The sequence below is a fragment of the Mugil cephalus genome, chromosome 5 (genome assembly GCF_022458985.1).
Source record: "Mugil cephalus isolate CIBA_MC_2020 chromosome 5, CIBA_Mcephalus_1.1, whole genome shotgun sequence".
Lineage (NCBI taxonomy): Eukaryota > Metazoa > Chordata > Actinopteri > Mugiliformes > Mugilidae > Mugil > Mugil cephalus.
The window spans coordinates 5700427-5765937 of NC_061774.1; the positions used below are offsets into that span (position 1 = coordinate 5700427).

Here is a 65511-nt window from a genome sequence, read left to right on the forward strand (position 1 = left end):
TGTGAACATTATGTTTCAAAGTGACTGTCTTCAGTAAATAATACATTCATTAAAAAGGTTTCAACAAAATGTTTGATTGATACATTTGTTTTGTGCCTCAGCCTTCACAGTCACACTAGAGTAGCTGAGAAAAGGCTTTACTCTCAGTTTCCACTTCAAACCTAGAAGCACTTTTTATCTAGTTAGATTCCACTAAGAGGTCTGTGGTTCACTGCGTGTAGAATTTAATGAGGACTGTCGTCAGTTATGAATATTTAGAAAGGGACATTGATTCTGCATGTTTCCTTTAGTCCGATGTTGTATGTAACTATGACAGAGGTTTGTTATTCTTGTTTCACCTGCTCTTCTTTTCTCTCTCTTCTCTGTTTCTACCCGGCTGGACTCAGGCAGATGATTCCCTCTGGGTTCTGTTCAAGGTTTCTTCTTGTTAAAGGGAGTTTTGTCTTGCTGCCGTCACCTTCAGGCTTGCTCTGGAGGTTTCAGGCCAGTTTTAGTAAAGCGCCTTGAGACAATTTGTGTTGTTATTGATGCTATACAAATAAGATTGGATTGGATTGGATTGGATTGGATTGGATTGGATTGCATTGAATTGAATTGAATTGAATTGAATTGAATTGAATTGAATTCAATTGAATTGAATTGAATTGAATTGAACTGAATTGAATTGAATTGAATTGAATTGAATTGAATTGAATTGAAAACAGATTCAAGGTCCTGGTCTTAGGAATCTGAGGTGAACTTTAATTCTATAACTTAACCCCAGACTCAATGAGTATATTTATAGCTATCTAAGAGCTGTTGCTTTATCTCTGAGTGCATGCACAAAAGCGGATTTGAAACTTACCTATTTCATTGTGAAACAGAAAGAGTTAAGTTTCAACAGTGCAACATTAGCAAAAAGGATAAATTCCAGCAATGGGCAAAAACATCATTTACATAAGAATGTTTGTGATAGGTTTTCACATACCGTTAGTCTAATATCATAATTGCCTGAGTCATCTCTTTCTTTTGACTGTTACGATGTCAGTAAAACACCAGTGGCTCATTTTCATTCTCAGCTGTCATTGGGTGAGAGGTGGGGTCCACCTCCACGACAAGTCTCCAGTCTATCTCAGGGCTAACACAGAGAGACAGACAACCATTCACACTCACACACACATCTACAGCCAATTTAGAATCACCAATGAACCTAACGACTTTGTCTTTGGTGGGAAACAAGATATAAGGAGAGTGTTGGAGCTGAAGGAGAGGGGATTCTACAATTGGCACCTGAAGCTCCCTCAGATTTGGAAAGAGTTTTTGACACTGTTCTTTCTCGAAATAAAGCTTTTTTAAATGCAAGAGAAGACTTGTCAGCGCTGATCACTTCTTTTCATCAACACATCAATACACAACACTATGAGGCATTGTGACTGGGGCCAGGTCACTGTGAGCACCTGAGTGATTTGTTCATTCATGGATCACAGCATGTAGGGAAAGTGGAGTTGAGTTAAAACAAGAAATCAGAGGTGTTCCTTTTACCCACGGGGCTAATACGGATATGAATTTGATTTATACAAATACAGTTACAATAGCAGTAAAACAATAGTGACATCTGGTCTCTTCCTTGCAGTTAGTTAGCAAGAAGTAGCAGAAACGAGTTAGTGAATGACTTATTAGAGAGGAGGACTCATGACTCAGGAGTCAATAAAATGACTCTCAAGATTCGAACCATTTGTTCAGGACTTACACATCACTAGAACACAGACCACACTGCACTTCAAAGAGTTTATTAATAAGTTCACAAGTGCTTCAGAATCTGAAAAGTGGTAGTCTGTCTCATATTGTAATTAGCATTCATACAGCGTATGAGTCATTTATTTACATAATGTCTTTACACATGGCAATTAATATTTGAAAGACCATAATTAAAACAGATACGTAAAGGTTGGAAACAAATAGGACAAAAAAACAAGAAGCTACAATCTTTAATAACTTTAATGTGCTAATTTAAACAAAACAAAAAACATTAAAATGTTTTTATTTTTTACTTTTATAATTTTGTATATAAAGCATATTAACATGCACATACAAACTCATAATCCTTGTAAAAGAATGATCATAAAGCACATGTAGTCTTCACATTTTTGTTTTAACAGCTCTCTTGATAAAGTTTAAAAAGAAAACGCAATTCACACATATACAGTACATTCAGCCAGTAACTTGAGAATAAACATATTCTTGTTTGTACAACTCTTTCTTCTTTCTTTTTCTTGTTGGTTTCCCTCCAGTGAAATGCAGCGTAGCAGCATAGTTCAGATCATCTTCAGCCTGTACAGAAAGTAAAGCGCTCATATACTGTATATGTACTCACTTATTGCTTCTGCTGGGGATCATGTTAAAACACTGACAAATCACATGATTTGGTGTCACTACTTACATTATCATTAACCGCTTGTCTCAAGTTATCTTGTGAAGCGTTACTTTCTGGGCCTAATGATGAATAAGACACACATGAAACATAAAACCACATAGAAATGTGTCTGCTGATAGATAATTTAAGTGTATCATTCAGTAGAACTTACCTTCGAATTGTCCACATATTCCTCTTGAAGAGTCTTTAAAGATGAAAAAATTATTTACGATCACAGATATTGCCAAGCAGATCATTGCTAACACAATAAATTCACAATTTGCTGTTTGAGCTACAAAAAAAGAAAGAAACATTAGTAAAAAGATAAAAACACTGCAAATCATAATGATATAACATATTCAGGGTATTACCTTCATTAGTGAACTCAGAATCACCTCTGATTTGTAGATGAGTTCCATTTCCAAGCAACAGCATCTGACCACAGATCACTACAGCACAGTAGTAAGTCCCAGCATCAGATGAGCTGATGTTCTTAGTGAAGTGATAAACACATCTCTTCTGAGTCTCAGATTTCTTCTCACATTTATTACTCATAATCTCCTCAGTGTAGATGATGTTTGGATGAGATTTCTGTGATCCAGCTCTAAAACCAGAACACACTGAGATTTCCTGGACATGTCTTGTCCTCAGAGTCAGAGAGACTGAACACAGAGAGTCACTTGAGTCTCCTGGACGGACTGGATCTGATACTGTCTGAACAACAGAAATAGTTTGATGTCCTCTCATGTTTCCTATATAATGAACAATTGAAAGACATTTTGCTCATATAACATGTGTAGAAACACTCTTCTGTTTTGTTTGTTTCTTGTGCAGAAATACTAACAAATGCTAGCCCCAGAAACAAAATAAATCTTGAATGAGTAATAACCAGACATTATCTTCAATTCAATATTGTGAATCCATTAATAAATATTAACTGTCAATAAGTAACTTATTATTTGTTACCTTTTAATGTCAAATATGTCCCAGTCCAAGTGGTACATTCCCTCATCTTCTTGAATTGTCCTAAAAACTGTCAGATTGCTAATCATCTCATTTTGCTTCATTTCCATTCTTGAGGCAGAAATATTGGTCCGTAGTGATTATTTTTCCTACTCTCCAGTCCTGCACTAAATGTCAGGGTCTCTTCAGCCCTCTGCTTCTACCAGTGAACTGCCCAGTAGTTTAAATCTTTTTCCGGCCGCACATATGTGAAGGTCACAGGTGCACCAAGTTGAACTGTGATCACTGGAACCAGTGTACCTGCAAGTGTATAAAGTACATATCATGAATCAACAGGGAACATTTAGTCTACACTGTTAAAAAAAACACAAAGGATACAAAAATATGCATGAACCATGAGACATTGAGTTAACATGAATATTACAATCAGACTTACATCCTCGATGAAGAAAAAGCAATGTTATCCACAGCAGAGCCATCCTGACCCGTCTTAGCAAAACTGTTTCAGTGACAGACAGAGGAGTGGCAATAACACCAAATACATCTGACTGATTATCATGTTCAGACAGCATTTCCTGCCTCGCTAGACATGAGCTATTCTGGACTCTATTATCGTTACTTGAGTTGCATTTATTAAACAGATCATATTGCGCCGATGTGCAGGTTCAGAATTGTAGTTTTGAGTCTATTATAATGTGATTTAATGTCCATGTCCCGTCTCTTTAACCCTTTATAAGGCACAAACTGAAATTCTTGGATATTCTATTGTAAGGCATATGGAGACTTTTTAACTTTTGTGAAATTTTTCATTTTTTTTCATTTTCATGCAGAAAATCAAGATCACCGCTAAGTGGTTAACAAATGTAAACATGAATTTAGAGCATTACAACATACGTGCTGATTCAGACACTTGTTAACATCCACATTATGACATTAGACAACATTAGACCACTTCTTCATGGTACCTAGTAAAGGAGTTATGCTCAGTGTTCATGCAGAGGTGGACACTGGAGACACATTTGATCCTGAGAATGTTTCCTTGCTCTTTTCTGATTGGCTGGTTGAAAACCACATGCTTCCAAACCACACTGAGAGGTAAAGGGACCGGGCCGCAATTTAAAACTATACTAACTGTATAAGTAGCCATATAAAGCCTGTAAAGATGTATAGTTCTGTAATAATAAGCTTAGGGTAAGCTAACATCTACAAACCAAATATGATTTCACTGAGGCTGTATTCTGTGGTCCAGTGTCCAGCATCTACAGAGGACTTGTAGGCAAAGGACTGACACAGTAGTAATTATGTTTTAAGAAAGGTCATTGAAAAATCTTGTTTTAGATTGGCTAAACTTTCTTTACGTTCTATCAGACTTTCCACTTGCCCTGTTAAACACTGCATATGCATGCTGATGACTTGTTGATCAGGCTACAGATCTGAAAGTGGATTTACTAAAAGAGGAAACAGGGTCAAAGAGATGTGAGTGCATGCATGCTACATTTATATGAACATGTATGGCATTGCAATGTGAGCAAAAGAGCAACATTTATAATATATTCACACAGACCATGTGTTAATGCCTAGTGTATGCTGCCATGGCTTTGCTCATCTTGAAACAGAAGCTATACACAATGAAGAACTAGAAGTGCAGGACAGAGAAATAATGCAAATTCCAGATATAACCCCCCAAAGAGGGGGACCATAGGGCCACTCATAAAGCCACATATTCCTATGACAACTACAGTGCAGCCATAACTAATTAAGAGTAGATGATAAAATATTTAGCAAATAATAAATAATAGACTGACTGAGCTGAGTCATGTGTGAGGAGGCACCTGCCATGTTATTGTGTGTGTGTTTTTGTGTGTTTATATAGCCTCCTGTCTTTCTTACAATTGTTGTTCCATTTGTTCCAGCATTCTCTTCTTCTATTCTTCATTCAGGGTTTTTGCTTTCTTTTTGGATTGTGTTTCACCTTTTGTTGGACTTGTGTTTTTAGATTTAACCTGCTGACCTATGCAGCACCTTTTGTTCCTTATTTACTAAGACATCATGAAATCTACTTTGAGTTGCTCATCCTGCCTTTCTGGTCAGTGTATCTTACATTTGGGCCCTCTCTCACATTGCTGGACATTGTCACAGCGCAGTTGCATCATCATGCGTCCAAGCCAGTCACACATCAACATGAATCACTCACAATGCATTTTATTGATTTTCATAGTTTTTACTCTATCCTCAGAAATCAAATACCGTATTTCCCCTAAGAGTGACCGGGGCCTTTATTTACTCAGCCGCCCAGAACACCCGGCCATTATTATTATTATTTCATACCTGTATTTACCAGTATATTTGCTCAAAGTTTTCCTACTTTTACTCCGTCATTTTTTATTTATTTTTCTCTTTAGCAGGTACACCCATAGACATTAATACATCAATGCATATTAATGTCTATGGCGCTACATGCTCTTTCCATACATCCAAGGCTCTTTCACATGTATGTATGACACGCTGTCAGATGAGAGATGTGCATGTGGCGCGACTCAAACCTTCTTGGTTCTGCTCTCAAATCGCGAAAGATTACTGCATTTAAATTTACAATGCTCAAAAAATTCCGCAGGGGACAAAAAACCCAGACCCCACAGGAGGAGGTGATCCTTACCATACCTTGTCCAAAACTGAAATGACGCCACTGGTTACACATCAATGGTTCAATTAGTTTACATTTAACACAGCCATGAATCCCAATCGCATTGCTGCATAGATGAATCATGTGTGTGACAATCAGTTTCATTCCCCCAGATGTAACCCCTCTGGTGGGAGCAGATAAAAACCAAGCACAAAACATCATTTCATCTGGTGAGTTGGATTGCACTCGGCTAGAGTTCTAGTTTTGGATTGTTCAGCGATCCAAACTAAATGTTTTCACATTGTTGTACTCGTTCTTTTTATCCAGTCATTCAATCTCTCTGTGACTTTTTAAAACATACACTGTTGTTTTTATCTCCTGCTGGGCTATCACCCGACCGAGATTGCGTTAGCCTCGGTGGTTACACTAACAAACATTGTCAGCCATGCCTGCAAACGAGGATGTACTACTTAGAAAAGCAAATAGAGAGGAGAAGGCGAGGTATGATGTCACAGCACTGGGGAATCCCTTCTCTGCACACACATCTCGTTCTGCCACGAGGGTCCGCCTCCTTCTTCTTTGCTCCTCCCTCAGATCACGTTGGTAGTGGGTGACTCCATAGTCAGGCACGCTCATTTTTCTAGTGCCACTACCCACTGTTTTCCTGGAGCCACTGTCCCAGTGATCCTGGAGAAATTCCCTGTGCTGCTGCCCTAAACACCACCAACGGTAATCCACATGTTGGCACCAATGACACTGCGCACAGGCAGTCAGAGATGACTAAAAATGATTTTGAAAACCTTTTTAGTCTTTTAGCGGAGAGCAAGTTGAACATTTCTGTCAGTGGTCCACCCTGTCCCATGGAACAGAGCGTTTCAGCAGGCTCCTCAGCCTTCGTACAATACATGGTTCCAACCCGCAGAGGTTACTGCATTTTTACTCAATTTTTACTTTTAATTTACTCAACATATCACTCAACCCATATCAAAGATCATACACTGGACCTTGTTATCACCTCCAGTCTGTCAACACACATTTCCTCTGTTTTAGATTTAGTTTATTTCTGATAGTTTTTTGCGTCTTTTTTTAGTGTCAATAGTAAAACATGATGATAATATTCCAGAAATTAAAAACAGCACTCTACAAAGTATCTCCATTTAAAGCAAAAAAAATTAAAAATTAAAATTAAAAAGAAAGTGTCGGGTTGCAGAGAGGAAATGGAGAAAGAACAGATTACAAATAAACCTCCACATTTTAAAATCTGAGCAAAAAAATACAATAAGACAATAAAGAATACAAGAAAGGTACACTTTTCAAACATCATCAGTGAAAACCACAATACCTCCAGAATACTGTTTTTAACATGTCTTGCAGGATGTCAACAGACTTCAAATGTCAGGAGTTTGCTGCTCACTTCAGCAGTAAAATAAAACCATTAGTCAGCTTTTAGTCAATCTCAATCTTGTTTTATTACAGCTGAACCTATGTTTTTATGTGAGGAAACACCGGATAATGTTGTCCCTGGTTGATGCTAAGGTGCTCTCAGTTAAAACCAGCAGCCTGCCTTTTAGATCCAAGTCTTACGCTGTATTTTAAATCAGTTTTTCTAAGCTGAGGATGCTTTGAATAGTTTAAATTATTCTCTTTAGACAGGAGTTTTCCCAAGTGCTTTTAAGACAGCCTTGGTCAGGCCTCTTCTGAAGAGGAATAATTTAGACACTACAATGCTCAACAATTACAGACCAGTGTCTAATCTGCCATTTTTAAGTACATTTTTTAGAGAAAGTGGTTTTTAACCATTTGAATGATTTTATGATTTTCAGACAAATCACAGTACTGAAACTGACCTGAAAGGTTTTAAATGATATTTGAATGAACATGGACAAGGGGAAACTCTCTGCCCTGGTTCTACTGGATTTGGGTGCAGCATTTGACACAGTAGACCACGATATTCTTTTAAGCAGACTGCTCAACATGATCGTACTGTCTCATGTACTGTTTTTAACTGGTTTGAATCCTACCTCACTGGCAGACAATTTTACGTGTCTATATATGAACACTCCTTTTCTGAGAAATACAAACTGGATTGTGGTGACCCCCGAGGCTCAATCTTAGGTCCAACAGTATTTGATTTGTACATGCTGCCATTTGGGCGAAGTCAACATGAGACACAGAATAAGTTTTCACAGTTGATAATACACAGCCACACATTGCCATGTCTCCTGATGACCCAGGACTCAGGCTCAGAGAGAGAAGCTTTAACCAAATTTACAGACAATGTTTATGTCTCTCTCGCAACAAGTAAAAAGCCTGGGTATTATTGTTAACTCTGAGGTGGTTTTATCCCTCACATTAAAAACTTAGTATAAACTGTACTGTACCTCAAGAACATAGTCCCGAGTCTGCCCGTTTCCGCAAACACGGAGACGCTGATGCATGCTTTTATCTCCAGTCATATTGTCATGCCCCAGTCTAGGGGTGCCTAGAGCACAACATGAAAAGTGACCATCTTCCCCAAGTCCCAAGCAGCCACCAGTAGATTTTGGGTTTAATTCCAAAAAAATATTTATTTAAAATGAGAGAAACAAATTTATCCACACCAATAATCTTCTATTAAAGTAACTCAGGGCTTCAGGGTAGACCAAGGCCAAAACGACAAACAAAACAACTCTATCTGGAAAATAAAGAAACTAACCTCCGAAAACAAAACAACAAAGACTTACCTTCCTAACTAAAATACACAGGAGAAAACAATCAAAACAAAATGGCAGTCCATCCCTACTATTCAAAGGTAATTGGAATAATGTCATTAAGCTTTGGCATGAGGTTGTGACCAGTTGGGAGATGCGGAGGATGGAGGTGCTGCCAACCAATGACTGCCATCTTGGTTCTTTATAAGGCGGGTGAGCATCCAGTAGCAGCCAATCGCACATCAGGTATGGCCCGTTCTCCCAATCACCTCTCCACTATGGCACAGCCCTATTTGCATATGGGATTAGAAAAAAAAAACACAGGACACATGCAGCACATGGCAGCCCTCTAAAATGACCACAGTCATAACATATATTGACTATTGTAATGCCCTCCTTTCTGATCTTCCCAAAAAGAAACAAAAATCCTTTACAGTTACTTCAAAGCTCAGCTGCACATGTGCTGACGAAGACCATAGACAGCATATAAAAACCAGTTTTAAGATCGCTGCATTGGGCTCCCGTGTGTGTTTCAGGGTCGATTTTAAGGTCCTTTTACTGGTTTATAAATGTCTTGATGGTCTTGGTCCCTAATATTCAGATCAGATCTGCTTTTTCCACATCGGACCCTTGCAGCCCTGAGGTCCTCTGGTACCGGCCTTTTAGTGGTTCCTAGAGTCAAGACAGGTTTATCATCCTTGGGAGAGACACACATACACACAGCCTGTCTTATACACAAATGAGTAGTGTGTATAACTTTATATATATAATATATATCACTTCCATATGATCTGAATTTTGCTCCCACCAGGCCAGTCATCTAACAAAGGTGGAGGTAGTGGGGCCCACTTCTTAACAGGCTATGTGTAGCGGGGTTCTTTCTGTCAAAAATATGGCGTCGACAAGAAGCTATGTAATATTTACAAAATAGTAACAACTATTTACAAAAAATATTTACAAAAAATAGTGGCTGTTCGCACTGCTGAAATAGGTTCTTCTTTCGCCAACACAGCTTGCAACACCACCTCTCCACACACACACAAACATGGACAAAATGGCTGCCTCATAAATGATAAGCCCCTCCCAATGGGCCTGACACAAAAATAGTAATCAACTATAACAGAAATGTTTCCAACCTAGAGAAACAACAAAAAGGACATTTAACCAGAAACACACATCCAGAAATATTTAAGGTATTATGATGTAATATCGGTTTTCAGATCATTATAAATACTGAGAAATATCCTTTCATTAATACAAACAATATTCAGTTGCATCTGGTAACCTTTTTCCCGCCACATGCCCTTTAAAACAGCAGGGAGTAGATAGGCCCCTGTTTGGCCAACTGTACCTGAGGAGCGGGGAGGACAATTCGGTGTCTGCGCTGCAAAATGTATAAACAGGCCAGTAACTCTTTGGTCCCAAGCTGCTTCTCTAATCGCTATGCCACAACTTCCCCTAATCCCTGTTTGTATAGTTCATTGATATTAAAACAAGCCCACACATTCTAATAACTATGATAGATGGATGTCAGATACAAATCATATGTTACTACCAAGTGTAAACTCTTTATTTTGCTAAATCAACACTTGTTATAATGAATACCAATGAGAATACCAATGATAAATTAAATAAATAAAATCATTTAAGTTTAATATCATCTTAAAAAGCAACATATACATATATATAAACACATACATATACATATATATAGTAGTTAAATGCCACCTCACCATGGGTTTTAGTTCTTGGTTTTGGTATAGAAAAAAGGCCAGTGCCAGAGGACCTCAGGATCCGCGAGGGTTGATATGGTAAAAGCAGGTCAGATAAGTAAGAGGGCGCAAGGCCGTTAAGAGATTTAAAAACTAGTAAAAGAACCTTAAAATCGATCCTGAAGCGTACAGGGAGCCAATGCAGCGACTCTAAAACTGGAGTAATGTGCTCCCGCCCTCTGGTCTTCGTCAGCACGCGTGCGGCTGAGTTTTTGTAATAATTGAAGATTTAAAATACTCTTTTTGGGAAGACCAGAGAGCAGGGCATTACAATAATCTAATAAACAGGAGATAAAAGCATGCATCAGCACCTCCGTACTGGCCTGAGAGAGAAACAGGCAGACTCTGGCTATATTCTTAAGATGATAAAAACATATTTTCGTCATATTTTTGATATGTGGAATAAACTTCAGCTCAGAGTCAAAAATCCCCGCCCAGATTTTTTACTGATTGTGTTGGTTTAAGATCTTGTAGTTTTGGTAAAAGTTTCTCTCTCTGGCCTTCAGGACCTATAACTAAAACCTCAGTTTTGTCCCGGTTCAGCTGTAGGAAATTTGCTGCCATCCATGACTCGATATCTGAAATGCAGTTAAAAAGGGCGTCAATTAGCCCTGTGTCATCAGGAGACACGGCGATGTACAGTTGCGTATCATCAGCATAACCATGAAAGCTGATGCCGTGCCTCCTGATGAGGGCCCCCAAGAGGAAGCATGTACAGATAAAAAGAAGTGGACCTAAAATTGACCCTTGGGGAACACCACATCCAATTTCATGGGTTCCTGAGGAACATGTATCCATACTTACATAAAAGCATCGGTCTGTGATATAAGAACGAAACCAGTTAATGATGAATAAGACACACATGGAACATAAAACCACGTAGAAATGTGTCTGCTGATAGATAATTTAAGTGTATCATTCAGTAGAACTTACCTTCGTACTGTCCACATATTCCTCTTGGAGAGCCATTAAAGATGAAAAAAAAATATTTACGATCACAGATATGGCCAAGCAGATCATTGCTATCACCAACACAATAAATTCAGAATTTGCTGCTTGAGCTACAAAAAAAAAGAAACATTAGTAAAAAGATAAAAACACTGTAAATCATAATGATATAACATATTAAGAATATTACCTTCATTAGTGAACTCAGAATCACCTCTGATTTGTAGATGAGTTCCATTTGATGTTCTTAGTGAAGTGATAAACACATCTCCTCTGAGTCTCAGATCTCGTCTTACATTTATTATTTGTGTCCATCAGTGTAGACGATGTTTGGAACAAATGTCTGTGATCCAGCTCTGAACCAGAACACACTGAGATCTCCTGGACACATCTTGTTCTCAGAGTCAGAGAGGACTGAACACTGGAGAGTCACTGAGTCTCCTGGATGGACTGGATCTGATACTGTCTGAACAACAGTATAGTTTGAAGAACCCAATGTGTTTCCTAAGCACATAAACGTAGTGAGAGAATTAATAAAAAAAAGAAATTGTAAATCACTCAGTATTTCCTGTTTTTAACATGTGCAGTTTCCCGCAAGTGATCTATTAAGTAAAATAAGAAGCATGTCTTTGGATGGTGGGAGGGAGCTGGAGTACTTAGAGAGAACACACGCTGACACAGAGAGAACATGCAGAATCATGACCTTTCAAAAGGATTTTGAAAAGTATCTTGTATGCTCAAAAATCCTCCTTTAAGTATTTTAACAGTGCAGTAAATGGTCAAGTGTCTACAAAAATTCCCAAACATGCTATATTCACCTTTTAATGACAAATATGTCCCACTCCAGGTACTATCAGTCCAGTCCATGACTGCACAGTCATACATTCCCTCATCTTCTTGAATCGTCTTTAAAATTGTCAAATTGCTAAATTTCTCATTTAGTTTTACTTCCATTCGTGAAGCAGTCTCTGCTGAACTGGTCGAAGGTTTTGCATTTCTCTTCAGTGTCACAATTAACCTCAGAGTATCCCCAGAACTCTGCTTGTACCAGTGAAGTGCTCGACTGCCGATCTCTCCTTTCTTGCAATGTACATGTGAGAATCGGAGGTTCACCACGTTGAACCGTGGTAAGTGGAACTAGTGCATCTGCGTTAGATTAAGAAATAGTTCATCACAAGTCAGTTAAATAACATTTAGTCCGCAATTTGAGCATGAATCATTACAGATCTAGTTAACATGTTTTACGTTGTAAGATATCACTTACATCCTCGATGAAGGAGCAGCAAAGTAACCCAGAACAGAACCATCTTGACACTGTCTTAGAAAACTAACTGACCTTTATTTAAACATCAGACCAGGAGGTGTGGCGATTCACACCACCAAATGCATCTGCATCAAATGCATCTCACTGAAAATACATTCACAGTGCATTTCCTGCTACACACGTCTTGTGCTTTTTGAAGGGTGGGATCTCTAATTTGTTTAATTTATTAAAGGGGTCAGTAATATGTTGTTTTATAAGTTCATGATTTTATATTTGGAGGTCTACCAGAATATTTTTTACAGGCGTTGATGTTCATGAAAGATGGTATTTTTCTTATACTCTACATTACTGCAGCAGAAATTTAGCTTCTGTCTCTTTAAGGAACCCCTACTGAAAATAGCTGCTCTGATAGTCAGCTGGCACTCTCTGTTGTTTTTGCTCAGCCATTTGATGGTGGGTTATGATCACTAGCCACTGGGACACTGTGAGAAAGAGTAACTTAGACTGACATAGAGCTCAGGCTTCTTGACATTTTACATGCATGAAAAGTTATGACACATATTTGATGAAATCACCCCAAGTGTTACCATCACCTTAGAGTTTAGGCCACAACAAAGAAGGGAGGGCCACACAGAAAGATCAATTTTAAACAATAATTTTACTTCGAAACATTAGTAATTACAAAACCAATAAAGACGTATGAGGTTGGATGTTGGATGTACTGAAACCAATATGTCTGTGGTACGAAACAAAGTAACCAAAAACCAAACAAAACACAAACGGATGGGATCTTGTGGGTCCAGGTGGGAGAGAGCAAATAAACTGAGGAAGTCTGGATTTTATAGACTCCTACACAGTTGGAGCCTATCTGCAATCACAGGTAGAGGCGGATCCTCCCAACAGCAAAGGAAGAGCTTCACTGCAACCAGTCACAGGATAGATTTGGGTTGGCAGAAAATGTGTATCAGACATTCATGGTTCCTGTATGATGAATCCTGATTACTATGACTGTGTGAGGCCTGAACAAGACTTAAATCCCTGCTTGTATATTGTGTCTTGTCTTGTTGATGTATCGCTGTTCACACTACAGACCTGATTCAGGTTATGTTCCAGAGCAGTTCAAAGTAGAACAGTACAGCAAATTTGTTCCAACTCCCAAACTCTGCGATAAGCATCACCTGAACTTTGACCCTCATCTATTGTTTTTGTCTGAGACAGGTAGATTGCAGTTTAAATATTTTAGTCTGAAGTCTTCTTGTCTTTTTCTCTAGCACCACCATGGGGTAGAGCAGTGATTATCAATGATGTTGTTGAATATGTTTATTATGAGGCTAAATCAACACTCTTGGCCTTCAGGCTCCTCCAACTGTTACAGTGTCACAACCATCATCAGTGAAGATCCAGCCTGTGGATATTTCCTCTGAGATTCAGACTGTGATGCATTTTAAACTCTTCTTGTAGGACATACCACAGGCAGCAGAAGTGACCATACCAACTGCTGCTCGATGACCAAGGATGAGGAAATACAGTCACAAGGATAAACAGTTCAAGTAAAGCAATCAGTCTTGAGAACTGCTACAACACATGAAAGAGAGGCGATCAGATTCACAAAGCCCTGTATGAGACCAATGTAACAGGAAGTGTACTTTTGAAACTATTCTCAGTAAACCAATCAGGTGCATTTTATGATGTGACGTCACCTTCTCATCTCCTTCACACTCTTAAATACAAAAAAGTCTCTGAACAAGACACAATGTGAAGATGGTTGTGTTATGGATTACACTGCTTTGTCTTCATCCAGTATGTAAGTGCTCTTTTGTTCTGTCTAAAGGTTTTCTCAGTGGAGAATTTATACACTAAAGAGACGATTTTGCAGCAGAATTTTTGCACATCATACACAATATGCTTTAATTATTTTTTATGTTTTCCTTTAATTCAGATACGCTGCTTCCATTGAAAACAGTTCATCTTGGTGAACCAGCTACATTTACATGTGATATATCAAACACAGAATTCAGCGATAGAGGAATCCACTGGTACAAGCAGAGTGTTGGAGATTCTCTCAATATAATTGTAACATTGGTTAATTCTGTAACAGAGTACGCACCAAACGTTTCAAAATCAAGATTTGACTTACGTACTGATGACAGTTTTAGTAACCTGACCATTTTGAGCACAGTTGAAGAGGATGAAGGAATGTACCACTGTGGAGTCACAGAGTGGATGAAGACTAAATGGAGTGGGACATATTTGTTAGTAGAAGGTAAGGTTTGATTTACTTTAAGTTTTCCAGTCCTTCTTATCATGATGTGAAAATGCCCAAGATATGGTTGGAAGTGCTCAGTTTTAATACTGTTTTATTTTAAATCAGGAAACACTGAGAGGACTGTTGTTCAGACAGTATCAGATCCAGTCCGTCCAGGAGACTCAGTGACTCTCCAGTGTTCAGTCCTCTCTGACTCTGAGAACAAGACGTGTCCAGGAGATCTCAGTGTGTTCTGGTTCAGAGCTGGATCACAGACTCATCCAAACATCATCTACACTGATGGAGATATGAGTAATACATGTGAGAATAGATCTGAGACTCAGAAGAGATGTATCTACAGCTTCTCTAAGGACATCAGCTCCTCTGATGCTGGGACTTACTACTGTGCTGTGGCCACATGTGGAGTGATATTATTTGGAAATGGAACTAAACTGGAAGCTGGTAGGATTTTAGGTTTAGTACTGGGAGTGATGTACAAAATTCTAAGTTTCATGAAATCATTATAAATAATATATATACAGTATCTATCTATGTATATATATATATATATATACACATATATATTTTATGTTTTTTTTTCTTCTGTTTTTAGATCAAACAGCAAGTTCTGTGTTAGTTATTGTGTTGGTGGTGGCAATCATCTGCTTGGCCATTTCTATGATTATGAATCTAATTTTCATCTGTTGTGGAACTCAGAAAGGACTATGTGGACAACATGAAGGTAAGTGTAGTTTACTTACTTTGTTCACCGCCTGTTTGTTCAGAGAATACTGAATACTACAACTAAGATCTCTTTAGTTTTGATTCGCTATTCCTCTTGCAGTCCATCACCGAGTCGTTGATCCTAATTTAAAAGTCAAATTAATGTTCTTGTTTTTATTAATACATAGCGACAAAAAGCAGCTCTTCACCAGCCAGACGAGACGATATGAGTCAACCAGTTAAAGATAAAGTAATTACAGCAACTCACATTATTTGTTATTTCACTAGCATGATTCCCAACGGCTCAGTGTAACAGAATGTCTTATTTTATTTGCTGCATAGGCTGAAGGTGATCTCAACTATGCTGCGCTGCATTTCTCTGCCAGAGGAAGAAAGAAGAAAGAGTTGAATCCAGGAGAATGTGTGTATTCTCATGTTAAATACTGAATGTAAATGTGAGTCAAAAGCTGTGTGCTGGTCCTCACCCAAATTCTCTCCATGTGCCGTATTTTACCATACATTGGTTCTTACCTAATGCTAGAACCTTATGCTAGAAACATTAATTTAAGATTCCTCAGGCTTCTGTTTCATTTTGTTTTCTGAAAAATGCAACTTAATTGGAGATTCTCTTTCTCTTTTAAACAATAATAAACCTATTTCTAACCAAATACACACCCTAAACAGCAAAACTGATTTCAGAGCCCTAGCTAGATGAGGCTTCTTCAGCCTTAGTTAAACAAACCAGTTAGTTTACAAGATTGTCTAATTATTAACATATATTTTTGCTTTGCGTCTCACTGAAAAGACTGCACATTTCTTTAGTCATAGTTTGTGGCAAACTAAAGAGGTGATGAAGACTTTCAGTAAAATGCATCCAACTGTAATATTAAGACAGGTCTTTAAATGTGTGAACATTATGTTTCAAAGTGACTGTCTTCAATAAATAATACATTCATTAAAAAGGTTTCAACAAAATGTTTGATTGATACATTTGCTTTGTGCCTCAGCCTTCACAGTCACGCTAGAGTAGCTGAGAAAAGGCTTTACTCTCAGTTTCCACTTCAAACCTAGAAGCACTTTTATCTAGCTAGATTCCACTAAGAGGTCTGTGGTTCACTGCGTGTAGAATTTAATGAGGACTGTCGTCAGTTATGAATATTTAGAAAGGGACATTGATTCTGCGTGTTTCCTTTAGTCCGATGTTGTATGTATCTATGACAGAGGTTTGTTATTCTTGTTTCTCCTGCTCTTCTTTTCTCTCTCGTCTCTGTTTCTACCCGGCTGGACTCAGGCAAATGATTCCCTCTGGGTTCTGCTCAAGGTTTCTTCTTGTTAAAGGGAGTTTTGTCTTGCTGCCATCGCCTTCAGGCTTGCTCTGGATGTTTCAGGCCGGTTGTAGTAAAGCGCGTTGAGACAATTTGTGTTGTTATTGCTGCTATAGAAATAAGATTGAATTGAATTGAATTGAAATGAAAACAGATTCAAGGTCCTGGTCTTAGGAGTCTGAGGTGAACTTTAATTCTATACCTTAACCCCAGACTCAACGAGTATATTTATAGCTATCTAAGAGCTGTTGCTTTCAATTTATCTCTGAGTGCATGCACAAAAGCGGATTTGAAACTTATTTATTTCATTGTGAAACAGAAAGAGTTAAGTTTTAGTAGTGTAACATTTCCAAAAAGGATAAATTCCAGCAATGGGCAAAAACATCATTTACATAAGAATGTTTGTGATAGGTTTTTACATATCATTAGTCTACTATCATCAATTGCCTGAGTCATTTTTTTTTTATTTATTTATTTATTTTTATTTTTTTTGACTGTTACAATGTCAGTAAAAATATCAGTGGCTCATTTTCATTCTCAGCTGTCATTGGGTGAGAGGTGGGGTCCACCTCCACGACAAGTCTCCAGTCTATCTCAGGGCTAACACAGAGAGACAGACAACCATTCACACTCACACACACATCTACCGCCAATTTAGAATCACCAATGAACCTAACAAGCACGTCTTTGGAGGTGGGAGGAAGCCGGAGTACCCAGAGCAAACCCATGCAGACACAAGGAGAACATGCTCCACCCCAACAGGCCCTGAACCCAGAACCTTCTTGCTATTGTGGTATATGGTCCTCTTCCTGTCCCCCTTCCTCTTTCCTTTGTTTTTGGAATGTGTTCATCATTTCAAGGTTAAAGGTAAACTACTCTGTACAATATCAGTCCTAAGGGGTTAGGGTCTTATTGTTCATTAATGTGGAGTTTTGAGGGAAAAGAAACCAGATATGAGGAGAGTGTTGGAGCTGAAGGAGAGGGAATTCTACAATTGGCACCTGAAGCTCCCTCAGATTTGGAAAGAGTTTTTGACACTGTTCTTTCTCGTAATAAAGCTTTTTTAAATGCAAGAGAAGACTTGTCAGCGGTGATCACTTCTTTTCATCAACACATCAATTCACAACACTGTGAGACATCAATGCTATCCAATACATCACTGTGCGTTTTTTCTTGTTTTCCAAAAACATTAAAATGAGACTTGTGAATTATTTTATTAACAATATTGCAAAAATGTATTTCCTTATTTCATTTAATTTTGTGATGTTGAATGGGTGGAATTCAATAGCGAGGGCACTGCAGCACACAAGCAGCAGTGAGTCACACTAGAGTTGATTATCTTCAGAAAAGACAGTGGAAGTGGCTTCTACTGTGTCACTCAGACACTACCAGAGCAGCAGATTTTCAAGTCAGGTAAAGCAGTGATGCATTCATTTTGTGACTGGGGCCTGGTCACTGTGAGCAGCTGAGTGATTCGTTCATTCATGGATCACAGCATGTAGGGAAAGTGGAGTTAAAACAAGAAATCAGAGGTGTTCCTTTTACCCATGGGGCTAATACGGATATGAACTTGATTTATACAAATACAGTTACAATAGCAGTAACACAATAGTGACATCTGGTCTCTTCCTTGCAGTTAGTTAGTAAGAAGTAGCAGGGACGAGTTAGTGAACGAGTTATTAGAGAGGAGGACTCATGACTCAGGAGTCAGTAAAATGACTCTCAAGATTTGAACCATTCGTTCAGGACTTACACATCACTAGAACACAGACCACACTGCACTTCAAAGAGTTTATTAAGTCCACAAGTGCTTCAGAATCTGAAAAGTGGTAGTCTGTCTCATATTGTAATTAGCATTCATACAGCGTATGAGTCATTTATTTACATGATGTCTTTACACATGGCAATTAATATTTGAAAGACCATAATTAAAACAGATACGTAAAGGTTGGAAACAAATAGGACAAGACAACTAAAAAAAAATTTCAATCTTTAATAGCTTTAATGTGCTAATTTAAACAAAACAAAAAACGATAATATTTTTTTATAATTTTACATTTATAATTTCATATATTAAAGCATATTTAACATGCACATACAAACTCATAATCCTTGTAAAAAGAATTATCATAAAGCACATGTAGTCTACACATTTTTGTTTTAACAGCTCTCTTTTGATGAAGTTTAAAAAGAAAACGCACTTCACACATATACAGTACATTCAGCCAGTAACTTGAGAATAAACACATTCTTGTTTGTACAACTCTTTCTTCTTTCTTTCTCTTCTTGGTTTCCCTCCAGTGAAATGCTGCGTAGCAGCATAGTTCAGATCATCTTCAGCCTGTACAGAAAGTAAAGCGCTCATTAACTGTATACGAACTTACTTATTGCTTCTGCTGGGATCATGTTAAAACACTGACAAATCACATGATTTGGTGTCACTACTTAAATTATCATTAACCGGTTGTCTCAAGTTATCTTGTGAAGAGTGACTTTCTGGGCCTAATGATGAATAAGACACACATGAAACATATAACCACATAGAAATGTGTCTGCTGATAAGATAATTTAAGTTATCATTCAGTAAACAGAACTTACTTTCGTATACTTTCGTATAAATTAAGGAATAGTTCATCACAAGTCAGATAAGTAACATTTAGTCCACAATTTGAGCATGAATCATTACAGATCTAGTTAACATGTTTTATGTTTTTATTTACTTACATCCTAGATGAAGGAGAAGCAAAGTAACCCAGAGCAGAACCATCTTGTCACTGTCAGTAACACTTTCTTTGAAGGTTGTATTTATAATGCCCTATGAATGCACTCATAATATTTTATAAGGTGTCTATAAAGCATTATAATGGTCATTATTACCATCTATACATATTCACAAGTCGTCATAACCAACTTCATGATGCATTATGACAACTGGTTATGAATGATTATAATTGTAATCTGAATAGTGCATTATAAATATGGCAATATCTGCCTAGTCACTTGTTCATTTTATGATGCATCATAACTACTTGGCTTTGCTAAATGTGCATAGTGATGCATAATGAGTTTTGACTTCGCCTATAGTGCTTTATATCTGTAGTTATAAGTATATGTAATAAAGTTGTAATAATGTATACATCTCCCTACAGCACACAGTTATAAACAGCTATGTAATATCATAAGTTCTATTTGTCAGCGCTAAGTAAAGTGACAAGAATATGACACTATTATTAACAGATAAAGGTTACTATGAGTAATTAAAAGGTGCAATGAACTAAGTCCTGAGTCTGGCATCTTTACCCCATATGCACACTATTATAAATGACTATGTTAATATGATAGATGTTTTTTCTCAGCTTTAAGTAAAGTAGAGCAAATGAGGTGTTGTAGATATAAGATTCTAAACAAATATGAGGCACAATGAAATGAGAGCCTGGACAGTAAAGACAAAAGGAATGCATTTAGTTTACTTTATTTTCATTTAAACCAACACACATAATCAGAATGATTATCAATGCTCTGAGTACATTACAGAACACATGAAACACATGAAACAGGCCACAAAAGTGGCACGGCGTGGTCCTAGAGATGTGGCTCTTAAAAGTGCCTTTGGGTTGGTGAGGTGATTCAGGGTCAGAGGTCAGGGGATGGTTTGACAGCAACTACAAGAAGAACAGAGGCAAATCTTTAGTTCTCTAGCTGGGTTTGCTTTTTTATGCAGAAAGGTTTGATTGAAAACACATAAGCAGATCACATTTTTTTGTTTAAAGCAGCCTAATGAGACATTATGTTACCGCATATCATGCAGGCACCGCAGATTATCCGTAGGTGATCTCATGAAGTTGGTTATGACGACTTTTGAATATGTATAGATGTAATAATGACCATTACAATGCTTTATAGACACCTTATAAAATATTATGAGTGCATTCATATGACATTATAAATACAACCATCATAGAAAGTGTTACCGCACTGTCTTAGAAAACTCGCTGACCTTTATTTAAGCGTCAGACCAGGAGGTGTGGCGATTCACCCAAAACCAAATGCATCTGCATCAAATGCATCTCACTGAAAATACATTCACAGTGCATTTCCTTCCCACACGTCTTGTGCTGCTTTGAAGTGTGTGATCTCTAATTCTGTTTAATTTAATAAAGGGGTCAGTAATATGTTGTTTTATAAGTTCATGATTTAATATTTGGAAGTCTACCAGAATATTTTTTACAGGCATTGATGTTCATGAAAGATGGTATTTTTCTTATACTCTACATTACTGCAGCAGAAATTTAGCTTCTGTCTCTTTAAGGAACCCCTCCTGAAAATAGCTGCTCTGATTGGTCAGCTGCCACTCTCTGTTGTTTTTGCTCAGCCATTTGATGGTGGGTTATGATCACTAGCCACTGGGACACTGTGAGAAAGAGTAACTTAGACTGACATAGACTCCGGGCTTTGTGACTTTGCAGACATTTTACATGCATGAAAAGTTATGACACATATTTGATGGAATCACCCCAAGTGTTACCATCACCTTAGAGTTTAGGCCACAACAAAGAAGGGAGGGCCACACAGAAAGATCAATTTTAAACAATAATTTTACTTCGAAACATTAGTAATTACAAAACCAATAAAGATGTATGTAGTTGGATGTTGGATGTACTGAAAGCAATATGTGTGTGGTACAAAGAAAGTAACCAAAAACCAAACAAAACACAAACAGATGGGATCTTGTGGGTCCAGGTGGGAGAGAGCAAATAAACTGAGGAAGTCTGGCTTTTATAGACTCCTACACAGTTGCAGCCTATCTGCAATCACAGGTAGAGGCGGATCCTCCCAACAGCAAGCAGAAAATGTGTATCAGACATTCATGGTTCCCGTATGATAAATCCTGATTACTATGACTGTGTGAGGCCTGAACATGACTTAAATCCCTGCTTGTATTTTGTGTCTTGTCATGTTGATGTATCGCTGTTCACACTACAGACCTGATTCAGGTTATGTTCCAGAGCAGTTCAAAGTAGAACGGTACAGCAAATTTGTTCCAACTCCTAAACTCTGCAATAAGCATCACCTGAACTTTGACCCTCATCTATTGTTTTTGTCTGAGACAGGTAGATTGCAGTTTAAATATTTTAGTCTGAAGTCTTCTTGTCTTTTTCTCTAGCACCACCATGGGGTAGAGTAGTGATTATCAATGAAGATGTTGAATATTGTGAGGCTAAATCAACACTCTTGGCCTTCAGGCTCCTCTGACTGTTATAGTGTCACAACCATTATCAGTGAAGATCCAGCCTGTGGATATTTCCTCTGAGATTCAGACTGTGATGCATTTAAAACCCTTCTTATAGGACATACCACAGGCAGCAGAAGTGACCATACCAACTGCTGCTTGATGACCAAGGATGAAGAAATACAGTCACCTAGGATAAACAGTTCAAGTAAAGCAATCAGTCTTGAGAACTGCTACAACACATGAAAGAGAGGCGATCAGATTCACAAAGCCCTGTATGAGACCAATGTAACAGGAAGTGTACTTTTGAAACTATTCTCAGTAAACCAATCAGATGCATTTTATGATGTGAGGTCACCTCCTTCTCATCTCCTTCACACTCTTAAATGCAAAAAAGTCTCTGAACAAGACACAATGTGAAGATGATCGTGTTATGGATTACACTGCTTTGTCTTCATCCAGTATGTAAGTGCTCTTTTGTTCTGTCTAAAGGTTTTCTCAGTGGAGAATTTATACACAAAAGAGACGATTTTGCAGCAGAATTTTTGCACATCATACACAATATGCTTTAATTATTTTTTATGTTTTCCTTTAATTCAGATACGCTGCTTCCAGTGAAAACAGTTCATCTTGGTGAACCAGCCACATTTACATGTGTTATACCAAACATAGATATCAGCGACAGAAAAATCCACTGGTACAAGCAGAGTGTTGGAGATTCTCTCAATATAATTGTAATATTGGTTAAATCAGTAACAGAGTACGCACCAAACGTTTCAAAATCAAGATTTGACTTACGTACTGATAACAGTTTTAGTAACCTGACCATTTTGAGCACAGTTGAAGAGGATGAAGGAATGTACCACTGTGGAGTCACAGAGTGGGTGAAGACTAAATGGAGTGGGACATATTTGTTAATAGAAGGTAAGGTTTGATTTACTTTAAGTTTTCCAGTCCTTCTTTTCATGATGTGAAAATGCCCAAGATATGGTTGGAAGTGATCAGTTTTTAATACTGTTTTATTTTAAATCAGGAAACACTGAGAGGACTGTTGTTCAGACAGTATCAGATCCAGTCCGTCCAGGAGACTCAGTGACTCTCCAGTGTTCAGTCCTCTCTGACTCTGAGAACAAGACATGTCCAGGAGATCTCATTGTGTTCTGGTTCAGAGCTGGATCAGAGACATCTCATCCAAACATCATCTACACGGATGGAGATATGAGTAATAATGTGAGAAGAGATCTGAGACTCAGAAGAGATGTGTCTACAGCTTCTCTAAGGACGTCAGCTCCTCTGATGCTGGGACTTACTACTGTGCTGTGGCCACATGTGGAGAGATATTATTTGGAAATGGAACTAAACTGGAAGCTGGTAGGATTTTGTCTTTAATGAATGAACTATTACTTAATATACGTTGATGGCATTGTGACTAATAGTCTTTTTCTGAAGCTCTGGTATCATTTTCTCTGTTTTCTAGCTCACGCAGCAGGTTCTGAATTAGTTGCGCTGGTGATAACAACAATCTGCTTGACCATATCTATGATCGCACATTTTGTTTTCATCTGTTGTCAAACTCCAACAGCAATGTGTGAACAATATAAAGGTGAGTTTAGTTCATGAAATTATATATTTTAACATTCTAGTAAATCAAGTGTAATTTTTTCAAGACAGTTTAACAACTTTAAGTTGGTAAATCATCTACTAAATCCTTCTGAATAATCAGTATTCCTGTTTTATTCATCATTAGGAATAGAAAGCACCTCTTCACATGTTCTATTTGTCTGGCGGGAAAACTACAAGACAAATGAAGCAGAAAAGACTCAAGAGTGAAGGAAATGTTTCTGTGCCTGGATTTGTGAATATGAGTTTGTGTTTCTGTGGGCTGGTTTGTCGCTCTAACCCTTTGTGTGAGTAACAAAAAATATTGTGGGTTGTTATTTTATTTTACTTTATTTTTTAGCAAGAAAGGGATGTTTCATCATAAAAGTCAAAGACACAGTTCCATGCTTCCACTATTTTACCAGTATAACATGATGAGTTTTTATATACGCTTACTTTTATTGTAAGTCTGTTTTTATATTTCATATGAAGAAAATCTAAATCCTTAGACCTATAATGACATAGTGATAATATTAACTTCATGTTGTATTTCTTGTGTACTTTTTTTTATATCACACAGTACTTCACAACAATAATAACAGTAATTCTTTATTTGATGTATAATCATCTAAAAAATAAATAAATACATAAATAAATAATCTTTGTGAATGACTCACACATGGCTGAGATCAGTCTATGAAAATAAAAAGATCGGCCGTCTTAGTCATGACTGTGACTCGAGACTTCAGTGTTCAGATCCCACTATTACCATCTAAACAAAAAGATATTTTTGAGCTGATGTTCACCTAAACAGCTACCAACCTGTAATGGTAGCCACCTTTTTCATGTTAAGAGCCAAAGTCGATGCTCCTTATTTTCAGGACATTACATGGATATCATTATGAGTTTGTATGATTGCTGTTGTTATATACTTAATGGTATTTTTCATATAAAGCAAATCTAAATAACTAAACTGTCTTTTTGTATTTCTTTTGTACATGTTTCATATTTGTTGTTCAAAATAATAATTCTTTGTGTGGTATCTAATGATGCTGTTTGTCTGACATGAGGTGGCTGAGCAAAACACAAACAGATTCTGAGTAACACAACTGCTCTACTTAGTCACTACTGGATACTTAGCTGCTCTGTTTGCAACATTACCTTGAATAAAAATAATTTTCAGCCCAGACTAAAACACTCTCAGTTTCTCAAAGTACATGGACACCTCCATGTTTTAATCCAAAACTAGAGCTGAAAGATGTGGCCTCTAGAACCAGAATAACTCTGAGAACAGGAGAACTCTGAGCAGTGGTGTTGCCATATTCCAAAAGCCTCCCGATCATGACAATTTAGTTAAAGAAAGAACTAAAGAAGTGTGAGAATGTGAGTAGTGTGATCTTACGTTAATTACGGCACTGTCTCACTAACATAACCTCATTATGTTGTTACACCACATGAAGTCCATCTACACTTGGTGTTAACATATGATCTGTATCTGACATCCATCAATCATAGTTATTAGAATGTGTGGGCTTGTTGTAATAGTAATGAACTATACAAACAGGGATTAGGGGGAGTTGTGGCATAGCGATTAGAGAAGCATCTTAGGACGGAAGTTTTACTGGCCTGTTCATACATTTTGCACTGCAGACACTAAATTGTCCTCCCTGCTCCTCAGGTGCAGTCGGTCAAACAGGGGCCTATCCACTCCCTGCTGTTTTAAAGGGCATGTGGCGGAAAAAAAGGTCACCAGATGCAACTGAATATTGTTTGTATTAATAAAAGGGTGTTTCTCAGTATTCACGATGATCTGGAAACCTATCTTAGGGTGAAAATACCTTAAATATTTCTGGAGGTCTGTTTGTGGTTAAATGTACTTTTTGTTGTTTCTCTAGGTTGGAAACATTTCTGTTACAGCTGATTACTATTTTTGTGTCAGGCCCATTGGGAGGGGCTGATCATTTATAAGGCAGCCATTTTGTCCAAGGTTGTGTGTGTGTGGAGAGGTGCTGTTGCAAGCTGTGTTGGAGAAAGAAGAACCTATTTCAGCAGTGCGAACAGCCACTTTTTTTTGTAAATAATTTTTGTAAATAGTTGTTTGTTATTTTGAAAATATTGCAAAGCTTCTTGTCAACGCTATATTTTTTGACAGAAGAACCCGCTACACGTAGCCTATTAAGAAGTGGGCCCCACTACCTCCACCTTTGTTAGATGACTGGCCTGGTGGGATCAAAATTCAGATCATATGGAAGTGATATATATTATATATTTAAAGTTATATACATTCCTCATTTGGGCATAAGACAGGCTGTGTGTATGTGTGTCTCTCCCAAGGTCGATATACCTAGCATCACAACTAGGTGTTAAAATGTTTAGCAACTGCAATTGAGGAAAAACGGGTTGAAGTAAATTCCTTATCTGCTAGAAAAGTGAATATGCATATTATGTTTGTACAGGAGGAAGAAAAAGCCAGACTGGAGAGGATCAGACATAGTGCAGGGCAGCTAAGGGTAGGCAGAGCCTGGGAGCTGACGGCTGACTTAAATGAACAGCTGATTGTCCCAGCACAGATAGTGAGCACCCGATTGAGACCGGACCTGCTGTTGTTGTCGAAAGTAGAGAAGGTAGTGTATTTTATTGAACTTGCTGTCCGGTGGGAAGACAGAATTGAGGAGGTGAGTGAGCGCAAGAGAGCACACAAAGGAGCACAGGGACAGAAAGAGCACTGATAAATTGAGTAACATGGTTGAGCACAGATAGCCTAGTGAGGAAATGCCATCACAGAGGAAAGTCTGCACTAGGAGCCGTTCACAGCCCCCAACCAAAGGGGCAACACGGCAGGGACCACCCTGGCCCAGGCTGGTGGAGAAGTCCATGCCACATCCATAGGCAGTGACCGGGCCCCCCCATCCCGCCGGGCCAGGACCATCCCCACAGCATCGCCACAGCCAGAACCGATCACAGCTCTCAGAGAGGACAGTCCTCAGTGAGGAAACACTAGGGCTTGAGTAAAAGATAAAAAAACAACAACAATAATAATAACGTGTAAAAAGTAAAGAATTAAAATTAAATAAATAAGTAAATATAAATACATATCTACATCGTGGATAGATCAATAAAAATAATAAATAAATAAACTAAATAGATAGTTTTAATGTAGTGTTAGCAATTAACTCTATCAGAGGACTATTTCTTAACTACACAAGTGTTACCCCCATAACACTTAAAAGGTGTCAATAAAATTTCCTATATAATCCTGCAAAAAATACCTGGAAAATAAAAATAAAAATAAATAAATAATAATAATAATAATAAATAAATAAAATAAAAAGGTAGTCATGTTTTGCAGTTTAAAAACACTTATTTTCAAACTTGCACAACAAATATTAGAACATGCAATAGTAAGGCACAATGTAGCGTTAGCATCACTTTAGCATGCTAGCTAGCATCTCCTAACCATTAGCATTATCTTATCATGTTTTATATTTATGGTTACAAAGTGCATGACTCGTCTCACTCAGCCAAAACGTTAAGTCAAACGTACCGTTTACTGCTGTTACTCACTTTCTATGTTACAGTGAGGCCAGGCATGCATGCTAACCTCTAGCTCATTAAGCAGGTGTTCGGGCGGTTAGTAACGGCGCGACGAGCAAAGTTTCCGTGTGCCCGAAGAGTAGTGGGGGGGTGTTAACACTTGGAGGTGTTAAATACAGGATCAGAGTTTAGAATAAGTAGTTCGGAGTTGATATTTAAACATTAACTCCTAGATGTTTGATTTAATGACACCTCCTTTTTACACTCGGTATAACAACAACTATTTAACAACTGAGAGTTAATTATAATGTATTAACTCTACCTAGAGTATAATTAACTCTACTAGTGTATGTCTAGTTTAACACCAAGAATTCAACTCTTCTCAGTTTGCTGTGTGAGGTCCTCAACAGGCTGTCCCATATAAATGTAGGCTGAAAAACTAAACTGAAAAGGTGCCTCACCATACTTCCTTGTCTCGACTCTAGGAACCATTAAAAGGCGGGTACCAGAGGACCTCAGGGCTGCAAGGCTCTGATGTGGAAAAAGCAGATCTTTTAAATACGAGCAAGGACCAAGACTATCAAGACATTTATAAACTAGTAAAAGGACCTTAAAATCGACCCTGAAACACACAGGGAGCCAATGCAGCGATCTTAAAACTGGTGTTATATGCTGTCTATGGTCTTCATCAGCACATGTGCAGCTGACCTTTGAAGTAACTGTAAAGGATTTTTGTTTCTCTGTGGGAAGACCAGAAAGGAGTGCATTACAATAGTCAATATGTGTTATGACTGTGGTCATTTTAGAGGGCTGCCATGTGCTGCATGTGTCCTGTGTTTTTTTTTCTAATCCCATATGCAATAGGGCTGTGCCATAGTGGAGAGGTGATTGGGAGAACGGGCCATACCTGACGTGCGATTGGCTGCTACTGGATGCTCACCCGCCTTATAAAGAACCAAGATGGCAGCCATTGGTCGGCAGCAGGCTCCATCCTCCACATCTCCCAACTGGTCACAACCTCATGCCAAAGCTTAATGACATAATTCCAGTTACCTTTGAATAGTAGGGATGGACTGCCATTTTGTTTTGATTGTTTTCTCCTGTGTATTTTAGTTAGGACGGTAAGCCTTTGTTGTTTTGTTTTCGGAGGTTAGTTTCTTTATTTTCCTTATGCTAGAAACATTAATCTAAGAATCTAAGATTCCTCAGGCTTCTGTTTCATTTTGTTTTCTGAAAAATGATTCTCTTTCTCTTTTAAACAATTATAAACCTATTTCTAACCAAATACACACCCTAAACAGCAAAACTTATTTCAGAGCTCTAGCTAGATGAGGTTTCTTCAGCCTTAGTTGAACCAACCAGTTAGTTTACAAGATTGTCTAACGATTAATATATATTTTTGTGTCTGCTTTACGCCTCACTGAAAAGACTTTCAGTAAAATGCATGCAACTGTAATATTAAGATAGGTCTTTAAATGTGTGAACATTATGTTTCAAAGTGACTGTCTTCAGTAAATAATACATTCATTAAAAAGGTTTCAAGAAAATGTTTGATTGATACATTTGTTATGTGCCTCAGCCTTCACAGTCACGCTAGAGTAGCTGAGAAAAGACTTTACTCTCAGTTTTCACCTCAAACCCAGAAGCACTTTTTATCTAGCTAGATTCCACTAAGAGGTCTGTGGTCTCTTCTCTGTTTCTACCCAGCTGGACTCAGGCAGATGATTCCCTCTGGGTTCTGCTCAAGGTTTCTTCTTGTTAAAGGGAGTTTTGTCTTGCTGCTGTCGCCTTCAGGCTTGCTCTGGAGGTTTCAGGCCGGTTGTGGTAAAGCGCCTTGAGACAATTTGTGTCGTTATTGATGCTATACAAATAAGATTGAATTGAATTGAATTGAATTGAATTGAATTGAACTGAATTGAATTGAATTGAATTGAAAACAGATTCAAGGTCCTAGTCTTAGGAATCTGAGGTGAACTTTAATTCTACACCTTAACCCCAGACTCAATGAGTATATTCATAGCTATCTAAGAGCTGTTGCTTTTTAATTTATTTATCTTAATTTTTTTAAAAAAAGAGTTACGTTTCAACAGTGCAACATTAGTATAAAAAGCATAAATTCCAGCAATGGGCAAAAACATCATTTACATAAGAATGTTTGTGATAGGTTTTCACATATCGTTAGTCTAATATCATAATTGCCTGAGACATTTTTCTTTTAACTGTTACAATGTCAGTAAAAACACCTGTCATCTGTCATTGGGTGAGAGGTGGGATCCACCTCCACGACAAGTCTCCAGTCTATCTCAGGGCTAACACAGAGAGACAGACAACCATTCACACTCACACACACATCTACAGCCAATTTAGAATCACCAATGAACCTAACGACTTTTTCTTTGGAGGTGGGAGGAAGCCGGAGTACCCAGAGCAAACCCATGCAGACACAAGGAGAACATGCTCCACCCCAACAGGCCCTGAACCCGGAACCTTCTTGCTATTGTAGTATATGGTCCTCTTCCTGCCCCCTTCCTTTTGCCTGTGTTTTTGGAATGTGTTCATCATTTAAAGGTTAAAAGGTAAACTACTCTGTACAATATCAGTCCTAAGGGGTTAGGGTCTTGTTGTTCGTTAATGTGGAGTTGTCGGAGATAAGAAACCAGATATGAGGAGAGTGTTGGAGCTGATGGAGAGGGAATTCTACAATTGGCACCTGAAGCTCCCTCAGATTTGGAAAGAGAAACAAGAAATCCAAGGTGTTCCTTTTACCCACGGGGCTAATACGGATATGAACTTGATTTATACAAATACAGTTACAATAGCAGTAAAGCAATAGTGACATCTTGGGCCTCATGTATCAAAGTTGCATGCGCCCAGAAACGTGGCGTACGCCCACATCAACATCAACGTTCAGATGTATCAAAAGTGAATTGACCATGGAAATGGGCGGTGACCTCCGCCAACATCATGGCTGGCGTACGCTGGTTTCCACAGCTATTGTTCCTTTGGCGACACTAAGAGGCGACGCTGAGGAACTGTCAATAATGTGAAATCAAGTAGTTCTCAGAGGATGTGCACATCAGAGACACATTAATGCGCAAATAACACACACACGTGTTTGTAACCATTGGTGGATATAAAAGCATGCGCAAAGTGATGAAGAAAATGGTATTAACAATGGCAGCCTTGGCTTTGTTAGAAGATCTCGCAAATGGCAACATAAGGCGGGAGAGAGTGTTTAGAGAACACAAAGATCTACTCGCAAACGACGATGAGTTTTTTTCGTTTACCGAGGCCAGTATTACTGGAGCTGTGGGCAGAGCTGCAGCCGGCTCTAGAGCGCAACACAGCGCAGAGTCAGGGGTTGTCCTGCCCACACAACCCGTTCTCATTCCCAAGGCGTAATATACCGACGATTTGTCACACCCCTAGACGTCTGATGCTGACGTAAAAGGTACCCTTCCACGTCTGGATGAGACACTCTGGGTTGTCAATTGACTTCAATGTAAACCCGCTCGCGGCAGTAAAAGACGCTTAGAGCAGAGGCCGCAGCCCTCCATTCACTACGATGATAACCTGTTCGCGGCGAAATATGACGCTACGAGCTACAATCTGATTTGAGAACCGCGGACCCTCTGCCCGGAAGTGTTTTTCTCATTATTTTAAGCATTTCTTTAAATGATATTGTCAACATTTCTCAACACAAAAACAATCTGAGTATCACTGCTAATTCAACAATAAAGTAGCTTCGTGTTGTGGCCATCACTTTTAATTTTTACTCCTTCGAATCTGAGAAATAAACTTTTTTCTATGTTTTGGATAGCGGGAAAGCCTAAGCTACCCATAATCCTCGATCACAGACAATTTGTCACGCCCCAGACGTCTGATACTATCGCAATAGGTATCCTTCCACCTCTGTATGAAACGCTCTGCAATCACATAGTGTTTTCCAGACTGATTCAGGATCTGAAAGTGAACATATTTAACGTACATAATGCTTTGTTAGGTTTATTATTTTCTTTTCACACGTAAAACAAATTTATAGATTCATTCACCACTCCCGTCAGTTTTGGACGCTCTGAACTCCAACCAATCAGACGCAACCAGTGTACGCAAAGGTTGATGGGAGAACAGAGAGGCCTTCTTAGAAGAAGAAGAAGAAGAAGAAGAAGAAGAAGAAGAAGAAGAAGAAGAAGAAGAAGAAGAAATTGATTGATTGATTGATTGACTGATTGATTGATTGTAATGGAGGTATGTAAAAAATATATGACTACTTCGAGAAAGTGATACATGTTTTGGAAAGACAGATTAGCTTGATTCACTTCAAGTTATTTTTTTTTTTTTTTGTTTTTTCAGAAAAGCTTCAAACAAACAAAAGCGTCTGACTTTGGAAGCAGTGTAAGACCTTTAAAAATGGCTACTGTGTCCTTCAGCATGCTTGCTAGATAGAGTATAGTAACGACTACACGTAGATACTGAAGCATTAGCTATTTAATCCCCCAATGATGGATTAAACCTATTAAAGGAGTTGTATGTTGCAAAATAGCCAAATAGCCCCACCATTGTTATTATCAGTGTTGGTATATCATGTGGATTGGTTTCGCTATGTGTTTGTTTGTGTCACTGAGTTCTGTCAATGTCTGTCAATCTTCAGGATATGGAGGTAACATATAAGTGATGTAGGGGAAACAGTTGTTACAGAGGGAACACTCTTGTCTAATTTAAGTCAAAGAGAGTCAAAGTTGTATTAGATATATATATGTGTGTGTGTACATATGTATGTGTATATATATATATAATGTGTGTGGCTGTGTATACATACAATTTCTGTGAAATTAACTTAAGATGTTTGATAATCTTTGCTTTAATCATGGACTGTATTTTAAGTGTTGCATTTTTTTTCTTGTTAATTGTGTAGAATGAGGCACAGGGTGAACCTCAGCCAAGACCAGTGCGCTGGAAAAAACGCGACAGACAGGAGATGTTATTCCTCAAAGGCCGTCATCCAGTCGAAGTCCTAGTAGCGTGGCACATGGTCAGTATTCATGCTCACAACTTTTATTCACCAAAGATTTTCAGTAAGTAAATATTCAGTCTCCTTTTTCAGTGTCAACTGATCAACATCAATGTCCAGGTGAAGGACCAAGTTGTGATGTTGCCAGTGTCGACCCAACAAAAGGTACTTTGCCTACTATGATATGTTGTGATTTCATTTTTTAAGTTGACATTTATAGTTGTTGTTATAACTGAGCTAGACAGAAATGCATAGGCTGTTGTACAGTAAGCCTAAGCCATACCACTTACAGTATTTAGTTCACTTTGTGGCAGTTTCTTTATTTTTTCTATTAGTGCTTCGTCAGAAGCTCCTTCAGTTGTTGGAGGATGTAGAAGAGGATGCAGCAGTGACTTGTGAGATGTCGTCTAAGTTGACTGCTACTGACTGGGAGTTTAGAAAGACGGAGTCCTTCTAAAGTGGAAAGAGGCCAGGTCTTCTCTTATTGACAATATGTTGGCTACTCTGGATCCACAGAGTCTGTGTTATTACAGTTCACACACACTTTGTCCTGCACAACAGAGAGGCAGTAACAGGAGTCACATTATTTTGATAGTGTGACTAATCTTTGGAATGAGCCACTTAAGTATATGTCACTACATCAAATGCTTTCTTTAATAACGATAAGTGAGTCTTGATTGTAGTGTTTGCAGTCATTACTGGACCAACTACAGGAAGTCGTTTGTCATAGCATTTACATCAGGTATGTATAAAAATGACCGTAACAAGAACCACGACATGGCATCCATCAGGGATGAAGCCATTATCATGGTTTGTACAGATTTCTATATGACATTAAACTGTTAAACTGGAAATATTTGAAGGTTCTGTGGTACACATGAAAAATCAAAGTGATCCTCATATATTTCTGTGTGTATAACAAAAACCTCGCTACAACAGTGTGAAGTTAATTCAAAGAGTGGACTGCATTCATACTACTATTACATAAAATGTATACTGTAACTATATTTTATAAACAACTATAAATGCATGGGCAGCACCACAGGCTGTTCAGTCATAGAATCACAAAGTTTTGTCTATATTTTGAATATATTCAGAAATTGTCATTTTTGATGCTCCAGTTTCTAGTCATCTACCATTGTTTGTATGGCTGCATATTTTGGTTGTGCATCTGTTTGATCAAATAAAATAATTGTGAGCAAGGAAAGCATGTGACCTTTCATTGCCTTCATGCTGACCCTGAGCCAGTGGCTAAGAGACATTTTGTCTTTCTGCTGTGGTCTCAGTCAAGACAAAATGCCACCCGATTTGACTGTTGTCATGCCATTGGAAGGGCATAATCCTGATACAGTTATCCCTTATATTCTTGATCATCAAAGATCATCCTTTAAGACAGGGGGAGGAGTTAAAGAGTTTTTTAATGGTCATATTATGTAAATGGTAAATATGACCTGTGAAACAGTAATTGGTTTATGGGGCAAATTAGCTCTGAAATGGTCCTAATTTATAAGTATGACTATGTATAAGACAAAAATGAATATCTTGAATAAATTTGATCACTAAATATCCCCTAAAGTATGTTTTATATGAGCCAGATGAAAATTAAACTTTGTCGTAGGACAACAGTGAGGACATCGTTTGAAAGGTCTTGACCTGGGGAGTAACATATGTCAGTATGAGAGTTGTGGGCAGGTCCTGCTCCTCAGGTGTGCCCTTTGAACCTTGTACCTGAGACACGTTTGAAGGCTTACTGTTTAACAACAAAACATGCTACAGACACAGGGTCAACGGTTTTGGAAAATTATTGACCTTTACTATGATACCTGAGGGCAAACTAATAGGTGGTGCTATTGACTAGTGTTGAAAAACCAGATTTGACCCTCTTACCAATGACAAAGATGAAATCTGATCAAACAGTTGTGCTCCCCAGGCCCTAAAGCCCATGCAAAGTTTGATCACAGTCACAATTTTACATAATAGAGAGAATACATCAGAACTACAAAATATATGGCGTGGCAAGCTGTTGTGTATTGTGACTCGGAAAAAAATGTAGTTCCTGAATTCTTCTTCAGGGTTAGGATGTTGATATTAGGGTTCAGAAAGCATATATCCACTCATTTTCAAACAGAAAGGTATATTCCCAACCTATATGTTGATATCTTGAGTAGAGATACGCTATTAATAGTATTATTAGTGCTATTTTTGGCATGTTTTTACTGTTTTTATGTGGCAGCTTTATCCCGCCAAAAAAGGGTGTGTTCAATGACATACCGTGTTCAGCAACGTTTCAAAACGGATCTTACTTCTCAGAATCGAAGGAGAAAAGATTCAAAGTGAGAGGCATAACATGAGGCTATTTTATTGTTGAATTATCAGTGATATTTTGATGTGTTTAAGTTGAGAAATGTTGACGATCTCATTAGAATAAATCCTTAAAATAGTGATATAGAGGGTCCTCGATTCTCTAATCAGATTGAAGCTCGACGCGTCATATTTCGCCGCGAACAAGTTATTATTGTCGTGAATGGAGGACTGCAGCCTCTGCTCTAAGCGTCTCTTACCGCCGCGAGCAGGTCTACATTGGAGTCAATTGAGAACCCAGAGCGTCTCATACAGAGGTGGAAGGGTACCTTTTACGTCAGTATCAGACGTCTAGTGGCGTGACAAATCGTCGGTATATGAAGCCTTGGGAATGAGAACAGGCAAGCATGAGTGTGAATGGTTGTCTGTCTCTCTGTGTTAGCCCTGAGATAGACTGGAGACTTGCTTAACTCTTTCTGTCTCACAATGAAATAGATAAGTTTCAAATCCATGCTTTTAGCAGTATGAAGCAGTGGGGGCCTGGGAGGCCTTTGTGCATGCACTCAAAGATAAATTAAAACCAACAGTCTGAGTCTGGGGTTAAGGTATAGAATTAAAGTTCACCTCAGATTCCTAAGACCAGGATCTTGAATCTGTTTTCAATTCAATTCAATCTTATTTCTATAGCATCAATAACAACACAAATTGTCTCAAGGCGCTTTACTAAAACTGGCCTGAAACCTCCAGAGCATGCCTGAAGGCGATGGCAGCAAGACAAAACTCCCTTTAACAAGAAGAAACCTTGAGCAGAACCCAGAGGGAAGCATCTGCCTGAGTCCAGCCGGGTAGAAACAGAGAAGAGAGAGAAAAGAAGAGCAGTAGAAACAAGAATAACAAACCTCTGTCATAGGTACATACAACATCAGACTAAAGGAAACACGCAGAATCAATGTCCCTTTCTAAATATTCATAACTGACGACAGTCCTCATTAAATTCTACACGCAGTGAACCACAGACCTCTTAGTGGAATCTAGCTAGATAAAAAGTGCTTCTAGGTTTGAAGTGGAAACTGAGAGTAAAGCCTTTTCTCAGCTACTCTAGCGTGACTGTGAAGGCTGAGGCACAAAACAAATGTATCAATCAAACATTTTGTTGAAACCTTTTTAATGAATGTATTATTTACCGAAGACAGTCACTTTGAAACATAATGTTCACACATTTAAAGACCTGTCTTCATATTACAGTTGCATGCATTTTACTGAAAGTCTCCATCACCTCTACAGTTTGCCGCAAACTATGACTAGAGGAAACTTACAGTCTTTTCAGTGAGGCACAAAGCAAAAATATACGTTAATAATTAGACAAACTTGTAAAGTAACTGGTTGGTTTAACTAAGGCTGAAGAAGCCTCATCTAGCTAGGGCTCTGAAATCAGTTTTGCTGTTTAGGGTGTGTATTTGGTTAGAAATAGGTTTATAATTGTTTAAAAGAGAAAGAGAATCTCCAATTAAGTTGCATTTTTCAGAAAACAAAATGAAACAGAAGCCTGAGGAATCTTAGATTAATGTTTCTAGCATAAGATTTAAGCATTAGGTAAGAACCAATGTACGGTAAAATATGTGCACATAGAGAGAATTTGGGTGAGGACCAGCACAGTTTTTGACTCACATTTACATTCAGTATTTCACATGAGAATACACACATTCTTCTGGATTCAACTCTTTCTTCTTTCTTCCTCTGGCAGAGAAATGCAGCGCAGCATAGTTGAGATCACCTTCAGCCTACGCAGCAAATAAATAAAGACATTCTGTTACACTGAGCCGTTGGGAATCATGCTAGTGAAATAACAAATGATGTGAGTTGCTGTAATTACTTTGTCTTTAACTGGTTGGCTCATATCGTCTTGTCTAGCTGGTGAAGAGCTGCTTTTTGTCGCTACGTATGAATAAAAACAAGCACATTAATTTGACTTTTAAATTAGGATCAACAACTCGGTGATGGACTGCAAGAGGAATAGCGAATCAAAACTAAAGAGATCTTAGTTGTAGTATTCAGTATTCTCTGAACAAACAGGCGGTGAACAAAGTAAGTAAACTACACTTACCTTCATGTTGTCCACATAGTCCTTTCTGAGTTCGACAACAGATGAAAATTAGGTTCATAATCATAGAAATGGCCAAGCAGATGATTGCTACCACCAACACAATAACTAACACAGAACTTGCTGTTTGATCTAAAAACAGAAGAAAAAAAAAAACATAAAATATATTTTATGATTACATGAAACTTAGAATGTTTTACATTACCCCCAGTACTAAACCTAAAATCCTACCAGCTTCCAGTTTAGTTCCATTTCCAAATAATATCTCTCCACATGTGGCCACAGCACAGTAGTAAGTCCCAGCATCAGAGGAGCTGACGTCCTTAGAGAAGCTGTAGACACATCTCTTCTGAGTCTCAGATCTCTTCTCACATTTATTACTCATATCTCCATCCGTGTAGATGATGTTTGGATGAGATGTCTCTGATCCAGCTCTGAACCAGAACACACTGAGATCTCCTGGACATGTCTTGTTCTCAGAGTCGGAGAGGACTGAACACTGGAGAGTCACTGAGTCTCCTGGACGGACTGGATATGATACTGTCTGAACAACAGTCCTCTCAGTGTTTCCTGTTGTAAAATAAAACAGTATTAAAACTGAGCACTTCCAACCATATCTTGGGCATTTTCACATCATGATAAGAAGGACTGGAAAACTTAAAGTAAATCAAACCTTACCTTCTACTAACAAATATGTCCCACTCCATTTAGTCTTTACCCACTCTGTGACTCCACAGTGGTACATTCCTTCATCCTCTTCAACTGTGCTCAAAATGGTGAGGTTACTAAAACTGTCATCAGCACGTAAGTCAAATCTTGATTTTGAAACGTTTGGTGCGTACTCTGTTCCAGATTTAAACAATGTTACAATTATATTGAGAGAATCTCCAACACTCTGCTTGTACCAGTAGATTCCTCTTTCTGCGTTTGGTATAACACATGTAAATGTGGCTGGTTCACCAAGATGAACTGTTTTCACTGGAAGCAGCGTATCTGAATTAAAGGAAAACATAAAAAATAATTAAAGGATATTGTGTATGATGTGCAAAAATTCTGCTGAAAAATCATCTCTTTAGTGTATAAATTCTCCACTGAGAAAACCTTTAGACAGAACAAAAGAGCACTTACATACTGGATGAAGACAAAGCAGTGTAATCCATAACACGATTATGTTGACATTGTGCCTAGTTCAGAGACCTTTTCATATTTAAGAGCGTGAAGGAGATGAGAAGGAGGTGACGTCACATCATTAAATGCATATGATTGGTTTACTGAGAATAGTTTCAAAAGTACACTTCCTGTTACATTGGTCTCATACAGGGCTTTGTAAATCTGATCGCCTCTCTTTCATGTGTTGTAGCAATTCTCAAGACTGATTGCTTTACTTTAACCGATTGAACAATATTAAATGAAATAAGGAAATACATTTTTGCAATATCAATAATAAAAATAATTCACCAATCTCATTTGAATGTTTTTGGAAAACAAGAAAAACGCACAGTGATGCATTGGATAGCATTGATGTCTCATAGTGTTGTGTATTGATGTGTTGATGAAAAGAAGTGATCACCGCTGACAAGTCTTCTCTTGCATTTAATAAAAGCTTTATTACGAGAAAGAACAGTGTCAAAAACTCTTTCCAAATCTGAGGGAGCTTCAGGTGCCAATCGTAGAATCCCCTCTCCTTCAGCTCCAACACTCTCCTCATATCTGGTTTCTGCTCTCAAAACTCTCTTATCTCTGAAAACTCCACATTAATGAACAATAAGACCCTAACCCCTTAGGACTGATATTGTACAGAGTAGTTTACCTTTTAACCTTTAAATAATGAACACATTCCAAAAACACAGGAAAAAGGAAGGGGGGCAGGAAGAGACCCTCTGCCCGGAAGTGTTTTTTCTCACTATTTTAAGCATTTCATTTAATGACATCGTCAACATTTCTCAACACAAACACATCCGAGTATCTCTGCTAATTCAACAATAAAGTAGCATCATGTTGTGGCCATCACTTTTAAGTTTTCCTCCTTCGATTCTGAGAAATAAACTTTTATTCGGATGGTTTCGATAGCGAAGAAAAGATTTGTCACGCCCCTAGACCTGTGTTACTGACGCAAAAGGTAACCTTCCACGTCTGGATGAAACGCTTAGAGGTTCTGACCACTCTGGGGTTCCTGGCAACAGCAGGAACTGGCCGACCGTTCAGGACTGTGTCAGTCAAGCCTGAGCCGAGCCATGCCAGCTGTGTGGGACGGGATCATCAGAATGTCATCCAGGTACATCAAATTCCCATACAATGCTGTTGAACAGGTCAACATTAAAGCGCAGTTTGCACCAAGAGCTGGTTTCCCTGATGTAATCGGAGCTATTGACTGCACACACATTGCTATAAAAGCGCCATAACAAGATGAATTTGTTTTTGTCAAAAGGAAACATTTTCATCCCATAAATGTTTCAATAATACGTGATGTGCAAATGCAGCTCACTAGCATTGCAGCAAGGTGACCTGGTTCAACGCATAAGTCGCCCATTCTGACCAACAGCATGGTTGGGAACAGGCTGGAGGCTGATACAGTTGGCGTGATGGGTGGCTTCTTGGTGAGTAAATAATTTATCCATTAATAAAGTTGTTTTGTCCTAAGTGTTCGTTTCCCATTGAAGCACCTATAATTAGAAAAAAAGTTAGTGTGATTCATTCAAATGGTGTATGAACAAAGGCAACTAAATCTATTCCGCACGTTTGCTGCCTTCATTTGACCCCAGGGGACAGCGGCTACCCCCCGAGAATGTAGCTGTTGACCCCTCTCATCAACCCCGGCACCGGCCAAGAGAGGAGGTACAATGACCTCCAGTCCCGAACTTGGGCAGTGGTGGAGAGGGCAATCGGCCCGCTGAAGGGACACTGGCACTGCTTGGACAGGTCCATATCCTCCTGACCCCCTGCCTGTTGTGATTACGTTTCAGCGGTGTTCCGAAATCCTCCGCTTCACTTCCACCTATATGTCAGACCATTTCTTTTTTATTTCCGTGTGCGCGCTGCTGCTCTGCATTAACAGCATCACACACGCTACTCCTTTCACTTTTTTTTATTTTTGTGTTTATGCCTGACGACAGGCTACCAAATAGAGTATCACTGCATGTCTCCACTTTATTTAAAAACACTTCAACCTCAGACTCGGTGAAGTTCCTTTTTTTCGCTTTACTCATGCTGAAAATACGATCGTGCAGAGTGGGAAATTCGTGATACAGGCCATATTTAAATAAATTTGGATATTTTAATTGGGGCGTGGACAGGGAGGAGTTTGGCACTACATGTGCGCTCAATTCCACGTTGATTGGGATGTACAAACGAAAAGTGCTTGGATCCAGGCGCACACACACTATGACACATCTAATTTTTTTTTTGGTCGGACGCCAGTTTCTGGATTTTAGTGCATGCCATGTTTCAGTGACAAATCCACGCAAGTCTTTGTACATGAGGCCCCTGGTCTCTTCCTTGCAGTAAGTTAGCAAGAAGTAGCAGGGACGAGCTAGTGAATGAGTTATTAGAGAGGAGGACTCATGACTCAGGAGTCAGTAAAATGACTCTCAAGATTCGAACCACTCGTTCAGGAGTTACACATCACTAGAACACAGACCACACTGCACTTCAAAGAGTTTATAAATAAGTCCACAAGTGCTTCAGAATCTGAAAAGTGGTAGTCTGTCTCATATTGTAATTAGCATTCATACAGCGTATGAGTCATTTATTTACATGATGTCTTTACACATGGCAATTAATATTTGAAAGACCATAATTAAAACAGATACGTAAAGGTAACCCATAGGACGAAAAAAAAAACAAGAAGTTACAATCTTTAATAGCTTTAATGTGCTAATTTAAACAAAACAAAAAACATTAAAATAAAATGTTAATTTTTTTACTTTTATTATTTCGTATATAAAAGCATATTAACATGCACTTACAAACTCATAATCCTTGTAAAAGAATTATCATAAAGCACATGTAGTCTACACATTTTTGTTTTAACAGCTCTCTCTTGATGAAGTTTAAAAAGAAAACGCAATTCACACACACACAGTACATTCAGCGAGTAACTTGAGAATAAACATATTCTTGTTTGTACAATTCTTTCTTATATTGCGTCTTGTCTTGTCTTGTTGATGTATCACTGTTCACACTACTGACCTGATTCAGGTTATGAATTGCAGTTTAAATATTTTAGTCTAAAGTCTTCTTGCCTTCTCTAGCACCACCATGGGGTAGAGCAGTGATGATCACTGATGTTGTTGAATATGTTTATTGTGAGGCTAAATCAACACTCTTGGCCTTCAGGCTCCTCTGACTGTTACAGTGTCACAACAATTATCAGTGAAGATCCAGCCTGTGGATATTTCCTCTGAGATTCAGACTGTGATGCATTTTAAACCCTTCTTATAGGATATACCACAGGCAGCAGAAGTGACCATACCAACTGCTACTTGATGATCAAGGATGAAGAAATACAGTCACCTAGGATAAACAGGTCAAGTAAAGCAATCAGTCTTGAGAACTGCTGCGACACATGAAAGAGAGGCGATCAGATTCACAAAGCCCTGTATGAGACCAATGCAACAGGAAGTGTACTTTTGAAACTATTCTCAGTAAACCAATCAGATGCATTTTATGATGAGACGTCACCACCTTCTCATCTCCTTCACACTCTTAAATACAAAAAAGTCTCTGAACAAGACACAATGTGAAGATGGTCGTGTTATGGATTACACTGCTTTGTCTTCATCCAGTATGTAAGTGCTCTTTTGTTCTGTCTAAAGGTTTTCTCAGTGGAGAATTTATACACTAAAGAGATGATTTTTCAGCAGAATTTTTGCACATCATACACAATATCCTTTAATTATTTTTTATGTTTTCCTTTAATTCAGATACGCTGCTTCCAGTGAAAACAGTTCATCTTGGTGAACCAGCCACATTTACATGTGTTATACCAAGCATAGATATCAGCGACAGAAAAATCCACTGGTACAAGCAGAGTGTTGGAGATTCTCTCAATATAATTGTAACATTGGTTAAATCCGTAACAGAGTACGCACCAAACGTTTCAAACTCAAGATTTGACTTACGTACTGATAACAGCTTTAGTAACCTGACCATTTTGAGCACAGTTGAAGAGGATGAAGGAATGTACCACTGTGGAGTCACAGAGTGGATAAAGACTAAATGGAGTGGGACATATTTGTTAGTAGAAGGTAAGGTTTGATTTACTTTAAGTTTTCTAGTCCTTCTTATCATGATGTGAAAATGCCCAAGACATGGTTGGAAGTGCTCAGTTTTTAATATTGTTTTATTTTAAATCAGGAAACACTGAGAGGACTATTGTTCAGACAGTATCATATCCAGTCCGTCCAGGAGACTCAGTGACTCTCCAGTGTTCAGTCCTCTCTGACTCTGAGAACAAGACGTGTCCAGGAGATCTCAGTGTGTTCTGGTTCAGAGCTGGATCACAGACATCTCATCCAAACATCATCTACACTGACGGAGATATGAGTAATAAATGTGAGAAGAGATCTGAGACTCAGAAGAGATGTGTCTACAGCTTCTCTAAGGACATCAGCTCCTCTGATGCTGGGACTTACTACTGTGCTGTGGCCACATGTGGAGAGATATTATTTGGAAATGGAACTAAACTGGAGACTGGTAGGATTTTAGGTTTAGTACAAAATTCTAAGTTTCATGTAATCATAAAATATATTTTATGTTTTTTTTCTTCTGTTTTTAGATCAAACAGCAAGTTCTGTGTTAGTTATTGTGTTGGTGGTGGCAATCATCTGCTTGGCCATTTCTATGATTATGAATCTAATTTTCATCTGTTATCGAACTCAGAAAGGACTATGTGGACAACATGAAGGTAAGTGTAGTTTACTTACTTTGTTCACCGCCTGTTTGTTCAGAGAATACTGAATACTACAACTAAGATCTCTTTAGTTTTGATTCGCTATTCCTCTTGCAGTCCATCACCGAGTTGTTGATCCTAATTTAAAAGTCAAATTAATGTGCTTGTTTTTATTCATACGTAGCGACAAAAAGCAGCTCTTCACCAGCAAGACAAGATGATATGAGCCAACCAGTTAAAGACAAAGTAATTACAGCAACTCACATTATTTGTTATTTCACTAGCATGATTCCCAACGGCTCAGTGTAACAGAATGTCTTATTTTATTTGCCGCATAGGCTGAAGGTGATCTCAACTATGCTGCGCTGCATTTCTCTGCCAGAGGAAGAAAGAAGAAAGAGTTGAATCCAGGAGAATGTGTGTATTCTCATGTGAAATACTGAATGTAAATGTGAGTCAAAAACTGTTTCTGGTCCTCACCCAAATTCTCTCCATGTGCCGTATTTTACCGTATGTTGGTTCTTACCTAATGCTAGAACCTTATGCTAGAAACATTAATTTAAGATTCCTCAGGCTTCTGTTTCATTTTGTTTTCTGAAAAATGCAACTTAATTGGAGATTCTCTTTCTCTTTTAAACAATTATAAACCTATTTCTAACCAAATACACACCCTAAACAGCAAAACTGATTTCAGAGCCCTAGCTAGATGAGGCTTCTTCAGCCTTAGTTGAACCAACCAGTTACTTTACAAATTTGTCTAATTATTAACATATATTTTTGTGTCTGCTTTATGCCTCACTGAAAAGACTGTAAGTTTCTTTAGTCATAGTTTTTGGCAAACTAAAGAGGTGATGAAGACTTTCAGTAAAATGCATGCAACTGTAATATCAAGACAGGTTTTTAAATGTGTGAACATTATGTTTCAAAGTGACTGTCTTCAATAAATAATACATTCATTAAAAAGGTTTCAACAAAATGTTTGATTGATACATTTGCTTTGTGCCTCAGCCTTCACAGTCACGCTAGAGTAGCTGAGAAAAGGCTTTACTCTCAGTTTCCACTTCAAACCTAGAAGCACTTTTTATCTAGTTAGATTCCACTAAGAGGTCTGTGGTTCACTGCGTGTAGAATTTAATGAGGACTGTCGTCAGTTATGAATATTTAGAAAGGGACATTGATTCTGCGTGTTTCCTTTAGTCCGATGTTGTATGTATCTATGACAGAGGTTTGTTATTCTTGTTTCTCCTGCTCTTCTTTTCTCTCTCATCTCTGTTTCTACCCGGCTGGACTCAGGCAGATGATTCCCTCTGGGTTCTGCTCAAGGTTTCTTCTTGTTAAAGGGAGTTTTGTCTTACGGCAGTAACACAATAGTGACATCTGGTCTCTTCCTTGCAGTTAGTTAGTAAGAAGTAGCAGGGACGAGTTAGTGAACGAGTTATTAGAGAGGAGGACTCATGACTCAGGAGTCAGTAAAATGACTCTCAAGATTTGAACCATTCGTTCAGGACTTACACATCACTAGAACACAGACCACACTGCACTTCAAAGAGTTTATTAATAAGTTCACAAGTGCTTCAGAATCTGAAAAGTGGTAGTCTGTCTCATATTGTAATTAGCATTCATACAGCGTATGAGTCATTTATTTACATGATGTCTTTACACATGGCAATTAATATTTGAAAGACCATAATTAAAACAGATACGTAAAGGTTGGAAACAAATAGGACAAGACAACTAAAAAAATTACAATCTTTAATAGCTTTAATGTGCTAATTTAAACAAAACAAAAAACGATAATATTTTTTTATATTTTACATTTATAATTTCATATATTAAAGCATATTAACATGCACATACAAACTCATAATCCTTGTAAAAGAATTATCATAAAGCACATGTAGTCTACACATTTTTGTTTTAACAGCTCTCTTTTGATGAAGTTTAAAAGGAAAACGCACTTCACACATATACAGTACATTCAGCCAGTAACTTGAGAATAAACACATTCTTGTTTGTACAACTCTTTCTTCTTTCTTTCTCTTCTTGGTTTCCCTCCAGTGAAATGCTGCGTAGCAGCATAGTTCAGATCATCTTCAGCCTGTACAGAAAGTAAAGCGCTCATATACTGTATAGGAACTTACTTATTGCTTCTGCTGGGGATCATGTTAAAACACCGACAAATCACATGATTTGGTGTCACTACTTAAATTATCATTAACCGGTTGTCTCAAGTTATCTTGTGAAGAGTGACTTTCTGGGCCTAATGATGAATAAGACACACATGAAACATATAACCACATAGAAATGTGTCTGCTGATAGATAATTTAAGTTTATCATTCAGTAAACAGAACTTACTTTCGTATACTTTCGTATAAATTAAGGAATAGTTCATCACAAGTCAGATAAGTAACATTTAGTCCACAATTTGAGCATGAATCATTACAGATCTAGTTAACATGTTTTATGTTATATCACTTACATCCTAGATGAAGGAGAAGCAAAGTAACCCAGAGCAGAACCATCTTGTCACTGTCAGTAACACTTTCTTTGAAGGTTGTATTTATAATGCACTATGAATGCACTCATAATGTTTTATAAGGTGCCTATAAAGCATTATAATGGTCATTATTACCATCTATACATATTCACAAGTCGTCATAACCAACTTCATGATGCATTATGACAACTGGTTATGAATGATTGTAATTTTAATCTGAATAGTGCATTATAAATATGTCAATATCTGCCTAGTCACTGTTATAAACAGCTATGTCCTATCATAAGTGCTATTTGTCAGCGCTAAGTAAAGTGACAAGAATATGACACTATTATTAACAGATATAAGTTACTATGCGTAATTAAAAGGTGCAATAAACTAAGTCCTGAGTCTGGCATCTTTACCCCATATGCACAATGTTAATATCATAGGTGTTATTTGTCAGCTTTAGGTAAATTAGTGCAAATGAGGTGTTGTGGATATAAGACTATTATAAACAAATATGAGGCACAATGAAATGAGAGCCTGGACAGTAAAGACAAAAAGCATTTAGTTTACTTTATTTTCATTTAAACCAACACACATAATCAGAATGATTATCAATGCTCTGAGTACATTACACAACACATGAAACACATGAAACAGGCCACAAAAGTGGCACGGCGTGGTCCTAGAGATGTGGCTCTTGAAAGTGCCTTTGGGTTGGTGAGATGATTCAGGGTCAGAGGTCAGGAGATGGTTTGACAGCAACTACAAGAAGAACAGAGGCAAATCTTTAGTTCTCTAGCTGGGTTTGTTTTTATGCAGAAAGGTTTGATTGAAAACACATAAGCAGATCACGTTTTTTTGTTTAAAGCAGCCTAATGAGACATTATGTTACCGCATATCATGCAGGCACTGCAGATTATCCGTAGGTGATCTCATGAAGTTGGTTATGACGACTTGTGAATATGTATAGATGTAATAATGACCATTACAATGCTTTATACCTTATAAAATATTATGAGTGCATTCATATGACATTATAAATACAACCATCATAGAAAGTGTTACCGCACTGTCTTAGAAAACTCGCTGACCTTTATTTAAGCGTCAGACCAGGAGGTGTGGCGATTCACAACACCAAATGCATCTGCATCAAATGCATCTCACTGAAAATACATTCACAGTGCATTTCCTGCTACACACGTCTTGTGCTGCTTTGAAGTGTGTGATCTCTAATTCTGTTTAATTTAATAAAGGGGTCAGTAATATGTTGTTTTATAAGTTCATGATTTTATATTTGGAGGTCTACCAGAATATTTTTTACAGGGGTTGATATTCATGAAAGATGGTATTTTTCTTATACTCTACATTACTGCAGCAGAAATTTAGCTTCTGTCTCTTTAAGGAACCCCTCCTGAAAATAGCTGCTCTGATTGGTCAGCTGGCACTCTCTGTTGTTTTTGCTCAGCCATTTGATGGTGGGTTATGATCACTAGCCACTGGGACACTGTGAGAAAGAGTAACTTAGACTGACATAGACTTCAGGCTTTGTGACTTTGCAGACATTTTACATGCATGAAAAGCTATGACACATATTTGATGGAATCACCCCAAGTGTTACCATCACCTTAGAGTTTAGGCCACAACAAAGAAGGGAGGGCCACACAGAAAGATCAATTTTAAACAATAATTTTACTAAGAAAGATAACAAATAATTACAAAACCAATAAAGACGTATGAGGTTGGATGTTGGATGTACTGAAAGCAGTATGTGTGTGGTCCAAAGAAAGTAACCAAAAACCAAACAAAACACAAACGGATGGGATCTTGTGGGTCCAGGTGGGACAGAGCAAATAAACTGAGGAAGTCTGGATTTTATAGACTCCTACACAGTTGCAGCCTGTCTGCAATCACAGGTAGAGGCGGATCCTCCCAACAGCAAAGGAAGAGCTTCACTGCAACCAGTCACAGGATAGATTGGCTTGGCAGAAAATGTGTATCAGACATTCATGGTTCCCATATGATGAATCCTGATTACTATGACTGTGTGAGGCCTGAACAAGACTTAAATCCCTGCTTGTATATTGTGTCTTGTCTTGTTGATGTATCACTGTTCACACTACAGACCTGATTCAGGTTATGTTCCAGAGCAGTTCAAAGTAGAACAGTACAGCAAATTTGTTACAACTCCCAAACTCTGCGATAAGCATCACCTGAACTTTGACCCTCATCTATTGTTTTTGTCTGAGACAGGTAGATTGCAGTTTAAATATTTTAGTCTGAAGTCTTCTTGTCCTTTTCTCTAGCACCACCATGGGGTAGAGTAGTGATTATCAATGTTGTTGTTGAATATGTTTATTGTGAGGCTAAATCAACACTCTTGGCCTTCAGGCTCCTCTGACTGTTACAGTGTCACAACCATTATCAGTAAAGATCCAGCCTGTGGATATTTCCTCTGAGATTCAGACTGTGATACATTTTAAATCCTTCTTGTAGGACATACCACAGGCAGCAGAAGTGACCATACCAACTGCTACTTGATGACCAAGGATGAAGAAATACAGTCACCTAGGATAAACAGGTCAAGTAAAGCAATCAGTCTTGAGAATTGCTACAATATATGAAAGAGAGGCGATCAGATTCACAAAGCCCTGTATGAGACCAATGTAACAGGAAGTGTACTTTTGAAACTATTCTCAGTAAACCAATCAGATGCATTTTATGATGAGACGTCACCACCTTCTCATCTCCTTCACACTCTTAAATGCAAAAAAGTCTCTGAACAAGACACAATGTGAAGATGATCGTGTTATGGATTACACTGCTTTGTCTTCATCCAGTATGTAAGTGCTCTTTTGTTCTGTCTAAAGGTTTTCTCAGTGGAGAATTTATACACTAAAGAGACGATTTTGCAGCAGAATTTTTGCACATCATACACAATATGCTTTAATTATTTTTTATGTTTTCCTTTAATTCAGATACGCTGCTTCCAGTGAAAACAGTTCATCTTGGTGAACCAGCCACATTTACATGTGTTATACCAAGCATAGATATCAGCGACAGAAAAATCCACTGGTACAAGCAGAGTGTTGGAGATTCTCTCAATATAATTGTAACATTGGTTAAATCCGTAACAGAGTACGCACCAAACGTTTCAAAATCAAGATTAGACTTACGTACTGATAACAGCTTTAGTAACCTGACCATTTGAGCACAGTTGAAGAGGATGAAGGAATGTACCACTGTGCAGTCACAGGGTGGATAAAGTCTAAATGGAGTGGGACATATTTGTTAGTACAAGGTAAGGTTTGATTTACTTTAAGTTTTCCAGTCCTTCTTATCATGATGTGAAAATGCCCAAGATATGGTTGGAAGTGCTCAGTTTTTAATACTGTTTTATTTTAAATCAGGAAACACTGAGAGGACTGTTGTTCAGACAGTATCAGATCCAGTCCATCCAGGAGACTCAGTGACTCTCCAGTGTTCAGTCCTCTCTGACTCTGAGAACAAGACATGTCCAGGAGATCTCAGTGTGTTCTGGTTCAGAACTGGATCACAGACATCTCATCCAAACATCATCTACACGGATGGAGATATGAGTAATAAATGTGAGAAGAGATCTGAGACTCAGAAGAGATGTGTCTACAGCTTCTCTAAGGACATCAGCTCCTCTGATGCTGGGACTTACTACTGTGCTGTGGCCACGTGTGGAGAGATATTATTTGGAAATGGAACTAAACTGGAGACTGGTAGGATTTTAGGTTTAGTACTGGGAGTGATGTACAAAATTCTAAGTTTCATGTAATCATAAAATATATTATATCAGCAAGTTCTGTGTTAGTTATTGTGTTGGTGGTAGCAATCATCTGCTTGGCCATTTCTATGATTATAAATCTAATTTTCATCTGTTGTGGAACTCAGCAAGGACTATGAGGGACAACATGAAGGAAGTGTATATTCTTAGTTTGTTCACTGCCTGTTTGTTCAGAGAATCACTGAATACAACAACTAAGATCTCTTTAGTTTTGATTCGCTATTCCTCTTGCAGTCCATCACCTAGTTGTTGATCCTAATTTAAAAAAGTCAAAATTAATGAGCTTGTTTTTATTCATACTAGCGACAAAAAGCAGCTCTTCACCAGCCAACAAGATGATATGACCAATCAGTTAAAGATCAAAAAGAAATTACAGCAATCACATTATTTGTTTATTTCACTAGCATGATTCCCAACGGCTCCAGTGTAACAGAATGTCTTTTTTTATTTGCTGCATAGGCTGAAAGGTGATCTCAACTATGCTGCGCTGCATTTCTCTGCCAGAGGAAGAAAGAAGAAAGAGTTGAATCCAGAGGAGAATGTGTGTATTCTCATGTGAAATACTGAGTGTAAATGTGATCAAAAACTTGTGCTGGTCCCAACCCACATTCTCTCCATGTGCCGTATTTATGTACATTGGTTCCTTACTAATGCTTAATCTTATGCTATAAACTTTAATCTAAGATTCCTCAGGCTTACTGTTTCATTTTGTTTTTTTGGAAAAATGGCAACTTACTTGGAGAATCTCTTTCTCTTTAAACAATTTATAAACCTATTTCTAACCAAATACACACCCTACAACAGCATAACTGATTTCAGAAGCCCGAGCTAATGATGAGGCTTTCTTCAGCCTTACAAGTTGAACAAACCAGTTAGTTTTTAACAAGATTGTCTAATTATTAAACATATATTATTTTGCTTTATGCCTCACTGAAAAGACTGTATGTTTCCTCTAGTCATAGTTTGTGGCAAACTAAAGAGGTGGGGGGAATGGAGACTTTCAGTAAAATCATGCAAACTGTAATATTAAGATAGGTCAATTAAATGTGTGAACATTAGAAGTTCAAAGGACTGTCTTCGATAAATAATACTTCATTAAAAAGGATTCAACAAAATGTTTGGATTGAAACATTTGTTTTGTGCCTCTCCTGCCTCCACAGTCACGCTAGAGTAGCTGAGAAAAGGCTTTACTCTCAGTTTCCACTTCAAACCTAGAAGCCCTTTTTATCTAGCTAGATTCCACTAAGAAGGTCTGTGGTTCACTGCTGTGTAGGAATTTAATGAGAACTGTCTCAGTTATGAATATTTAGAAAGGGACCATTGATATATCTGCATTGTATTCCTTAGTCTGAATGTTGTATGTATCATATGACCAGAAGGTATGATATACATGTTTCTTCCTGCTCTTCTTTTCTCTCCTTCTCAGTTCTACCGCCCGGCTGGACTCAGGCACATATTCCCTCTGGGTTCTGCTCAAGGTTTCTTCTTGTTAAAGGGAGTTTTGTCTTGCTGCCATCGCCCTCAGGCTTGCTCTAGAGGTTTCAGGCCGGTTTTAATAAAGCACCTTGAGACAATTTGTGTCGTTATTGATACTATAGAAATAAGATTTAATTGAATTGAATCGAAAACAGATTCAAGGTCCTGGCCTTAGGAATCTGAGGTGAACTTTAATTCTATACGTTAACCCCAGACTCAATGAGTATATTCATACTATCTAAGAGGCTGTTGCTTTTTAATTTATTTATTTTAATTTTTTTTTTTTAAAGAGTTTAAGTTTCAACAGTGCAGCATTAGTAAAAAGCATAAATTCCAGCAATGGGCAAAAACATCATTACATCAGAATAGTTTTGGATAATGTTTTTTCACATATCATTAGTCTAATAACATAATTGCCTGAGTCATTTTTTTTTTTTCTTCAACTGTTACAATGTCAGTAAAAATACCAGTGGCTCATTTTCATTCTCAGCTGTCATTGGGTGAGAGGTGGGGTCCACTCTCCACACCAGTCTCCAGTCTATCCTCAGGGCTAACACCAGAGAGACGACAACCATTCATCACCACACACACATCCTACCTAACCGCCAATTTAGAATCCACAAGAACCTAACTAGCACGTCTTTGGAGGTTGGGATGAAGCCGGGAGTAGCCAGAGCAAACCCATGCAGACACAAGAGAACATCTCCACCCCAACATGCCCTGAACCCAGAACGCTATCTTGCTATTGTAGTATAAGGTCCTTCTTCCCTGCCCCCCCTTCCTGTTGCCTGTGTTATTCGGAATGTAGTTTTTCATTATTATAAAGGTTAAAAAGATTAACTACTAACTACACTGTAAAATGTCCAGATCCCTAAGGGGTTAGGGTCTTATTGTTCATAATGTGGAAGTTTTCAGAGAAAGAAAAACCAAAATGAGGAGAGTGTTGGAGCTGAAAGAGGAGGGGATTCTACAATTGGCACCTGAAGCACCCTCAGATATGGTGAAAGAGTTTTTGGGCACTGTCTTTCTCGTAATAAAGCATTTTTAAATGCAAGAGAAGACATGAGCAGCAGTGAATCCACTATCTTTTCAATCAACCACATCAATTCACAACACTAAGATACACATCAATGCAACCCTTACATCACTGTGGCGACTTTTTCTTGTTTTTCATCCAAAAACATTCAAATGAGACTAGTGATTCTTTTATTACGAAATGCAAAAATGTATTTCCTTATTCATTTTATTTATGTGATGTTTAATGGGTAATTCAATAGCGAGGGCACTGGCATCACACAAGCAATCAGTGAGACACACAAGAGTTTTATTATCTTCAGAAAAGACAGTGGCATGGTTTCTACTGTGTCACTCAGACACAACCAGAGCAGCAGATTTTCAAGTCAGGTAACGGATGATGCATTCATTTTGAGACTGGGACCAGGTCACTGTGAGCAGCTGAGTGATTTGTTCATATCATGGATCACAGCATGGTAGGGAAAGTGGAGTTAAAACAAGAAATCAGAGGTGTTCCATTTACCCACGGGGCTAATACGGATATGAACTTGATTTAAACAAATTACATTTAACAAAAGCAGTAAAGCAAATAGTGACATCTTGGGCCTCATGTATCAAAGTTGCGTGAGCCCAGAAACGTGTCGTACGCCCACATCAACATCAACTTCAGAAGATGTATCAAAAGTGAATTGACCATGGAAAAGGGCGATGACCTCCTCCAACATCATGGCTGCATACGCTGGTTTCCACAGCTATTGTTCCATTGGCACACTTAAAGAGGCGACGCAGAGGAACGTCAATAATGTGAAATCAAGTAGATACTCAGAGATATGCACATCAGAAGACATAATAATGCGCAAAAATAACACACACACGTGTTTGTAACCATTGGTGGAAATTAAAAACATCCGCAAAAGTGCTGAAGAAAATTGGAATTTAACAATGGCAGCCGTTGGCCTTTGTTAGAAGATCATCGCAAATGGCAACATTAGGCATGGAGAGAGTGGTTTAGATAACACCAAGAATCAACTCGACAAACTACGACAAGTTCTTTCAATGAGTCCGTTTTCCGATTACGAGGGAGGCAGTATTCACTGAGCTGTGGGCAGAGCTGCAACCGCCCTAGAGCGCAACACAGCGCGGAGTCAGGGTTTGTCCTGCCCACACAACCCGTTCTCATTCCCAAGGCGTAATATACCGACGATTTTGTCACAAAGGCCCCTAGAGCGTCTGATGCTGACATAAAGGTCCTCTTCCACGTCTGGATGACCACACTGGGTTGTCAATTGACTTCAATAGTTTATAAACCCACTCAGCGGCAGTAAAAGACGCTTAGAGCAGAGGGCCGCAGGCCCCACCATTCACTATGATGATAACCGTTCCGCGGCGAAAAATATGACTCCTAAGGACGAGCTACAATCTATTTGGAGAACCGCGGACCCTCTGCCCGAAAGTGTTTTCTCATTATTTTAAGCATTTCTTTAAATGATTCGTCAACATTTCTCAACACAAACACATCCGAGTATCACTGCATATAATTCAACAATAAAGTAGCTTCGTGTTGAGCCATCACTTATAATTTTTCTCCTTTCGAGAATCAGAGTAAATAAACTTTTATTCATGTTTTGTTAGCGGGAAAGCCTATACGCTACCCATAATCCTCGATCACAAGACAATTTGTCCACGCCCCAAACGTCTGATCTATTCGCAATAGGTATCACTTCCACCTCTGGATGAAACGCTCTGGCAATCACATAGTGTTTCCAGACTGATTCAGGATCTGAAAGTGAAACAATTTAAACGTGAACATAATAGCTTTGTTAAGGTTTATTATTTTCTTTTCACACGTTAAAACATATTTAATAGATTCATTCACGCACTCCCGTCAGTTTTTGTTGCCTGACTCCAACCAATCAGACGCAACCAGTGTACGCAAAGGTTGATGGGAGAACGGAGAGGCCTTCTTAGAAGAAGAAGAAGAAGAAGAAGAAGAAATTGATTGATTGATTGATTGATTGATCGTAACAGAGGTATGTAAAAAATATATGACTACTTTGAGAAAGTGATATATGTTTTGGAAAGACAGATTAGCTTGATTAACTTCAAGTTATTTTTTTGTTTGTTTGTATTTTTCAGACAAGCATCACAAACAAACAAAGCGTCTGACTTTGGAAGCAGTGTAAAGACCTTTAAAAATGGCTACTGTGTCCCTTCAAGCATGCTTGCTAGATAGAGTATAGTAACAACTACAACATAATACTGAGCATTAGCTATTTTAATCCCCCACTGGAGGATTAAAGCTATTAAAGGAGTTTGTATGTTGCAAAATAGCCAAATAGACCCCACCAATGTTATAATCAGTGTTGGTAAATCATGTGGATTGGTTTCGCTATGTGTTTGTTTGTGTCACTGAGTTCTATCATGTCTGTCACTCATTAGGATATGGAGGTAACAATATACGTGATGTAGGGAAACAGATGTTTACAGAGGGAACACATCTTGTCTAATTTAAGTCAAAGAAGTCAAAGATGAAATAGATATATATGTGCGTCGTGTTGTGTTGTGTGTGTGTGTGTGTATGATATAATATAATAAATATTGTGTGTTCTGTATACATGACAATTTCTGTGAAATTAAACTTAAGATGTTTGATAATCTTTGCTTTAATCCAGGACTAGTATTTTAAGAATGAGGCACAGGTTAACCTCAGCCAAGACAGTGCGCTGGAAAAAAAAACGCGACAGAACATAGATGTTATTTTCCTCAAAGGCCGTCTTACCAGTCAGAAGTCCTAGTAGCGTGGGCACATGTCAGTATTCATGCTCACAACTTTTATTCGACCAAGAATTACGTAAGTAAATAATCAATCTCAATTTTTTCAGTGTCACAGAACAACCAACAATGACCGGTGAAGAATCCCTAGTTGTGAAGTTGCCAGTGTCAGACCCCAACAAAAGGGTACTCTTGCCAACAATGAAATGTTGTGATTTCATTATTTAAGTAGGACATTTATAGTTGTTGTTATATTTGAGTTTAGGCAGAAGTGTAAAGAGGCATTTGTACAGTAGCCTAAGCCATACCACCTTACATGTATTTAGTTCACTTAGTGGGCAGTTTCTTTATTTTTCTGTTAGTGCCTCGTCAGGAGCTCCTTCAGTTTGTGGAGGATGGAGAAGAGGATGCAGCAGCGACCTTGTGAGATGTCATCTAAGTTGACTGCAACTGACTGGGAGAATAGAAAGACTGGAGGAAGTCCATCTAAAGTGGAAAGAGGCCAGGGCCTTCTCATATTGACCAATATGTTGGCTACTTCTGGATCCACAGAGTCTGTGTAATTACAGTTTCACACACACTTTGATCCTGCCACTAACAAAGGCAGTAACAGGAGTCACATTAATTTGATAGTGTGACTAATCTTTGGAATGAGCCACTTAAGTATATGTCACTACTTTAACTGCTTTCTTAAAAAAACTGTAAGTGAGTCTTGATTGTAGAGTTTGCAGTCATTACTGGACCAACTGACAGGAAGTCGTTATAGTCAAAGCATTTACATCAGGTATGTAAAAAAATGGCCGTAACAAGACCCGACGACATGGCATCCATCAGCATGAAGCCATTATCGTGTTAGTACAGATTTCTATATGACTTAAATGTTAAACTGGAAATAGTTGAAGGTTCTGTATGGTAAACATGAAAAATCAAAGTGATCCTCATAATTTATTAGTGTGCATAACAAAAACCTCGCTACCACAGTGTGAAGTTTCATTCAAAAAATTGACTGTAATTCATATTACTATAACATAAAAATGTAACTGTAACTAATTTTATAAACAACTATAATGCATGGGCAGCACCACAGGCTTATCAGTCGATCAGAACACTAAGTATTTGTCTATATTTTGAATATAGTCAGAAATTGTCATTTTTGATGCTCCAGTTTCTAGTCAATCTACCATTGTTTAGTATGGCTGCATATTTGGTTGATGCATCTGTTTGATCAAAATAAAATAAAATGTGAGCAGGATAAGCATGTGACCTTTCATTGTCCACCCCCCCCCTTCACGCTGACCCTGAGCCAGTGGGCTAAGAGACATTATGTCTTTTCTGCCGTGGTCTCAGACACGACAAAATGTGCCACCCTATATGACTGTTGTCATGCCATTGGAGGGCATAATCCTGATACAGTTATCCCTTATAATTCATGATCTTCAAAATAATCTTTATAAGACAGGGCGAGGGCTTAAAGAGTTTTTTAAAATGGTCATATATGTAAATGGTAAATATGACACTGTGAAACAGTAATTGGTTATGGGCAAATTAGCTTCTGAAATGGTCCTAATTTTATAGTATGATATGTATAACTACAAAAATAAATATCTTGATTAAATTTGATCACAAAAATCCCCTAAAATATATGTTGACTGATTTCATCCAGCTTGGCCCAGAACGAGGTTCTTTGGATGTACCCCTGAGACAGCCTTGGCCTGAGAGCCCAGAATGAAAATTAAAACTTTCAGGTAGGACAACAGTGAGGACATCGTTGAAAAGGTCTTGACCTGGGGAGTAACATGTCAGTAATGAAGTTGTGGGCGGTCCTGCTCCTACAGGTGTGCCCTTTTTGAACATGTACCTGAGACACGTTTGAAGGCTTTACTGTTAACAACAAAACATGCTATACAGACACAGGGTCAAGGTTTTGAAAATTAATGACCTTTACTACTATGATACCTGCAGGGCAAACTAATAGGTGGTGCTATTGACTAGTGTTGAAACCTGGAAAAAACCTGATTTGACCCTCTCCCAATGACAAAGATGAAATCTGATCAAACATTTGTGCTCCCCAGGCCCTAAAGCCCAACAAAGTTTGATCACAGTACACAATATTTACAAAAATTAGAGAGAAATACATTCAGAACTACAAAAAATATTGGTGTGTAAAGCTGGTTGTAGTATTGTGACTCGGAAAAAACTGTAGTTCCTGAATTTTTTCTTCAGGATAAGGAATGTTGATATTAGGGTTTTCAGAAAGCATATATCCGCACTCCTTTTCAAACAGAAAGGTATATTCCTAACCTATATGTTATCATCTTGAGTAGAGATACGCTATTAATATATTATTAGTGCTATTTTTGGCGTGTTTTTTACAGTATTTTAAAGGGGCAGCTTTATCCCGCAAAAAAGGGTGTGTATCAATGACATAGCCGTGTTCTGCAACGTTTCAAAACGATCTTACTTCACAAAACGAAAGGAGAAAAGATTCAAATGAGAGGCATAACATGTGATGGCTATTTTATTGTTGAATTATCAGTGATATTTTGATGTGTTTAAGTTGAGAAATGTTGACGATCTCATTAGAATTAATCCTCAAAATAGTGACATAGAGGGTCCTCGATTCTCTAATCAGATTGAAGCTCGACTGCAGCCTCTGCTCTAAGCTTCTCTTACCGCCGCGAGCGGGTCTACACTGGAGTCAATTGAGAACCCAGAGCGTATCATTCAGAGGTGGAAGGGTACCTTTTACGTCAGTATCAGACGGCTTGTTTCATGACAAATCGTCGGTATATGAAGCCTTGGGAATGAGAACAGGCAAGTATGAGTGTGAATGGTTGTCTGTCTCTCTGTGTTAGCCCTGAGATAGACTGGAGACTTGCTTAACATCTTCTGTCACACGATGAAAAAGATTAAGTATTCAAATCCATGGCTTTTAGCACTATGAAGCAGGTGGGGGGCCTGTGAGGCCTTTGTGCATGCACTCAGAGATGAATTAAAAGCAACAGTCTGAGTCTGGGGTTAAGCTATAGAATTAAAGTTCACCTCAGATTCCTAAGACCAGGATCTTGAATCTGTTTTCAATTCAATTCAATTCAATCTTATTTCTATAGCAGTAATAACGACACAAATTGTCTCAAGGGGCTTTACTAAAACCGGCCTGAAACCTCCAGAGCAAGCCTGAAGGCGACGGCAGCAAGACAAAACTCCCTTAAAACAAGAAAGAAACCTTGAGCAAAACCCTGAGGAATCATCTGCCTGAGTCAGCCGGTTTAGAAACAGATAAGAGAAGAGAAAAGAAGGAGCAGGAAGAAACAAGAATACACAGACCTCGTCCATAGGTACATACAACAACAGAACAAAGGAAACACGCAGATCAATGTCCCCATTCTAAATATTCATAACTGACGACATCCTCATTAAATTCTACACGCAGTGAACCACAAGACCTCTTAGAGGAATCTAGCTAATAAAAAGTGCTTCTAGGTTTGAATGGAACAGAGAGTAAAGCCTTTTCTCAGCTACTCTAAGCGTGACTGTGAAGGCGAGGCACAAAACAAATTATCAATCACACATTTGTTGAAACTTTTTAATGAATGTATTATTACCGAAGACAGTCACTTTTTTATTTGGAAACATAATGTTCACCACATTTAAAGACTATCTTAATATTACAGTGCATGCATTTTAACTGAAATCTCCATCACCGCTAACAGTAGCCGCAAACTATACTAGAGGAAACTTACAGTCGTTTCAGTGAGGCACAAAGACAAAAATATACGTTAATAAATAACAAAACCTAGTAAAGTAACTGGTTGGTTTTAACTAAAGGCTGAAGAATGCCTCATCTAGCTACCTAGGCCTGAAATCAGTATTTGCTGTTTTAGTTTGTATTTGGTAGAAATAGGTTTATAATTGGTTTTAAAAGGAGAAAGAGAATCTCCATAAGTAGCATTTTTCAGAAAAACGAAAATGAAACAGAAGCCTGAGGAATCTTAGATTAATGTTTTCTAGCATAAGTTCTAGCATTAGGTACGAACCAATGTATGGTAAAATAAGTGCACCATGGAGAGAAGTGTTGAGGACCAGCACAGTTATTGACACAAAATTACATTCAGTATTCACCATAGAAAATCACACATTCTTCTGGAATTCAACTCTTTCATTCTTTTTCCTCTGGCAGAGAAATGCAGCCAGCATAGTTTGAGAATCACCTACAAGCCTATTCAGCAAATAAATAAAGACATTCTGTTACACTGAACCATTGGGAAATCAATGCTAGGAAATAACAAATAATGTGATTGCTGTAATTACTTTATCTTACCTGGTTGGCTCATTCGTCTCGTACTGGCTGGTGAAGAGCTGCTTTATTGTCGCACGCCTATGCAATAAAAACAAGCCACATTGAATTTGACTTTAAATAGGATCAACGACTCTGTGATGGACTGCAAGAGGAATAGCGAATCAAAACTAAGAGATCTTAGTTGTAGTAGATCAGTATTCTCTGAACAAACAGGCGTGAACAAAGTAAGTAAACTACACATACAGGATACCTTCATGTTGTCCACATAGTCCCTTTCTGATTTCCACAACAGATGAAAATTATAGTTAAAATCATAGAAATATGGCCCAAGCCAGAATGATTGCTACCAACAACACAATAACTAATACAGAACTTGCTGTTTGATCTAAAAACAGAAGAAAAAACGACAAATAAAAACTATTTTAAGATTACATGAAATTTAGAATTTTGTACATTTACTCCCAGTACTAAACCTAAAATCCTACCACTTCCAGATTAAGTTCCATTTCCAAATAATATCTCTCCACATGTGGCCACAGCACAGTAGTAAGTCCCAGCATCAGAGGAAGCTGGACGTCCTTAGAGAAGCTGTAGACACATCTCATCTGAGTGTCCTCAGATCCTTCTTCAACACAATTATTACTCAACATCTCCATACGTGTAGATGATGTTTTGGGATGAGATGTCCTGTGGATCCACTCTTGAACCAGAACAACACTGAAGATCATCCTGGACACGTCTTGTCTTCTCCGCAGAGTCGGCAGAGGACTGATCGACTGGAGAGTCACTGAGACTCCAGGACGGACTGGGATATGAAAACTGTCAGAACAACAGACCTCTCAGTGTTTCTGATTTAAAATAAAACAGTATTAAAAACTGAGCACTTCCAACCATATCTTGGGCATTTTCACATCATGATAAGAAGGACTGGAAAACTTAAAGTAAATCAAACCTTACCTTCTACTAACAAATATGTCCCACTCCATTTAGTCTTTATCCACCCTGTCATCAGTCATCAGTACGTAAGTCAAATCTTGATTTTGAAACATTTGGTGCGTACTCTGTTACGGAATTAAACAATGTTACAATTATATTGAGAATCTCCAACACTCTGCTTGTACCAGTGGATTCCTCTAATAGCATGGAATTTTGTGTTAGATATAACACATGGTAAATGTGGCTGGTTTCAGCCAAGATGAACTGTTTTCACTGGAAGCAGCGTATCTAATTAAAGGAAAACATAAAAAATAATTAAAGCATAATTGTGTATATGTGCAAAATTCTGCTGCCAAAATCGTCTCTTTTAGTGTATAAATTCTCCACTGAGAAAACCAATCAGACAGAACAAAAGAGCACCTTACTACTGATGAAGACAAAGCAGTGTAATCCATAACACAATCATCATTCAAACAATGTGTCTATGTTCCAGAAGCCTTTTTTGTATTAAGAGTGTGAAGGAGATAGAAGAGGTGACGTCTCATCATAAAATGCCTCAGATTGGTTTACTGAGAATACAGTTTTCAAAAGTACACTTCCTGTTACATTGGTCTCATACAGGGCTTTGTGAATCTGATCGCACCTCTTTCATGAGTTGTAGCAGTTCACAAGACTGTTGTTTACTTGACCATTTAGACCTAGGTGACTGTATTTCTTCATCCTTGGCCATGCATGCAGCAGTTTGGTATGGATCACTTCTGCTGCCTGTGGTATGTTCTACAAGAAGAGTTTTAAAATGCATCACATTCTGAATCTTCCAGAGGAAATAACCCACAGCTGGATCTTCCACTAGATAAAGGTTGTGACACAGTAACAGTCCAGCATGTCGCCTGCATGCCAAGAGATGATCAAATAGCCACCCAATAAACAAAACAACAACATCCACCAATGATAATCCCTACTTTTAACCCCATGGTGGTGCTATGAGAAAGCCAAGAAGACTTAAGACTAAAAATAATTTAAACTGCAATCTACCTGTCACAAGAAACAAAACAATAGATAAGGGTCCAAGTTCACTGTGATTCTTATCACAGAGTATGGGATCTTTGTAACAAAAAAGCTGAACTGTTTTCTACAAGGAACTGCTCCATGAACAAAACCTGAATCAGGTCTGGTAGTGTGAACAGCGATCCATCAACAAACCAGACAAGACACAATAAAAGAAAGAGCTGTATAAACAAAGAATATGATTTTAATTCTCAAGATATACTGGCTGAATGAACTGAGTGAGTGTGACTTGCATTTTGCTATTTTAAACATCATCAGAGAGCGCTGAAACAACAAAAATGTGTAGACTACATGTGGCAAATGCTTATGGATCATTATTTCCAGGATATGAGATTGTACAGTGCATTTAATAGGATATTATCTACGAAATAATAAAAGTAAAAAAATTAACATTTTATTTTAATGTTTTTTGTCTTGTTTAAATTAGCACATTAATGTTAATGTTAATAAACAAATTAATGATTTTTGGATGAGATGTCTGTGATCCAGCTCTGAACCAGAACACACTGAGATTTCCTGGACACGTCTTGTTCTCAGAGTCAGAGAGGACTGAACACTGGAGAGTCACTGAGTCTCCTGTACGGACTGGAAACCTGATACTGTCTGAACAACAGAATAGTTTGATGGACCTCTTCAGTGTATTCCTATATAATGAACGATATGAAAGACATTTTTGCTCATATACACCTGATGTAGAAACACTCTTCAGTTTTGATTTGTTTTGCATGTGCAGAAATACAAACAAAATGCGAGCCCCCAGAAACTAAAATAAATCTTGAGTGAGTAATATACCAGACATTATCATTCAATTCAATATTTTGAATCCCTTAAAAAATATTAATTGTCTGTAAAAGTAACTTATTATTTGTTACCTTTTAAGACACATACGTCCCAGACCAAAGTGTACATTCCCTCATCTTCTTGAATTTGTCCTAAAAATTTCTGATTTGCTAATCATCCCATTTTGTTTCATTTCCAATCTAGTAGGCAAAAGAAATATTTGTCCGTAGTTGAATAATTATCCTACTCTCCAGTCCTAAGCAATAAATGACATGGTCTCTTCAGCCCTCAGCATACTACAGTGAAGCTGCCCAGTAGTTAAATCATTTTCCGGTCGCACATTGTGAAGGTTTTCACAGGTGCAACCAAGTTGACTGTGATCACTAGAACCAGTAAATATCTGCAAGAGTATAAAGTAACATATCATAATCAACAGGAAACATTTTAGTCTACACTGTAAAAAAAAACACAAATGATACAACAATAATGCATGAACCCCATGAGACAATGAGTTTAACATGAATATTACAACAACTTACATCCCGATGAAGAAAAAGCAATGTTATCCACAGCAGAGCAATCCTGACACTGTCTTAGTAAAACTGTTTCAGTGACAGAGGGAGTGGCAATAAACACCAAATACAACTGACTGATATCATGTTCAGACAGACAGCATTTCCTGCCTTGCTATACATGAGCTATTCTGGACTCTATTATCTTAACTTGAGTTGCATTTATATAACTTGATCATATTGCGCCGATGTGCAGGTTCAGAATTGTAGTTTTGAGTCTATTATAATGTGATTTAATGTCCATGTCCCATCTCTTTAACCCTTTATAGGGCACAAACTGAAATACTTGGATATTCTACTGTGGGGCATATGGAGACTTTTAAACTTACGGCTGCTGTGGTTTATTAAAGTTCAAAGCTGCCTGACAGGGGCCATGGGTGGAGACAGTGGCTTCAGGCGGAGGAGGCTGTGGATGATGGCAGGAAGGAGGCTGGAAGGAGCAGGTGGACAATGGAGGCAAAGGCAGACGTTTCAGATGGTCGTTGAAGCTGGAGAACAGTTTTGGGAATGACTTTTTGATTCTTGGTGTCTATGTATGTGTTTGCAGTCTCATTACTATGGTTTAAAATCCAGTTGTACTTTATAAACTTACTTGAGCATGTCTCTGAGGCAGGAGAGGAAGGCTGAGGGCTGGGCTGTAAACCTGAGACCTGGAGAAGGTCAGAAGTAGGTGTGGGTGGCTGGGACTGCACCTGGACCTTTGGAGAGTCAACAGTACATGGCTTCTATTGAGGAGATGTCAGGTTGTGTCATACTTTAAATAACACACATTTCACTTTACACCACTCACTGATGTTTGGAGGCTGACTGGAGGCTGCTGTTATAGGTGGTGATAGCAGTTGGACATTGAAGACTGGTCATGAAGCCTGTTACTGAGAACACACGTTGCAAATGATGGCAGAGGCTGGTTGGAGGCTGAAGGTGGATGCTGCTGGCTCTCAGAGGCTGTGTTATGGAGGCTGGAGAACGCGAATTAGAAGAAGTGACATAAACTAAAGGTCAGCAAGTTTTGGTTCTCTAGAGATGTTCACATCTATAAGTGGTGGGTAGACGTCCTTACTGTGAGACTCTGGTTTTCTAGGGCTGACCCAGTGTTTCCCACAGGCGCAGTTTAATCACTCTGCTGTGCTGAAGGGTGTAGGGTCGAGGTCTGGCAGTTTTATAGCTGTGGGGACACCAGGACACAAAAATACAATTGTAAAGTTAAATGTGATTCAAAACTAAATTATCAGTGTTAACATCATGCTTTAAAAAACAGTTGTACTATACAAACTTACGTGTGTATGTCTCTGGGGCATGAGAAGAAGACTGAGGGCTTGGCTGTAAAACCTGAGACCTGGAGAAGGTCAGGAGGAAGTGTCGGAGGCTGGGACCAGAGGTCGACCTGCTGGACCTGTGGAGAGTCAGCAGTACATGGCTTCTGATTGATAGAAAGTCGGGTGTGGTCATACTATTAAATAACACACATTTCACTTTATACTACTCACTGGTGTTTGGAGGCTGTGACCTCGGTAGCTGCTGTTACAGATATGATCAGCAGATGGACATCGAAGCATGTGTTGAAGCTCGTCAGGAAGAACAACAAAGGCAGGTAGAGCAGTGGTATGTTTCCAGCCGATGCAGATAGTCTTTGCATAGGAGTTGAGGCAGGAGGACTTGGACTTGATGGTGTCGGTGTCTTTTATTATTTGAGTCCAAGATGTCGGAGCAGAGACTGGTTGGATAGACGAGGATCGTGAGACTGCTGCTGACTGGAGGTAGGTGGAGTGAAACTGAGGCGTTTTTTGTTAAATCTCCCAGGTGTAGGTGGAGTTTAAGGCTCAGGCTGGTTACATTTGTGAGACTGGAGCTGTCTGTACAAAGCTGGAGGTGGACAACAACTGGCTTTGTCAGTGGTTTTCTGAAGCATGGAGGACTGTGCTGGAGGTGGATGCTGCTATGGTTTCTATTTACAGTGATTGGAGTCTAGTACAACATCGTTTGCAAAGATCATTTGATGTTGTGCTAGTATTTTCTTCTTCATTGTGGTCCCTTGGTGAAGAGTACCCGAGGTTTGGGTTCTCTAGAGATATCCACATTTATCAGTGGGGGGAAGACGTCCGTACTGTAAGACTCTTCAATCAACAAGAGTCTATCAGGCTTTTCTTTTGTGGTTATCTTGGGACGACCCAGTGTTTCCCACAGGCGCTGATTTAATCACTCTCCCATGCTGGAGGGTGTAGGGCCGAGGTCTGCCAGTTTTATATCTGTGAGCACACAAGGACATAATAAAGAAATTTTAAAGTTAAATGTGATTCAGAACTTAATTATTATGAGTGTTAACATCATCCAGTTGTAATTTACAAACTTACCTGAGCATGTCATCCACCACAGAATGGTAAATCTTCTCATACTCTTCAAGAGAGTAACCATGGATCTTAAGTGCAGTGTCGCTTTGTGTGACTGCATGCTGCTGAACACAATCACGGGTGGAAGACACAGACTGGGGGACCTGCAGCTCTGGGGCAGGAGAGGAAGCAGAGGGCTGGCATGCAACACCTAGAGACCTAAGAAGGACAGGAGGAGGGTGAGGGAGGCAGGGGACCCGGAAACAGCACGTGGCTTCTGTCGAGGAGATGACGGGTTGTGTCATACTTTAAACAACACACATTTGACTTCAGACTATTCACACATGTTTACACGTGTTAGTATATATATATATATATATATATATATATATATATATGAGTATATACTCAGATGTCTTCTAGGATAGACTGCATTACTTTTAAAACACAGCTTGTAGGAGGTAGTCTTTAAATTTGATGGACTGGAACACAGTGAGTTGTAAATATAGAAATTGTGAATGACTGTGTCTTGTTTTCTATTATAAAATGAATTTGTTATTATACTATTGATTATTTACTAGTGGACTCATATTATTCTACAGTGCAAAATAAAGAACTTGTAAAGGTCACTATCCTGGTACAAATTACCATCAATACATTACTTGAATACATCATTCAAGTAATGTATGTTTTTGACTGACATCAGTTAGTGAATGAGTAACTACACTTGGTGTGGTTGACTTGGTGCTACATACTTTGGCTGTCTCCAGACCGCTGCTGACCCTCTTCCTCTTCCTTGTATTGAAAGCTGTTCCGCTGTCACACTATAGTAGCACAGACCAGTGTTAGAAGGGACTACATAACTTATAGTAAAATAAAATAAAATAGGAAAATAACAAAATGGTTGGGGTGCTGTGTAAAATGCAAATGCAAGCATGTAAATCATTTAAAGGCTTTAGTAAATTGAAACTGAAGCAATAGAGGTTATGCATAGACGTCACTGCCGCCCAGAGCCACGCCTCAATGAGTGGCATAAACAACGAAATGTAGCAGTAAATACAGTGAGACCCGGAAAAATGTGGATCATCAGATCAAATTAAGGACAATTGGATTCGACAATAATCTATACGAGCTGGTATGGAGTTACTTAAGTAGATTAGCTGCAGTTTCAGTTAGTTTTAGGTCATTTCCTTATGATAAGTGTAGCTAAATAAAGATGCTAACCTTAAGAGCTTTACTGAGAAGTAGCGTTACAATACTGTAGCGTTAAAAGGACGACGAGAAGGGATCGTAAATATTCCGTTTATTATTTTATTGTTTATTATTGATGGAACTCAATTAGTTACTGTCGGGCGTAA

General features: G+C 38.3%; 2 protein-coding genes and 1 long non-coding RNA gene across 3 annotated transcripts; 2 read left to right on the forward strand and 1 right to left on the reverse strand.

Annotated features, from left to right (window-relative positions):
- Window positions 1-35934: 35934 nt before the first annotated feature.
- LOC125008544 (signal-regulatory protein beta-2-like) lies at window positions 35935-39646 on the reverse strand. The gene is made up of 7 exons (XM_047585830.1): window positions 39567-39646; window positions 37850-37905; window positions 37400-37714; window positions 36953-37291; window positions 36725-36853; window positions 36494-36555; window positions 35935-36401 (listed from the first exon to the last, which is right to left on the reverse strand). Exons 1-7 carry the CDS (start codon window positions 39644-39646, stop codon window positions 36297-36299), a joined length of 1086 nt encoding a protein of 361 aa, XP_047441786.1. The 3' UTR covers window positions 35935-36296.
- A 1819-nt stretch (window positions 39647-41465) lies between these two features.
- LOC125008398 (signal-regulatory protein beta-2-like) lies at window positions 41466-42549 on the forward strand (the record flags this gene model as incomplete). The annotated part of the gene is made up of 3 exons (XM_047585614.1): window positions 41466-41508; window positions 41644-41967; window positions 42077-42549. Coding segments are annotated over exons 1-3 (840 nt in total), but the record flags the coding sequence as incomplete, so codon positions are not given.
- LOC125008401 lies at window positions 42550-43077 on the forward strand. Its single transcript, XR_007112885.1, has 3 exons — window positions 42550-42626; window positions 42796-42857; window positions 42950-43077. It is a non-coding gene; the product is annotated as an uncharacterized LOC125008401 (long non-coding RNA).
- Window positions 43078-65511: the final 22434 nt, after the last annotated feature.

What these genes read in the sequence shown, in the direction of transcription:
- LOC125008544 (XM_047585830.1), bottom strand. Translation starts at nt 39,646, where the DNA reads ATGGACCTGTCCAAGCAGTGCCAGTGTCCCTTCAGCGGGCCGATTGCC. An exon ending in GACATATTTGTTAGTAGAAG is followed by an intron (nt 37,292 to 37,399) that starts GTAAGGTTTGAT and finishes ATTTTACAACAG; the next exon opens with GAAACACTGAGAGGACTGTT. An exon ending in ACTATGTGGACAACATGAAG is followed by an intron (nt 36,556 to 36,724) that starts GTAAGTGTAGTT and finishes ATTCATACGTAG; the next exon opens with CGACAAAAAGCAGCTCTTCA.